Source organism: Ranitomeya imitator, chromosome 9 (assembly GCF_032444005.1).
Source record: "Ranitomeya imitator isolate aRanImi1 chromosome 9, aRanImi1.pri, whole genome shotgun sequence".
Taxonomy (NCBI): domain Eukaryota; kingdom Metazoa; phylum Chordata; class Amphibia; order Anura; family Dendrobatidae; genus Ranitomeya; species Ranitomeya imitator.
Window position 1 is genome coordinate 33734869 of NC_091290.1, and position 72089 is coordinate 33806957.

Consider the following 72089-nt stretch of genomic DNA (forward strand, 5'->3'; position numbering starts at 1 on the left):
TCGATATTGGGTAGATTTTTCTTTTTATTCATTTTTTTTTTTCTATTGTGATTATTTAATTTCTATTTCTGGATCTTGACTTCTATTTCGATTAAATGTGGTTTTAATTAATATTTATTAAAAGTAAAGTTTTAATAGGTATGTATTTCGGTGCGTCCGTCCTGTATCCCCATCCTGATATGTCCCCCGTTCTGATGCTGATTTTTAATGTATAGAAAAAAAATAAACCATTATACTCACCAGGGGTGTGCATAAAAGTCATGGGGCCCCATAACAGAGATTTAATGAACTCCCCATAGTTCTGCGTATAGTATAATGTACAGCACATAGTCCTCCACATAGTATAATATGCCCCCTATAGTCTTCCAAACAGTGTAATGCACCCCCATAGTACTCCATGTAGTGTAATACATCCTAGTCATTCATAAAATATAATGTACCCTCCATATACAATGCACCCCCCCTTATTCCTCCATATAGTATAATGCACATTCATATGTAATGCACAGCCCATAGTCCTCCATATTCGTATGATACACAGCCCATACCCTTCTTATAATATAATGCACAGCCCATAGTTATCCATTTCGTATAATGCACAGCCCATAGTTATCCATATCGTATAATGCACAGCCCATAGTTATCCATATCGTATAATGCACAGCCCATAGTTATCCATATCGTATAATGCACAGCCCATAGTTATCCATTTCGTATAATGCACAGCCCATAGTTATCCATATCGTAGTATGACCATCATGTACTCACTAATTTTAAAAAATACTCACCTTCCCTCTGCTCCCACACCATGCGGTGTCCTCTTCTGAAGCCAGTAGCTGACTTCAGTGTGCAAGCGACTAGAACCCATGACATCACTGCCATGTGCCCTCAGTTATGTACACGCAGATGTCAGCTGCTGGAGTGGCCGGCAGCATGTATTGCCGCGTACGGACCCAACGGGTCTCTGTGCCGCAATACAAGGATGCACATCCAGCTGAAGTATTTTGCTGACATAGGTGGGCCCCCCACCCGCAGGTTGCGGTGGCGACTGCTGCAACCACAGTATTTACACCCCGTTTGATAATCTTGATAAGTTGCAGTCTCCTAGAGTGACTGCAGACATCTGTGCAGATCGGAAAAACGTGGCGTGCACACGTTGCGGAAAGTAGTGCGTATTTTTCCGCACTGATTTTGTTAAATCCGCAGGTAACCCGCACTGCGGATTTCCTGTGGAATTACCGCGGATTTACCGCAATTTTTGTGTTTTCCACCTGCGGATTCCTATTATGGAGCAGGTGTAAACCGCTGCGGAATCCGCACAAAGAATTGACATGCTGCGGAATAAACAATGCTACGTTCCTTAAATAGGTTTTTTTTTTTTTTCAGCTTGTTGTAAACAAATGCATTCGAGTTTCACAAAGACGAGTGTCAGTCGCCCCCAGTCAGTAGCAGCATACACCATACAGCTTCGTTTGGTCACTGACTATATTGCTGGTTTTTGGTTTTTTTCGGAGCATTTCGATGATCAGCCATGCTAAACAGAACATTGCAGTTTTGTTGGCGCCATGTGAAATCATCCACGGTAGATTAGCCGGATTGCTGCATTGGTAGAAGAAACTTCAGCCCTTCCAAGATCATTGAAATGGCTTTTTAATGCGTTTTTTTTTTTTTAACCGTATTCAGATTGAATTCCATGTTCTTCTGATGCTGAGCCTTTTCTCAATCCGCTGATATAGCTTGATTTCAGAATTCAGTATCAAAACGTGAAAAGTATGACTTAACCCAGTTTCTTCCCTTCTTTTGCATTTTAACCATTGACAGCCAAACAAGCCCACAACATGATGCAAAAAAAGCAGCAGTAGATGACCGATGCCAAAAATGCGAATGCTAGCCCAATGTATTGTACAATAAGGGCTCCTTTTCACTTGTGAGAAATATGTGCGAGTCTCGCATGTTAAATCCAAACTCTGGCACTTGGGAGCGGAGCGTGCAGCTCCATGTGTTGCTATGTGGCCGCACGTTCCGCTCTGGAGTGCCGGAGCCAGAGCTTGGTTTTAACACGCGAGACTCGCACGTATTTCTTGCAAGTGAAAAGGAGCCCTTAGGGTCTAAAATGCAAAGAGGTACAGAACATCATGGCACTGCCCATGGTACGAGAGGTAGTGACGGAAAACCCAAATGCTTCCTAGAAGAAAAAAAAAAAATCACAATTAGATGCAAATAACACTTACTGCGGAGACCCGTGTGTCGTAACCAGTGCCTCTTCCCCCCCCCCCCCCCCCGATCCCGAAAAGACAACACAAACAGGCCTAGATGGGTTGAACGAGTCATCACAGTTTATTAATTTGATAAGCAGGGAGGGCAATTACATTTCGCAACGGGCACACAGCCGTGGGCCCAGTCTGTGACCATTGGGCGGGCAGCCAATAAGCGGCTACGAACCTTCGCCCCTCCCTCCACTTCTGCCACGGAGGATCAAGTGTACTACCTACACAGGACTCCGCCCCCCCACCCGCCAGCATTGGGGCCTGTTCGATTCCGTCCTGCAGCCCTGACAAAAATATATCGAGCCCAATGTCCGTGAGATGAAAGCCGTCGGACCTCATCAACCCCGATTTGTCGCCTTCCGGCTGGTAGTGGCAAACTACGATGCCAAATTTTTCCTTTACGAATCTTGCGACTCTCAGGTTGAGCTTTTGTCTTGATCGTTCTATGGCTCTTGGGTCCTTGGCTCCGTGCCAGACAACTCGTGGCACCATCCCGACCATACCAATACCATATCCCGTAACAGTTAGAAAAAAGCGCTCGATATCCGCTTTTATCGTTGAACTGAGCTCAATGCCTCTCCGTTTACCTAGGTCGTTGCCGCCGGCATGCATGTATCACAGGCCCTTTGGCCCTCTTGGCGATGTCAACTTTTTTGGGGAAGATGTTTTGCTATGGTAGGCCTCTTATACCTCTCCAGTTGACCTGTATGTTCCTGAAGCCTAAATTCGCACCGCCCGGCCGATTTTTGGCCCTTTTCTTAGCCTAGTGGACGTACGCGTGTCCGACCACCCAAACTGCGGGCTTACAGAAGCCTGAAAGAGACAAGATGTGTTACTTAAGCAAGTCGGGGGTACTATGTATCTGGCAAAGCATGCAGACTTCCATCGACCCAAATGCTGCACTTTGACCTCTGGAATCCCGGCCTTAGCTGCTTCAGTGTCGACCCCTATAAGGAAAGAATGTGTCCCGTATTCAGTCGGATCGACGCCAACGGGTTCGAGACAGCGATTAAAAATTGCTTGGAACTGGTATTTAGTAAGGGGGAGCCGTCTGTATGAGACAGAAAAAATCTACTCGTGTGTTTTTATTGCCGTGTATCGCCTGACTACGTTAAGTGGGCATACGGGACCGTCCGACGACTTAATGAGGATCCACGTCCCTCTACCGGCGGGGTCGCATTTAGACTTGTGCACTCTAATGCGCAATGCGTCGCTGCATATAGCGAGGTCTTCGTTGATTAGGCCGCCTTCCGACGAGGTTTTTGAACGTGGTAGATTGCCACAAAACCGTCTCTTAGATTCGCTCTCGCTGCTAGCCCTAGATCTTTGCTGAGCGTTTCTCGAGACATGACGCAGGTATGACCGTTGTAGGACTTTAGGAATGTTTTCCAGACTAGCAAGTCTTCCTTCAGTGTGCGAGTAAGTCTGATTCTATGGCCTGGCTGGGAGATGCCCTTTGTTGCCAGCGATAATCGGCGTGAAAAGGCTCTACCCGCCGGCATTACGCAGCAAGCGAAGTAGAGCAAACCTAGCAGGGACTGCATAATTGGAGGGTGACTTTTTTAACTCCGTAGAAATTTTCTATCATTTGCAGAGTTTTTTGCAATTTATCCACTGGCAGTCTAAAGACCATTGCGTTAGTATCTATTTGGATGCCAAGGAAAGGCAGCATATTACACGGGCCGACCGTTTTTTCCGTTGAGAGCGGTTCCCTGAAGTGACTAGTCAGAAATTTTAAATTTTTGGAGGATGAAGGAGCAAAGCTTAGAGTCTCTTGGTCCGACGAACAAGAAATCGTCGAGGTAATGAACCGTAGAATTGCTGCCGGTTTCATAACGTACTACCCAGTCCAGTAAAGTACTGAAAAGTTCAAAATAGTGACAGGAGATGGAGCAGCCCATCAGTAGGCACATGTTAAAGTAATAGAGCTGGTCCACCTTACAACCTAACAGGTGGAAGCACTCGGGGTGAACGGGTAATAGGCGGAATGCAGACTATATGTCCAATTTTGCCATCAGGGCACCGGGCCCGGCTGTGCGTACGAGTTCGGCCGCCCTGTCAAATGAAGCGTAGGTTACTGACGCTTCTTCTGGGAGTATCGCGTCGTTAACCGAATCGCCCTTAGGGTATGAGAGGTGATGTATTAGCCGATATTTTCCCAGTTCTTTTTTTGGCACGATGCGTAAAGGTGAGATTCTAAAATTCCTGAATGGTACCGATGTAAATGGGCCCGCCATCCTGCCTAGTTCTACCTCTTTTCCGATTTTTTTTTTTTTTTTTTGCCGTAAGATCTCGGGGAATTCACGAGCGGATTTCAGATTATTCGCCAATGTTGGAGCGCAACTAAAATTAAAGGGGATAAAGAAACCGAATTTGAAACCGTGGTCAAGGTGCTGTGCTGCCTCTTTATTGGGGTAGAGGCTTAGCCAGGGGCCCATTGTGGTTACGTTCACCGGGGTTATGCCTTGTAAGTGCTTGGCGTGTACATCTCGCTGCAGGGTGTCCACCTCCGCACGCGGAGCAGTCTTGCTTATATTTACAGGCTCCGTGGAAGCGGCAGTACCCCTCATTATACAGTAAGCAGGCCCCTGGTCTCCGTACGACCACTAAATTTGGGCCTGAGGTGGCTGGGTAATTAGTGGACGATGACAAAAAGGGGGGCTCTTCTTGGGATAGCAGAAATCGCAACCAAACATCCGTCGCTTTAACGCCCCAGCCTAGATCGGGTTGCATGGCCAGCCGCCGGTGGAATTCCTCGTCTTACTGCTTCCACGCTGACCCGCCGTGAGACTTATAAGAATTATACCAGGCCCTGGTAGATAAATTGCTCGGAACAGCCTTCCGGGTGTTTTTCACCCATTATGCAGCCTAGGACTGCGAAGGCCTGAAGCCAGTTGTTCATGGTTTTGGCTATCTTTAGTCTGTTTCTTTCATATCCTATCCTCCGCTCCTTATCTACGGACTGTTGGTCTGCTGATAATAGCGACCATATATCCACATAATCATTATCCCATATTTTCTGTTTTATCTCTAAATCCACGTGTGTACCTAGGGGCTAATTCCGCAGAAAAATGTCTTTGTGAAGGCTAGCTGAGTTTGTCCTTGAGTCAGTTGATTCAGCAGGGTGAGTCAGCTGGTGGACTAGCGCCCTGATAGTGGATGCTAATTCTCCTTCCCCTGTGATGTGTATGGCGTGGTGCTTGCTGAGTTTGGCACACTTACCGCTGTCTGATGCAGGCTGAGTGTCTCCCGGTGGCAGAGGGACTCCGACTCCCATCGTAGCGGCGACTTGTTGCCAGGAGGCCCAGCGAGATCGAGATGGGGTTCCCTGGCCGGTAGCCAATGATGCAGCACATGGTTGTAGGCAGCCGTGTGTCGGGGCGAGTGTGACTCCTCCGCTCCCGTTGCAGCGGTGCTGTTCTGTTGTTGGCCAGTAGCCCGGGGAGATGGAGGTGGGTATTCCCTGCCGGCAGCCGAGGATGGGGCACGTGACAGCGGAAGCTCGCCGCGTGCTTGAGCGGTTACGCTGATGGTGTCGCTCCGGCACTGTCGATGGGTCCACGGGATGACCGCCGTCTTCTACGACGCCGTCTATCGTGGCCTTCTGAACTGTCGGACCATCCTGATGTGGATGGTGAGCGCCATCTAGCAGAGCGGGACCTGTAGTGGTACCTATGTGTGCTGCGTCTACGTCTTAGGGGGGAATAGCGAGAATTAGAGGGACGGGGAACGTAATGTCGGGAATCTTCAGAGGAGGATGGGGACGGTCTGCGGCGTATATGCCTACGACTGTCTTGGTTAGGGAATGTGTCTGGGGCGGTTATTTCCAGACAAGAGGCGGGGCTGCGCTGGCTATGGAAAAGGACTGAAGGCGTGGGGTGTGATGGTGGGGTTGGCGCTGAAGCAGGTAGGCGAGCTATGCGGGATGTGCCGGGGGGGGGGGGCTGGAGAGGGTATAAAGCTGTAATTGATTTGATACTGTGTGTTTGGGGGTGTTGGCGGTGCACTGTTTATTATTGTGGTGTTATTGGTGCGTGCGACCATGCGCTTGCTTGCTTACTTCGTACTGTATTGGGTGCAGAGCACGCTGGTCAGTCGGATAGGACCAGTCAGTGCACTCTGCAACCTCGTTAATGGTTGAACGGCCTGACCCCACGGCCCCCCATGCAGGCGTTGCAGAAACGTCTGCAGGGGGGACGTTGCAGGCCAAGCTGTGGGCTGGTGGTCTGTGCTGGGGTGGGGGCTAGGAGAGGGTCCTGAGGCCTACGGGGGGGTTGCAGAACATGGACATGACTGTCTGGAGATCCGGGACAACAAATGCTTCCAGAGGGTCAGCCGGGGAGAAAGAGGAAAGTGCTGACCCCGGCACCTGGATTTAACCTTTTGTGGGTGTGGCCGGACGCCCCTTCCTCTTTCTTCCCGTTGGTCAGCTGGGCGTCCCAATTAGTGCATCACCTGGGGGAGTAGTGGGAGGGGGAATTGGCACTGCACAGTTTCCTACTAGCTTTGTCCATAGGGGCTCCGCAGTCCGAGGCACATTCCCTATGCGGTACCGTGCCTGCCATTCAGGACACATTGCAATAACGGTGTACTAATTGCTCTAAACGGTGTACTGTCTGCTCTAAAGGTTATTATAGCCAATTTATAATTATAAGGTAAATGGTGCAGTGTATGCTTTAGGCCAGGATCACACATACGCGAGATACGGCCGAGTCTCGCAGGTGAAAACCCAGCTCTGGCGCCGGCACTCTGGAGCGGAGCGTGCAGCTCCATGTGTTGCTGTGCAGCTGTGCGCTCCGCTCCGGAGTGTCGGCGCCAGAGCTGGGTTTTCACCTGCGAGACTCGGACGTATCTCGCGTATGTGTGATCCCTGCCTTAGGGAGTATTGCCACATTATTCATATTATGATTTTTTTTCAGTAATTTTTTTTATTGCAAAATTGAAGCAAAAGCTGGCATATGACTGCAACTCAACTATCACATCATCATTGAGCCCTGTGATTGACGGATACAGTTATGTGCAGTGTATTGGTGACGATATCGCTAAAGCTTGATAAAGACAGGAGCTAGCACTAGAGTAGGGGTAATGGGAGTAAATGTCTTTTTCGTAAACAGGCCCCCTGACGAAGCTGCGAGTGAAATGCGTGAAGGGGTTCTTTGACCGTCACACACACACACACACACACACACACACACACACACACACACACACACACCCTTTTTGTCACATCACCTGATGTAAGTATAGTCCTAAATAGGCAGACATAGTCCTCTTAGGCAGTCTAGGAATATACCTTATAGATTAGGGGATATAGTACCTTATTTTGTTTATTGTGTTATATACATTGTGGTTATTTGCCCTCTTTGGGGCACTGTGTCTTTGTATTGAGTAATTTTTAATTACCGTATATACTTGAGTATAAGCCGACCCCTCCCCCTAATTTTGCCACAAAAAACTGGGAAAACTTAATGACTCGAGTATAAGCCTAGGGTGGTAAATGCAGCAGCTACTGGTAAATTTCAAAAATAAAAATGGATACCAATAAAAGTAAAATTAATTGAGCCATCAGTAGTTTAAGCGTTTTTGAATATCCATATTGAATCAGGAGCCCAATATAATGCTCCATACAGTTCATGATGGCCCCATAAGATGCTCCATACAAAATACTCCCCATATAATGCTCCATACAGTTTGATGGGCCTCATACGATGCTCCATATTAAAATATGCCCAATATAATGCTGCACAAATGTTGATTATGGCCCCATTAGATGCTCCATGCAGACATTTGCCCCATACAATGCTGCACAAATGCTGATTATGGCCCCATAAGATGCTCCATAGACACATTTCTCCAATATAATGCTCCACAAATGTGCATTATGGCCCCATAAGATGCTCCATAGAGATATTTGCCCCATATAATGCTGATTATTGCCCCATAAGATGCTCCATGCCCCATATGCTGTTGCTGCGATTAAAAAAAAAAATTAAAAACTGACATACCTCTCAGGGCCCTGGCACTTACTATATTCACCTGCTCACCGTTCCACCGTCGGCGCCGCTGTGTCTTCCCGTCCTCTGCACTGACATTCAGGCAGAGGGCGGCGCGCCCTCTAACCTGAGTGTCACTGCAGAGGACGCGGAAGACGCAGTGGCGCCAACGGTGGAACGGGGAGCAGGTGAATATCGCGCACTGTGTTATACTCCTCTGTTCCTGGCGCCGTCGCTGCACGTCTGTTCCCCGGTGCCGGCAGCTTCTTCCTGTAGTGAGCGGTCACAAGGTACCGCTCATTACAGCAATGAATATGCGACTCCACCCCTATGGGAGTTGGGTCCATATTCATTACTGTAATGAGCGGTACCATGTGACCGCTCACTACAGAAAGAAGCTGGGGTGCCGGGGAACAGACGTGCAGGGACCGCGCCAGGAGTAGGTGAGTATTATTACACAGCTCAGCTCCCCCTCCCCTGCCGACCCCTGGGTATGACTCGAGTATAAGCCGAGAGGGGGACTTTCAACCCCAAAAAGTGGGCTGCAAATCATGGCTTATACTCGAGTATATACGGTATCTAATATAATAAATATATATTTTACCATTCGCCACAACAGCATCCACATAAGCGAGAGGGACCCGCCCCTAGGAACAGGAAACCTACAGAAATAAAAGGGGCCGTTCCCCTCTCCTTCTCAGTTGTTTTTCAGAGTACGAGAGGAACTGCCTGGTGTTAGCTTCCCGCACAAGAGCAAGATTGGGGAAAGCTGCGTGATTACGTAGGACTAGTCATGAGTGCAAGTGCTCCTACTCGAGTTTGTGATCGGGTATGCGCAGAGTATCGCCGGTGCTCGAGTGACATGTTTGAGTCTCCGCGGCCACCTGTTTTCCGGCTGTTGCACAGCCCCAAAACATGCGGGGTTTAACAGCCGCAAAATGTGGCCACCGGGACCTGAACATGTCAGTCGAGCACCCGCGATTCTCGGTGCGTACCCAAGCACTCCTGGGCAAAGTCGGGTAACGATCACTTGCACTCATCACTACATAGGACGCATCATCCACATGAAGCAAGAGGGAGGACGTTGATGGATAAAGCCCATCGGACTTCACCATATGGGGCATAATAAAAGGCGCGGTTAGGGCCTTTAAAGGTGGTGGCCGTACTTTATATGTGGAAATTACAGTATGGTGACAGATTCCCTTTTAAGAATGGTCATCACTTTTTTGGGGGATTGTCTGTCTATTTCCTGTGTAACAATGTAACATATTTAGTGGCCACCTTGGTGGCATTATTTAAGGCTGACGATAGAAAAATCTATGTACAAAATGCTGGTTTTTATTACAGTTGAAAACGTATGAACTGAAATGCAGCAAGCAAATTGTCTGTTTTCCATGAGAAGCCATTAAAGTGCAAAGAAAAAAATATAAGTAGCATTCATGCACAGTGTTGCGATATCGAGGCTTTGGATACCCCTCCTTAAATAGTTTTTTTTTTTATATATATTTTTCAGCTTGTTGTAAACAAATGCATTCGAGTTTCACAAAGACGAGTGTCAGTCGCCCCCAGTCGGTAGCAGCATACACCACACAGCTTCGTTTGGTCACTGACTATATTGCTGGTTTTTGTTGGTTTTTTCGGATGATTTCGATGATCAGCCATGCTAAACAGAACATTGCAGTTTTGTTGGCGCCATGTGAAATCATCCACGGTAGATTAGCCGGATTGCTGCATTGTTAGAAGAAACTTCAGCCCTTCCAAGATCATTGAAATGGCTTTTTAATGCGTTTTTTTGTAACCGTATTCAGATTGAATCCCATGTTCTTCTGATTGTTGAGCCTTTTCTCAATCCGCGGATATAGCTTTATTCCAGAATTCAGTATCAAAACGTGAAAAGTATGACTTAACCCAGTTTCTTCCCTTCTTTTCCGTTTTAACCATTGACAGCCAAACAAGCCCACAACATGATGCAAAAAAAGCAGCAGTAGATGACCGATGCCAAAAATGCGATCGCTAGCCCAATGTATTGTACAATAAGGGTCCAAAATGCAAAGAGGTACACAACATCATGGCACTGGCCATGGTACGAGAGGTAGTGACGGAAAACCCAAATGCTTCCTGGAAGAAAAAAAAAAATCACAATTAGATTCAAATAACACTTTCAGGACACAAAAACCATTGCAATAACGGTGTACTAATTGCTCTAAAGGTTATTATAGCCAATTTATAATTATAAGGTAAATGGTGTAATGTATGCTTTAGGGAGTATTGCTACATTATTCATATTATGATTTTGTTTCAGTATATTTTTTATTGCAAAATTGAAGCAAAAGCTGACCTATGACTGCAACTCAGCTATCACATCATCATCACTGAGCCCTGTGATTGACGGTAGTGGTGACGATATCGCTAAAGCTTGATAAAGACCGGATGTAATAATTATATGGGTACTACAGAATCTGATAGCATGGAATAAAGCCAGTCCGAGAGCAAAATTGCGGCAAAAGATGTATTTACTCAAAACAGAAATGTAAACAGAACTAACACAGATATTTCTGCAATTGTAACGAGGTCCTCAGCTCTATATAGAAAATAGCCAACAGGATAGCAAACAGAACACATTACTGATATACCTGCAATAGTAACGAGGTACTCAGCTCTATATAGAAAATCACAGCAAACAGTTGCGGGGCGCGACCGCTAATATGAACCAGTCCAGCAAGGAAATGATGTGGAAACAAACAAGACACTTAAACGAGGAAGTCCAATAAGATTATTAGTGCGAATGCACAAAGTACTTAAATGATGAAGTCCAGCAAAACTTGATCACACGTGTGCACAGTACTTGTTAGTAGGAGTCCAATAATTCACAGATGGTGCGTTGTGTGAGTGACATCCTGGAAAAGAGAGGACGAGGGGAGAAAGAGGGAGAGCGCTATCTAAGCGTAGTAGATCTTTCTTGGAGAGAAGAGCACAGCTTGAATCTTGCTCAACTGGTGTGGTTGTGCAAACAAAGGAAATCCTTCCACTGGTGTGCTGCCCGTAGTAGCAGTTCCAGAAGTAAGAGGCAGCAGAATGGGGTGAAGCAGACCACCGAGTAGTGAGCGGCAGAAGCAGGGAGTTAACCAGCAAGCACGCAGATGCTCAGGAGCCAGCAGCACAAAATACTCAGGCACAGAAGAACACATGACCCGGACTTAAATAATCAGGACAGACAGGAAGTTCCATGACAGGGTTAGATCCAAGACTCCATCTTGGATCAGGGCGAACAGGCACAAGGGAAGTCCGGAATCCTTACATTACTCCCACCTCAGAAGCGGCCTCAGGACGATCCAGGACCAGGCTTGTCAGGATATTTCTGATGGAACAAAGTAATTTTTTGAGGAGCACAGATATTGACCACCGGCTCCCAAGCGTTCTCCTTTGGTAGATGAACTCAGAGTTGTTGTAGCAAAATTCTGCTAGTGGAAGTAACTCCAACCAGTCATCCTGCGAATGGCTGATATAGCATCGAAGATACTGTTCCAGAGTCTGATTAGTCTGCTCCATCTGTCTATTAGTTTGAGGATGATATGCAGAAGACAGACAAACATTAACATCAAGCACAGAGCAGAATCCCTTCCAAAAACCTGGATGTAAACTGCACTCCCCAATCGGAGATGATTTCGTCCCGAACTCCATGAAGCCGGAACACATTCTGGATGACCAGATCTACTGTCTCCTTGGCTGAGGGAAGACCAGTGCAGGGAATGAAGTGGGCAGCTTTAGTAAGACGATCAATAACCACCAGAATAGAGTTCTTTCCCCCAGAGGTGGGCAATTCAACTATAAAGTCCATTGAAATAGACCCCCAAGGACGAGAGGGGATGGGTAGTGGTTGAAGCAGTCCAGTAGGTGATACCTGAGGAGTCTTAAAACGTGCACATAACCTCACAAGAGAGAACATAGCTCTTCACGTCCCACAGACAGGTAGGCCACCAAAAAAACGGCTCAGGAACAACTGTGTCTTCTGTACCTCCCATGACCCGCCAACTTGGAATCATGGACAAACTTGAGAACCTGCAGCTTTACGGCCTCTGGAACGTATAAACGTTGATTCCGGACCCACATACCATTTTTGAGAACTAAGTTCACGTCAGCAGTCGGGTTGGCGAGAAATGGATCTGCGTCATAGGCTTCCTTAATGGTCTTCCATAAGTCCTTATTCTGAATGACTCCGACAAAATTGGCATCAGACAAGACGGTCTTAAACGGGGTCCCAGGTACGGAATCCGTGGCATGGATTCGGGACAAAGCATCCGCTTTCCCATTACGTGAACCTGGGCGGTACGAAATGACAAATTTGGTTAAAAAATAGACAACATCGAGCTTGCCGAGGAGAAAGACATCTTGCAGATCTAAGGAATTCCAGGTTGCGATGATCCATGAGCACAATAACTTGTGCTGCCCCCTGCAGATAGTGTCTCCATTCCTTAAATGCAGCAATAATGGCTAGAAGCTCCTTATCTCCCACATCGTAGTTCTTCTCTGCAATGGAGAGTCTGCGAGAAAAAAAAGCGCATGGATGTAAGAAATCCTTCTTTGTGAGAGGATGGCCCCCAGAGCACAGTCCGAAGCGTCCATTTCTACGATGAAAGGATGTGCCGGGTTAGCATGAATCAATACAGGTGCAGAAGTAAACCAGGACTTAAGACACTCAAAGGCTTCCTGAGCCTCTGCGGACCACACAAAAGTCTTTTCCTTTTTGTTTAGCTGAGTAGTGGGTCGAACAATTTCAGAAAAATTCCGAATAAATCGCCAATCAAGAATATTCCACTTCTTTGCTTTAATAAACTCCTGGGTTGCTTTGGCTTTATGTTTTGGGTCATTGTCCATCTGTAGTATGAAACGACGACCAATCAGTTTGGCTGCATTTGGCTGGATCTGAACACACAGTATGGCGGCTCTGAATACCTCAGAATTCATTCGAATGCTTCTGTCCTGTGTCACATCATCAATAAACACTAGTGACCCAGTGCCACCGGCAGCCATGCATGCCCGCGCCATCACACTGCCTCCGCCGTGTTTTACAGATGATGTGGTATGCTTTGGATCATGAGCTGTACCACGCCTTCGCCATACTTTTCTCTTTCCATCATTCTGGTAGAGGTTGTTCTTGGTTTCATCTGTCCAAAGAATGTTCTTCCAGAACTATGCTGGCTTTTTTAGATGTTTTTTAGCAAAGTCCAGTCTAGCCTTTTTATTCTTGATGCTTATGAGTTGCTTGCACCGTGCAGTGAACCCTCTGTATTTACTTTCATGCAGTCTTCTTTTTATGGTAGATTTGGATATTGATACGCCGACCTCCTGGAGAGTGTTGGTCACTTGGTTGGCTGTTGTGAAGGGGTTTCTCTTCACCATGGAGATTATTCTGCGATCATCCACCACTGTTGTCTTCCGTGGGTGCCCAGGTCTTTTTGCATTGATGAGTTCACCAGTGCTTTCTTTCTTTCTCAGTATGTATCAAACTGTAGATTTTGCCATTCCTAATATTGTAGCAAATTCTCGGATGGGTTTTTTCTGTTTTCGCAGCTTAAGGATGGCTTGTTTCACCTGCATGGAGAGCTCCTTTGACCTCATGTTTACTTCACAGCAAAACCTTCCAAATGCAAGCACCACACCTCAAATCAACTCCAGGCCTTTTATCTGCTTAATTGAGAATGAAATAACGAAGGGATTGCCCACACCTGTCCATGAAATAGCCTTGGAGTCAATTGTCCAATTACTTTTGGTCCCTTTAAAAACAGGGTGGCACATGTTAAGGAGCTGAAACTCCTAAACCCTTCATCCAATTTTAATGTGGATACCCTCAAAAGAAAGCTGAAAGTCTGAACTTCAACTGCATCTGAATTGTTTTGTTTAAAATTCATTGTGTTGATGTCTATAACCAAAATTAGAAAAATGTTGTCTCTGTCCAAATATATATGGACCTAACTGTACATTAAGCCTTAGATCGATCAGTAAGGAAATGGGCGGCATGCACATCAAAATACAAAAGGCATTGGTTTACAAACCCACGAAACTTGTAACGGTCCCGACTGAACCTAAATGGTGGTAACTTTGGAGGAGTAATTGGCTGTGGCTGTACTGGGGGTGGAGGTGCCCGTGCAGTCATCTGCCCAGCCACCTGATTACTTAAGTCCTGAAGAGCCTGCCCAAAATGAGCCACCCAGTTAGCAACCTTGTTTTGCAATACCTCAATACCCCCCTGTAAAGAGTGGATCATAGAGAACAACTGATCCATCTTTGTCTCAGTTGACATTATCCCAGCAGATTCCTTTATTGGCCTGAGTATCTACTGATCCATCTTTGTCTCAGTCGACATTATCCCAGCAGATTCCTTTATTGGCCTGAGTATCTACTGATCCATCTTTGTCTCAGTCGACATTATCCCAGCAGATTCCTTTATTGGCCTGAGTATCCTGTAATAATGATATGGGTACTACAGAATCTGATAGCATGGGATAAAGCCAGTCTGAGAGCAAAGTTGTGGCAAAAGATGAATTTACCCAAAAACAGAAATGTAAACAGAACTAACTCAGATATTTCTGCAATTGTAACGAGGTCCTCAGCTCTATATAGAAAATAGCCAACAGGATAGCAAACAGAACACAGTACAGATATCCCTGCAATAGTAACGAGGTCCTCAGCTCTATATAGAAAATCACAGCAAACTGAGTAGCGGGGCGCGACCGCTAATATGAACCAGTCCAGCAAGGAAATGACGTGGAAGCAAACAAGACACTTAAACGAGGAAGTCCAATAACGTTATTAGTGCGAACGCACAAAGTACTTAAATGATGAAGTCCAGCAAAACTTGATCACACGTGTGCACAGTACTTGTTAGTAGGAGTCCAATAATTCACAGATGGTGCATTGTGTGAGTGACATCCTGGAAAAGAGGACGAGGGGAGAAAGAGGGAGAGCACTATCTAAGCGTAGTAGATGAGTAGATCTTTCTTGGAGAAGAAAGCACGGCTTGAATCTTGCTCAACTGGTGTGGTTGTGCAAACAGGCACAACACTGGGAAAAGTTTTGCAAACACAGGAGATCCTTCCACTGGTGTGCTCCCCTCTCTGATCTGCCGTGTACTGCTTCCTCTCCTCCTTGCTGTGATCTCTAACACTGATGTGAAGGAGAGCAGGAAGAGGTAATACTGCCAGTGGTGCTGTGCTGCCAGATCGATGTCCGAAGCAACAGGACAGTCGGCTATGTCAAGAAGTTACAACAGTAAAATTGACAAATGTTTAATGAAAACTATTTCCTAGATAGTTGGAATCTTTTGCATATAGAAAGCAGGTGGACACCTTTTACACAATGTAATTTAATGTTCATCACCTCTACTCTAGCCATACAAATACTTTTCCAAATTCTTTGTACATGTCATCAAATACTTAAAAAACTCAAAGTTTAAGCCTAGAATATTAAATCGACTATTTTCTGTATGTTGTAAGAGAGAAAGATGGCAGCAAATATCTCTTTGGTTGTGATCATGTCAGTTTGATCCGATCTCGTGTTCTTACCTGTTATCAGCCAGCAGAACCAGAAGATGGACAACGTGGAGAACAAGAAGAAAAACAAGATTAACTTGTCATGTGACAGTAGCGTCACAAGTGCGCATCCAATTAGCAGGAATAGTACTCCTTGCACCAGCACGTAGACAGGGATGTGTTTCTCCAGCGCACACTCACCCAAGTAGCATGTCCCTGTGTGAAGGCAAGCCATTAATCCCACTCCAAGTACAAAATATCCAAAAAAAACGTAACCAATTGGGACTTAGACCCAAGGTGCTCTGAAAAAGTATAGCTCCGCTTCATGACGTCTATGGCTATTAAATAGTATATTAGGGTAGGGGAATGTTTCCTAACAAATGGTTCCCTCGCTCCAAACTATTGATAATTGCAGATACTATTTTACAATATTAGCACAAGTGAATTTTTAGGACTCCCAGAACTTGGTACTCGCCCAAGTAGAACTAGAGATAAAGGTCATCCAATGGCTTTGCTTAATAAGTGTCTTCCCCGTAATTATTTATAAGCCTCCTCTACGTGTCGACAGCTGGCTGCTCTGTTTCAATGACTTTATATTGATTCTAGACAATTTTTGGGGATAGATTTTTTTGACCATCCCTACTTGTTAGAAGCGTCCCTTGACAATCAGATCATAACAAAGTGTCCCCTACACAAAAGCCATCAATCATCTGCGTAGGTCACTCTAAAATATTAATTGGGTTTCCCCGGTCTTTTTAAAATACTAAAGCAAGCCCTACACTTTAGATTGCTATCCGTCAAATAACAGCGGCAACGTTTCTTCCAACTCGGTGAGTAAAAGAATAAATCACTGCCAGACTTCCTCGCCCATGGGAACAAAGATTTAAAGGGGTCATCCGGCTTTAGGATACAAGATTGGAGTTGCGTTATGCAACTGCAGACTTGTGAATCCTCACAACGCTCTTATCAGGATTCTCCGGTACCAGTGACGGGAGTGGTTTATCACGTGAGCAAAAGTATGTGATTTGCGTACTTCCGGCTACATTCCGACTAGACGTGCCCAGCCTCGCTCAATACACTGCTAGTCTGAATGTGACTGCATGTATGCAAATCATATAGTAACTCGCCCGCCGCTCCCGTAGTGACTGCAGACTTGTAGCCTAAGGCTGGACAACTCCTTTAAACATGTTAAAGTCCAACATATTATTGGGAAACTTTTCCTTTACGCTGTGATAAGATCCAATCTCTCTCAGCGGAGACTAATAAGGAAGGAGCAAGGAAGCCCCAAGTCTTACTAAGAGTCATATATTGAAATGTGGGAAAAGTAAATAAATGGTGCAGTGCGGTTAAATAAATGCAGGTGGAAATCCTCGGGTGCTCACTCGGGATTGTTTTTATATAATAATTTTGTTTAAACTTCCAAAATCAATATTGTTAAAGAAAAGAAGCAGGAATGGAAGACATCAGAAAAGGGCAAATACTTTTCCAGAGAACTAATTTTTTTTTAAATAAAAACAGTAACATTCCTCATCTTGTAGCAAACATAAAACATGGCAAGTACAGAGCCTGTACTACACACACACTAAGAATGAATTTTGCGCCCAAAATTTACCAAATTGATCCTTAAATTGTTGGCACCTTAAAAAAGAGTGATTTCTTCGCAATGTGTGATAATGATAGCATTAAATTACTTCCAAAGTCTGTAAAGCTTAGGAATATGTTTTTGAAGAGACATTGAAACGATTGTTTAAATCTATCTATATTTTCAACCTATTTGTCCATTTCCAAAAATTAAGCAATAGAAAAAAAAAGGTTCCAAAAACAGTCAGACCTTTCAGTTTTAGAATGACTAACTTCAAGGAAAGTTGGCTTCTGTAAGGAATAAAAGTTTGCACAATTTACGTTCTTTTAGGTACTGTTATATAAAGAGGGAAGCAATAGCTGTGGATAGGAGTTTATTAAAAAAAAACAACAACAAAAATCACTCTACCCCCGTTTTTACCATTTGCATTTCCAGCCTTAGAGACAACATGTTTGTGTCCTAAAAGACTATGAGTCTCCGCTTTGGCAAATATCATTTCTCTCTGTGCTGTGCCAGATTATTATTGTGCTCATGGGTTGAGAAGTAACAAGCATCTGTTTCTTCTGTGCTAATTCCTCCTTTAGATCCCTTGTTTTCCGTCCAGTATCCTGTGTATATCTTGAAATGATCTTTATTAGGATCTCGGTGAGGACTTCGTTGCCCTTCGTGAATATCTCTAGTTGTAGTCGTACCAGACGGCAATGTACTTGTAAAAACAAACATCTATTTCCAAAAATTTTATTTTTTCTTATTGTTATTAATTGTAGTGTTTGCTGCTCGATGACGAGGTTACCGACCACCTCTACAGTCTGTCAGCGGTGGTCGGTCTCTTAGGCAAGGAGTGCAGGGCTTACAAGCTGCTCCGAATCTGGCATGACTGCTGGATCCAGAAAGCTTTAGAGCCATTGCTCTCTTCCGAACAGTTTGGGCTAACAATGGTCTAAACTGTCAATCATTCACGAGCGTGGCTGAATAAAGGAAATTACAAAAACCCTTTACTATGGTAAATATCATACATTTACTAGAGTTGAGCAAAAGGATTTACAGATCTCTGGTCTAGCGGTCATGCCGGTAGTCCATGAGCACTCAACCAGAGCCCTGAGACTTCTCCTACGGGCTCATACTCACTTGTGTTAAATACGGCTGAGTCTCGCATGGTAAAATCCGGCACTCCAGAGCGGAGCGTGCGGCCGCATAGCAATACATGGAGCGGAGCGTGCAGCTCCTAAGTGCCGGCGGGTGTTACCATGCGAGACTCGGACGTATTTCACGTAAGTGAGTATGAGCCCTACCTGTTGACACCCCAGTGCCCCTTCTGATTAGCAGGCCCAGCGTGACGCCATGCAGACATTGCATTGCAATGGTTACATAATACTGGACTTACTAATCAGAAGAGGACCCCCAAGATGTCTGCAGGTGGGAGTAGGTGCCCAGGACTCTGATCCAGCACTCACGGACTACCGATGTGGCCGTTGGACAGGGGTCCTGCAAATCAATTTGCTCAAATTTATATTTGCCATTTTTACACTTTCATCATCTCTTTACAACCACCCCTCATATATTCTCATATAGACTTCTTATAACTTAAGAACTCCGTAACTTACCAATGATGATGAAAGAAACCCCGAGTACACATAGCACAGTAATCCCGAGACACACACCCACTGCAAAAAAAAGTTAAAAATTTAGTATTTAATACTTAATCTTCCACACGATAGAAATGTACTAGAAGCAGCCGCGAGTCATCCAGGCGTGGTGACTCGAACATATTATTCGAGCACGCCGCAGACACTGGGTCAGCACCCGAGCATGCTCGATAACACTCCTTACCCGATCACGTTCGCTCATCACTAATTGCGATATATATAATCCTGCATAAACTCTAAAAACAAAAAAGAATGATTTCTTGACCTGTTTATGCAGCACAGCATGGAGTGTGGGCTGCTGCTGTTGGAGCGTATGTGTGGCACGCACGGCAGAAGCCTACGCAATACTAAACAGAAAAGGGCAGTGCGTGCTAATTTCTATACCGACTAATTATCTAAATCGTGTGGGAAAAGGAAAAAAACGGGATGAAAAGCAAAACTTGTGACTACGGCTGCGTCTAAACACAATGCAGGTAGTCATTGAAGCCGCTGCAAAGAGTCGTTTTAATGAATTACCAATTACGTCTTGCTGATAAAATACCAGGCTCTATTCACGTTGCTGATTTCTTTTGTTCTGTGCTTTCTTTCGGAATAGGATCCAAACTTATTTTGTGCCTGTTGCACAACTTGCTTGACTTTGACTATTCTATTACTTTTCCTACCTAAGTCAATTCCGTAAAAAAAAAAAAACCCTCAATGCTTCCAATCCAAGTCCAATTGTTCAAAATAGCACCTTCATTACCTTAGAAAAAAAATTAAAATGACGGTAGCTCTTTAAATCTTTATTTTGGGGGAAGCGTTATGGGTATTTAAGCCATCAGACTGAGCAACACAACAAGCCATGAGTATGATCCGGAGCGTTTGAAACGCGTTGGCTGCCCTGTATTCTCCCCATCATACCGGTTTCTATGATCGAAAGTGCTGAGGTTTTCTCCTATTTAGACAGATACACTAACCCTTGATCAAGGAAAGCAGACACCCCCAAAAGAATCACACGCACCAGACCCCCTTAGACCCCATAATAAATAGTATTGGCAAGTGTCGATGGTGGATGGACACTCAACGCAGATCTGTGTCACTGTCATGTTCCGGCTGCGTTCCACTGGTGTAGCGGCTGGTTCCCCCTGGTGCCCGGAAGGGGCCACAGTGTTCGGGCCCGGGAGCGGCGTGATGCTAACGGTACTACCGGATCTGTGTATGACAGCCCAACCATTATGACCGTACTGTGGGGTCTTTTGCGTTTGATTCTTTTGGGGGTATCTGCTTTCCTTGATGAAGGGTCCTGTTGTATTCTACTCACTTTTTTAGATGTATACCGGTAGCTGCCTGGACACTTTCTGAGCAAGCGCTTGTTTTTGGAGTAGGGCTTATATTTGAAGCATACTCCAAAAATCCCGAAAAATCATGCTAGGGCTTATTTTTGGGGTAGGTCTTATTTTCAGTGAAGCACAGTAGATATTATAGGTTGAAGACATCTATAAGAGAATATCAATATAAGTCGTATACATATGTGAACTGTAAAATGATGAACATTGCGGTTCCGGACCTAAAATTAATCAAGTTTTAACCAGAAATCTGGAGTAAAATCTTGAAAATTTGCCCAAGTGCCTTCTTGTGGCAGAACCTTCTCAGACGACCATTAATGACCTCACTGATCGCAGCCGAGGCTGTAAGTGCCGGGATTTCTGCACACGGCGCTCATATTCCACACTGAATAAGTTGAGATGTTTTGAAAATTTTGCTTCCTTTATTTATTAAAATGTTTATCGATCTTGCAATTTCCATAAGTTCACAAATTTTCCTTCTTGGTGTTGCAGCGTCAATTATTTAAATTTTTATTTTTGGATTTATTGGAATATTTTAGGAATCCATTCAGAGGAACCTGGAATCGTACTTAGAAGGTCCGCTATACTTTGGAATAGTCTACTAAATCTCATAAAGAGGTTGTCTCAAGACTTCTTGTCAGGAGCTCTGCGGTCTCCTGGCCTGCTGCTTGCCAGGGGTGGTGCTCTCCTTACGACTGACATTTCGGACCAGCGGAACGGTTTGTGCCGCCGATCCAAACTGCACTGTCTCATGCTGTAGCTTTACTTCTGTATCATTGAAGGATATGGCAGAGGCACTAAAGATAGCCGATCTAGTAATCCAGACAGTTTATGAGCAGCACTTGCAAGCTCTATAGCAAAGAGCTTGTAAGCACTGCACTTCTTGCCTATGAGACCGGTCACTAGTGATGAGCGAACGTGCTCTGATAAGGTGTTACCGGAGCATGCACGTGTGCTAGCAGAGTGACTTCGGCGTGCTCCAATAACATATTCGAGACTTTCATTGTAGCAGATCGCGCTGCTCGTGTTGAAAGAACATTGTGCAAAACGCCAAAAACGTCCGGTGGTGACACAAGAGGCCTTTCCAATCAAATATTTTCTGAATTGCGGGTCTGATTTCATCATTTACCGACTACTACAATAGAATGAAGAATTAAGTAACAGGAATAACTAACGAGTCAGTCGTCGTGAAGCCGAGTCTCCGCACTTTTCTCTTTTGCACAATTGTGATTTCAATCTTTGTTCTTCCTATTGAACAAATCCCCCCATGACTCCCTATAGATTGCAGAAATGAAAGCCGTGTGAACCATTCTGGGTTTACCAGAGCAAGACTAATAAAACCTCCCTGTGACACTCACCTGCTTCTTAATCTATTTTATACATCTGTCTTCAACCCTATAATTACACACGTTACTCCCTGACCGAGCTCCTGTGTGGGGATGACATCACGGTGTAAAACCTCTTACAGCATGTGTCTCATTTTTATAGACTTTATATATATATATAATTTTTTTTATTTTTATTTTTTTTATTTTTTTTTTTGCTTGTTTTATGTCTGTTGTTATTTATTGATATATTTTGTATTTTATTTTGTTCATTATATTGATACTTTTTTTTGTACTTCTATAAGATGCATTATGTTCAGTACTCTCTGGCTATAACACACGGGGCGCTCCCTCCTACTGAATAATACTTGCATTGTTACTTACAATTTATCTATTTTCTGCATCCATTTTTTAGGTTAACATGAGAGTGTAGAAGTCAGCACATGCTCTTATTATAGGATGTCTGAGAGGAGGTAAGAAAAACACTTAACGGGAAATTCCTAAATTACTCACATCAGCATTCACTTCATTCAATTTAATAGGAGCTGACTGCAGTACCCAAGAATGGCCACTACACAGTGTATGGAGCTGACTGCAGTACCCAAGAATGGCCACTACACAGTGTATGGAGCTGACTGTAGTACCCAAGAATATCCACTACATAGTGTATGGAGCTGACTGTAGTACCCAAGAATGGCCACTACATGGTGTATGGAGCTGACTGTAGTACCCAAGAATGACCACTACATAGTGTATGGAGCTGACTGTAGTACCCAAGAATGGCCACTACATGGTGTATGGAGGTGACTGCAGTACCCAAGAATGGCCACTACATGGTGTATGGAGCTGACTGTACTTCCCAAGAATGGCCACTACATAGTGTATGGAGCTGACTGTAGTACCCAAGTATGGCCACTACACGGTGTATGGAGGTGACTGCAGTACCCAAGAATGGCCACTACATGGTGTATGGAGCTGACTGTAGTACCCAAGTATGGCCACTACACGGTGTATGGAGGTGACTGCAGTACCCAAGAATGGCCACTACATGGTGTACGGGGCTGACTGCAGTACCCAAGAATGGCCACTACATAGTGTATGGAGCTGACTGCAGTACCCAAGAATGGCCACTACATGGTGTACGGGGCTGACTATAGTACCCAAGAATGGCCACTACATGGTGTATGGAGCTGACTGTACTTCCCAAGAATGGCCACTACATAGTGTATGGAGGTGACTGCAGTACCCAAGAATGGCCACTACATGGTGTATGGAGCTGACTGTAGTACCCAAGAATGGCCACTACATAGTGTATGGAGCTGACTGCAGTACCCAAGAATATCCACTACACAGTGTACGGAGCTGACTGTAGTACCCAAGAATATCCACTACACGGTGTACGGAACTGACTTGCAGTACCCAAGAATGGCCACTACACAGTGTATGGAGCTGACTGCAGTACCCAAGAATATCCACTACACAGTGTATGGAGCTGACTGTAGTACCCAAGAATGGCCACTACACAGTGTATGGATCTGACTGCAGTACCCAAGAATATCCACTACACAGTGTACGGAGCTGACTGTAGTACCCAAGAATGGCCACTACATGGTGTACGGAGCTGACTGTAGTACCCAAGAATGACCACTACACAGTGTATGGAGCTGACTAGTACCCAAGAATATCCACTACACAGTGTACGGAGCTGACTGTAGTACCCAAGAATGGCCACTACATGGTGTATGGAGCTGACTGTAGTACCCAAGAATGACCACTACATAGTGTATGGAGCTGACTGCAGTACCCAAGAATATCCACTACACGGTGTACGGAACTGACTTGCAGTACCCAAGAATGACCACTACATAGTGTATGGAGCTGACTATAGTACCCAAGAATATCCACTACACAGTGTACGGAGCTGACTATAGTACCCAAGAATGGCCACTACACAGTGTACGGAGCTGACTATAGTACCCAAGAATGGCCATTACACAGTGTACGGAGCTGACTGTAGTACCCAAGAATGGCCACTACATGGTGTATGGAGCTGACTGTAGTACCCAAGAATGGCCACTACATGGTGTATGGAGCTGACTGTACTTCCCAAGAATGGCCACTACATAGTGTATGGAGGTGACTGCAGTACCCAAGAATGGCCACTACATGGTGTATGGAGCTGACTGTAGTACCCAAGAATGGCCACTACACAGTGTATGGAGCTGACTGCAGTACCCAAGAATATCCACTACACAGTGTATGGAGCTGACTGTAGTACCCAAGAATGGCCACTACATGGTGTACGGGGCTGACTGCAGTACCCAAGAATGGCCACTACATAGTGTATGGAGCTGACTGTAGTACCCAAGAATGGCCACTACATGGTGTACGGGGCTGACTATAGTACCCAAGAATGGCCACTACATGGTGTATGGAGCTGACTGTACTTCCCAAGAATGGCCACTACATAGTGTATGGAGGTGACTGCAGTACCCAAGAATGGCCACTACATGGTGTATGGAGCTGACTGTAGTACCCAAGAATGGCCACTACATAGTGTATGGAGCTGACTGCAGTACCCAAGAATATCCACTACACAGTGTATGGAGCTGACTGTAGTACCCAAGAATGGCCACTACATAGTGTATGGAGCTGACTGCAGTACCCAAGAATATCCACTACACAGTGTATGGAGCTAACTGCAGTACCCAAGAATATCCACTACACGGTGTACGGAACTGACTTGCAGTACCCAAGAATGGCCACTACACAGTGTATGGAGCTGACTGCAGTACCCAAGAATATCCACTACACAGTGTATGGAGCTGACTGTAGTACCCAAGAATGGCCACTACATGGTGTACGGAGCTGACTGTAGTACCCAAGAATGACCACTACATAGTGTATGGAGCTGACTGCAGTACCCAAGAATATCCACTACACAGTGTACGGAGCTGACTATAGTACCCAAGAATGGCCACTACACAGTGTACGGAGCTGACTATAGTACCCAAGAATGGCCACTACACGGTGTACGGAGCTGACTGTAGTACCCAAGAATGGCCACTACATGGTGTATGGAGCTGACTGTAGTACCCAAGAATGGCCACTACATGGTGTATGGAGCTGACTGTAGTACCCAAGAATGGCCACTACACGGTGTACGGAGCTGACTGTAGTACCCAAGAATGGCCACTACATGGTGTATGGAGCTGACTGTACTTCCCAAGAATGGCCACTACATAGTGTATGGAGGTGACTGCAGTACCCAAGAATGGCCACTACATGGTGTATGGAGCTGACTGTACTTCCCAAGAATGGCCACTACATAGTGTATGGAGGTGACTGCAGTACCCAAGAATGGCCACTACATGGTGTATGGAGCTGACTGTAGTACCCAAGAATGACCACTACATAGTGTATGGAGCTTACTGCAGTACCCAAGAATATCCACTACACGGTGTACGGAACTGACTTGCAGTACTCAAGAATGACCACTACACAGTGTATGGAGCTGACTATAGTACCCAAGAATGGCCACTATACAGTGTACGGAGCTGACTATAGTACCCAAGAATGGCCACTACATGGTGTACGGGGCTGACTGTAGTACCCAAGAATGGCCACTACATGGTGTACGGGGCTGACTGTAGTACCCAAGAATGGCCACTACATGGTGTATGGAGCTGACTGTAGTACCCAAGAATGGCCACTACACAGTGTACGGAGCTGACTGTAGTACCCAAGAATGGCCACTACATAGTGTATGGAGCTGACTGTAGTACCCAAGAATGGCCACTACACAGTGTATGGAGCTGACTGCAGTACCCAAGAATGACCACTACACAGTGTATGGAGCTGACTGCAGTACTCAAGAATGGCCACTACATAGTGTATGGAGCTGACTGCAGTACCCAAGAATGGCCACTACACAGTGTATGGAGCTGACTGCAGTACCCAAGAATATCCACTACACAGTGTACGGAGCTGACTGTAGTACCCAAGGATGGCCACTACATGGTGTATGGAGCTGACTGTAGTACCCAAGAATGGCCACTACACAGTGTATGGAGCTGACTGCAGTACCCAAGAATATCCACTACACAGTGTACGGAGCTGACTGTAGTACCCAAGAATGGCCACTACATGGTGTACGGAGCTGACTGTAGTACCCAAGAATGACCACTACACAGTGTATGGAGCTGACTAGTACCCAAGAATATCCACTACACAGTGTACGGAGCTGACTGTAGTACCCAAGAATGGCCACTACATGGTGTATGGAGCTGACTGTAGTACCCAAGAATGACCACTACATAGTGTATGGAGCTGACTGCAGTACCCAAGAATATCCACTACACGGTGTACGGAACTGACTTGCAGTACCCAAGAATGACCACTACATAGTGTATGGAGCTGACTATAGTACCCAAGAATATCCACTACACAGTGTACGGAGCTGACTATAGTACCCAAGAATGGCCACTACACAGTGTACGGAGCTGACTATAGTACCCAAGAATGGCCACTACACAGTGTACGGAGCTGACTGTAGTACCCAAGAATGGCCACTACATGGTGTATGGAGCTGACTGTAGTACCCAAGAATGGCCACTACACAGTGTATGGAGCTGACTGCAGTACCCAAGAATATCCACTACATAGTGTATGGAGCTGACTGTAGTACCCAAGAATGGCCACTACATGGTGTATGGAGCTGACTGTAGTACCCAAGAATGGCCACTACATGGTGTACGGGGCTGACTGCAGTACCCAAGAATGGCCACTACATAGTGTATGGAGCTGACTGCAGTACCCAAGAATGGCCACTACATGGTGTACGGGGCTGACTGTACTTCCCAAGAATGGCCACTACATAGTGTATGGAGGTGACTGCAGTACCCAAGAATGGCCACTACATGGTGTATGGAGCTGACTGTAGTACCCAAGAATGGCCACTACATAGTGTATGGAGCTAACTGCAGTACCCAAGAATATCCACTACACGGTGTACGGAACTGACTTGCAGTACCCAAGAATGGCCACTACACAGTGTATGGAGCTGACTGTAGTACCCAAGAATGGCCACTACATGGTGTACGGAGCTGACTGTAGTACCCAAGAATGACCACTACATAGTGTATGGAGCTGACTGCAGTACCCAAGAATATCCACTACACAGTGTACGGAGCTGACTATAGTACCCAAGAATGGCCACTACACGGTGTACGGAGCTGACTGTAGTACCCAAGAATGGCCACTACACAGTGTACGGAGCTGACTATAGTACCCAAGAATGGCCACTACACGGTGTACGGAGCTGACTGTAGTACCCAAGAATGGCCACTACATGGTGTATGGAGCTGACTGTAGTACCCAAGAATGGCCACTACATGGTGTATGGAGCTGACTGTAGTACCCAAGAATGGCCACTACACGGTGTACGGAGCTGACTGTAGTACCCAAGAATGGCCACTACATGGTGTATGGAGCTGACTGTACTTCCCAAGAATGGCCACTACATAGTGTATGGAGGTGACTGCAGTACCCAAGAATGGCCACTACATGGTGTATGGAGCTGACTGTAGTACCCAAGAATGACCACTACATAGTGTATGGAGCTTACTGCAGTACCCAAGAATATCCACTACACGGTGTACGGAACTGACTTGCAGTACTCAAGAATGACCACTACACAGTGTATGGAGCTGACTATAGTACCCAAGAATGGCCACTATACAGTGTACGGAGCTGACTGTAGTACCCAAGAATGGCCACTACATGGTGTACGGGGCTGACTGTAGTACCCAAGAATGGCCACTACATGGTGTATGGAGCTGACTGTAGTACCCAAGAATGGCCACTACACAGTGTATGGAGCTGACTGTAGTACCCAAGAATGGCCACTACATAGTGTATGGAGCTGACTGTAGTACCCAAGAATGGCCACTACATAGTGTATGGAGCTGACTGTAGTACCCAAGAATGGCCACTACACAGTGTATGGAGCTGACTGCAGTACCCAAGAATGACCACTACACAGTGTATGGAGCTGACTGCAGTACTCAAGAATGGCCACTACATAGTGTATGGAGCTGACTGCAGTACCCAAGAATGGCCACTACACAGTGTATGGAGCTGACTGCAGTACCCAAGAATGGCCACTACATGGTGTATGGAGCTGACTGTAGTACCCAAGAATGGCCACCACACAGTGTATGGAGCTGACTGTAGTACCCAAGAATGGCCACTACACAGTGTATGGAGCTGACTGTAGTACCCAAGAATGGCCACTACATAGTGTATGGAGCTGACTGTAGTACCCAAGAATGGCCACTACATGGTGTATGGAGCTGACTGTAGTACCCAAGAATGGCCACTACACAGTGTACGGAGCTGACTGTAGTACCCAAGAATGGCCACTACATAGTGTATGGAGCTGACTGTAGTACCCAAGAATGGCCACTACACAGTGTATGGAGCTGACTGCAGTACCCAAGAATGACCACTACACAGTGTATGGAGCTGACTGCAGTACTCAAGAATGGCCACTACATAGTGTATGGAGCTGACTGCAGTACCCAAGAATGGCCACTACACAGTGTATGGAGCTGACTGCAGTACCCAAGAATGGCCACTACATGGTGTATGGAGCTGACTGTAGTACCCAAGAATGGCCACCACACAGTGTATGGAGCTGACTGTAGTACCCAAGAATGGCCACTACACAGTGTATGGAGCTGACTGTAGTACCCAAGAATGGCCACTACATAGTGTATGGAGCTGACTGTAGTACCCAAGAATATCTACTACATAGTGTATGGAGGTGACTGTAGTAACCAAGAATATCTACTACATGGTGTACGGAGTACAGAAAAAACATCCAGATGGTCTGCAAGTAGAGATTTCACATACTGTGCTCTAAAAACAACAAAATCACTATCTTTGAATAGGTCGACTGAACGTAAAATGGAAAAGAGCAGCAGAATCAGGGGACCTCAAAGCTCTTTACAAGGTATTTCACATGATTTTTTTTAGAAAGTTACTGATCCTCTTTAAATGCTGCAATTCTTTGTATAATCCATCTGCACAAATCCTGGGGCAATGCTATGCGGTCGCTGTACTATAGTATTACTTCGCTACTGCGTGGTGGAATTTTCTTTTTAAGTCAATGTATAGTGCCATTATTTACTCTATGGTGGCATTATTCAGTTACTGTATGGTGGTATTATTTAGTTGCTATATGGTGGCATTATTTAGTTGCTATATGGTGGCATTATTTAGTTACTGTATGGTGGTATTATTTAGTTACTGTATAGTGGCATTATTTAGTTGCTATATGGTGGCATTATTTACTTACTGTATGGTGGTATTATTTAGTTACTGTATAGTGGCATTATTTAGTTTCTGTATAGTGGTAGTTACTGTATGGTGGTATTTAGTTACTGTATGGTGGTATTATTTAGTTGCTATATGGTGGCAATATTTAGTTACTGTATGGTGGCAATATTTAGTTACTGTATGGTGGTATTTAGTTACCCCCTGACGAAGGCAGACGCCGAAACGCGCGTCGGGGCTCGGCACATCCCGGGGATCCTCTCTCCATATAGCAGGTAACATCTATTGGCTGTTTTTGACCTGTAATACTTGCACTTTATTTGGTTTTGGCTTTGCTAGCTAGGTGCCCCATACCTATTTGGCTACTCGGTCCACCAGGTCCTTATTTAGTTTATTCAGCAGCACTAGCGGGTACCATCTCTTACATTTCTGCTAGCACTTTACTTGGTCTCCTCAAGCCTTTTAGTTATACTATTGCACATGCACCTTACAATATGATAGCATCTCATCTACTTTTTTATACCGCTATATGGCTTATTGATATGGTTTATTGATATGGATAAATTTAGTATTATATTTCTTTGCACTATTTTTTGTACTATTTATATGTCCCTGGTGGTGTGCTTTGTATGGTATTCTTGCCCACCGTTCTACTTTATATTTTAATAAATATTGTTATTTACACTTTATTTTGGACTCTTGTCTCGATTTTTCTTCGTTTTCCTATGTAATTTCCGGATCTGTCCATTATTTTTTCCATTGGTGCACATTGGTGGATATATCTTTTTCCCCCTCTTATATATTGATTTTGTGCATCGTGCCTTGAGGTTTATTTATTTAATTATTTAGTTACTTTATGGTGGCATTATTTAGTTACTGTAGTATGGTGGCATTATTTAGTGTATGGTGGTATTTAATTACTGTATGGTGGCATTATTTAGTTAATGTATAGTGGCATTATTTAGTTACTGTATGGTGGTATTTAGTTACTGTATGGTGGTATTTAGTTACTGTATGGTGGCATTATTTAGTTAGTGTATGGTGGCATTATTTAGTTAGTGTATGGTGGTATTTAGTTACTTTATGGTGGCATTATTTAGTTACTGTAGTATGGTGGCATTATTTAGTGTATGGTGGTATTTAATTACTGTATGGTGGCATTATTTAGTTACTGTATAGTGGCATTATTTAGTTACTGTATGGTGGCATTATTTAGTTACTGTATGGTGGCATTATTTAGTTACTGTATGGTGGTATTTAGTTACTTTATGGTGGCATTATTTAGTTACTGTAGTATGGTGGCATTATTTAGTGTATGGTGGTATTTAATTACTGTATGGTGGCATTATTTAGTTAATGTATAGTGGCATTATTTAGTTACTGTATGGTGGTATTTAGTTACTGTATGGTGGTATTTAGTTACTGTATGGTGGCATTATTTAGTTACTGTATGGTGGCATTATTTAGTTAGTGTATGGTGGTATTTAGTTACTTTATGGTGGCATTATTTAGTTACTGTAGTATGGTGGCATTATTTAGTGTATGGTGGTATTTAATTACTGTATGGTGGCATTATTTAGTTACTGTATAGTGGCATTATTTAGTTACTGTATGGTGGCATTATTTAGTTACTGTATGGTGGCATTATTTAGTTACTGTATGGTGGTATTTAGTTACTGTATGGTGGTATTTAGTTGCTGTATGGTGGCATTATTTAGTTACTGTATGGTGGCATTATTTAGTTTCTGTATGGTGGTATTATTTAGTTACTGTATGGTGGCATTATTTAGTTACTGTATGGTGGCATTATTTAGTTACTGTATGGTGGCATTATTTAGTTACTGTATGGTGGTATTTAGTTACTGTATGGTGGTATTATTTAGTTACTGTATAGTGGTATTATTTAGTTACTGTATGGTGGCATTATTTAGTTAATGTATGGTGGTATTTAGTTACTGTATGGTGGCATTATTTAGTTACTGTATGGTGGTATTTAGTTACTGTATGGTGGTATTTAGTTACTGTATGGTGGTATTATTTAGTTACTGTATGGTGGTATTTAGTTACTGTATGGTGGCATTATTTAGTTACTGTATGGTGGCATTATTTAGTTACTGTATGGTGGTATTTAGTTACTGTATGGTGGTATTATTTAGTTACTGTATAGCGGCATTATTTAGTTACTGTATGGTGGTATTTAGTTACTGTATGGTGGCATTATTTAGTTACTGTATGGTGGTATTTAGTTACTGTATAGTGGCATTATTTAGTTACTGTATGGTGGTATTATTTAGTGTATGGTGGTATTTAATTACTGTATGGTGGCATTATTTAGTTACTGTATAGTGGCATTATTTAGTTACTGTATGGTGGTATTTAGTTACAGTAACTAAATAATACCACCATACAGTAACTAAATACCACCATACAGTAACTAAATAATGCCACCATACAGTAATTAAATACCACCATACACTAAATAATACCACCATACAGTAACTAAATAATGCCACTATACAGTAACTAAATACCACCATACAGTAACTAAATAATGCCACCATACAGTAACTAAATACCACCATACAGTAACTAAATAATGCCACTATACAGTAACTAAATAATACCACCATACAGTAACATAGTAACATAGTAACATAGTTAGTAAGGCCGAAAAAAGACATTTGTCCATCCATACAGTATGGTGGTATTATTTAGTTACTATATAGTGGCATTATTTAGTTACTGTATGGTGGCATTTAGTTACTGTATGGTGGTATTTAGTTACTGTATGGTGGCATTATTTAGTTACTGTATGGTGGTATTTAGTTATTGTATGGTGGTATTATTTAGTTACTGTATGGTGGTATTTAGTTACTGTATAGTGGCATTATTTAGTTACTGTATGGTGGTATTATTTAGTTACTGTATGGTGGCATTATTTAGTTATTGTATGGTGGTATTTAGTTACTGTATGGTGGTATTTAGTTACTGTATGGTGGTATTATTTAGTTACTGTATGGTGGTATTATTTAGTTACTGTATGGTGGTATTTAGTTACTGTATGGTGGTATTATTTAGTTACTGTATAGTGGCATTATTTAGTTACTGTATAGTGGCATTATTTAGTTACTGTATGGTGGCTTTAGTTACTGTATGGTGGCATTATTTAGTTACTGTATAGTGGCATTATTTAGTTACTGTATGGTGGCATTATTTAGTTACTGTATGGTGGCATTATTTAGTTACTGTATGGTGGCATTATTTAGTTACTGTATGGTGGCATTATTTTACTGTATGGTGGTATTTAGTTACTGTATGGTGGCATTACTGTTTAGGTGGTTTTACAATTTTTTTAATCATTTTATGTTGATATAATACAATCTCTTTGTGGTTATATTAGGTAATGAATAAGGAAGGTCGCCTACATTTTCTAAAGTTGATTATAACCCACAATTTAATATTAATATTGACACAATGTAAAATATTAACATGGTCAAGAGATCACACTGACCATCTGCATTTTAAGATCAGGGTCCATGAGCCTTTCACTATGTCTAATAGCAACCATGCAAATGCTGCAGTAAAAAAGAATTCTGATATATGGAATATATTTTTAATCTACAGAAAATGTTTGCAATTAAAAGGAATCTATCAGTAATATCAACTGCCCCAAATCACAAATATGGGCATGTAGGTCTTTTAAAAGTAAAATCATCGACGCCTTTATATCTTCTATCTGTTGCTGCATTCCCAAGAAATTTGCGTTTTTATTCATATACAAATGGGCGTGACAGAGAGCACTTTAAGGGATTGTCCAAACTTGATATCATGAATATCATGAATAAATAATTGCACTACCACATTCCTTCAAGGGCAGCCTACAAAGAATGGCATTTCATATGAGTCCCGGACAAGAGCCTGCAGGAATAAGGTGCGCCATATTATTTGGGCTGTCCGTGTGCCCCAAACTGAAATCTGCACCAAAGACGATCTGGCGCAAATTTCCATAATTTATGCAGATTTCTAATAAAAATTTTAGGAACTCTGCTCGACTGCGATTAACCACATCACTGCTGCGAAATATGTTGGCGCTATAGAAATAAAAATTATTTTAAAAATTATTATTCCTACTGCTAAGCCCCACATTTTAAAAAAGTAGCAACAATGGTATTAAACCAAAAATATGCATAATTTTTTGTCACAAAATACATTTTTATGCCAAAATGTGCAACTTCTTTTTTCCAGCAGTAATCCGGTGAACAGCCTTAAAGGGAATCTGTCACGAGATTTTTGTTACCTCATCTGAGAGCAGAATAATGTAGATGCTGAGACACTGATTCCAGGGATGCATCACTTAGTTTAATGGGTGCAGCAGTTGTTGTGACACAATCAGAGGCTTTAAATGTAGTAGAGCTCAGAAAGCTGCTCCCACCCACACCACAATTTTGTGACAGGGAGCTAGTCTGGCGGTGATAATCTCCTGCTGATGAAACACTTATTGTATTGAAACAACAGCACTCAGCCTAATAAGTTGCACATCCCTGAAATCAGTTTATCAGCCCCTGCCTCATGCTGCTCTCAGATTACATAGCAAACATCTGCTGACAAATTCCCTTTAAGGCTATCTTTAAACATCATTTTCCACTTTTACATCCTTCAAACTCGGACCATTTTTCTCCCGTGCGTCATTTCTTTTGCCTCCATTTACAACTGTTCTGCATCTGTCTTTTTCTCACCCGTTTTTAAAAAGTGAAAGATAAGAATATTTTCATTATATGTAGTTTATTGGAGCTGAAAAAATGCTACACGTGAACATATCCTTAGAACTGGATCAGTTAAAAAAATGGATGAAAAACAGATTTGATTTTTCATTACTTTTTGTGAAACCTCATAGACTGGAACGGCCAAAACTCTCTCATGAGATGATTGACAGATCTCTCTCATAGTGATGGACCCGGGCTAAGGATAAGCCGACCTGACTTGTCTCCGACAAAGATCCTTAAAGGGAATCTATCAGCAGTTTTATTTATATGTAGTCTGACAACCACATGATGTAGGGACTGAGACACTGATTCCAGCGATGTATCACTTACTAGACTGTGTTTTACTGTTTTAATAAAATCAGTTTTATCAACAGTAGATTATCACTACAGGACGAGGTGTCTCGTGCCTCCTAGTCAACTGCTTTGTATAACCACGCCCCCACCACTGATTGGCAGGTTTCTGTATATATTGTGCATTGACAGAAAGCTGCCAATCAGTGATGTGGGCGGGGTCATACAGGTATCAGCATTCTGAGCACTGCTATATCTGCAGCAGAGAAAACAGCGAATGTATTAAAATGACAGTAAGAACACCAGTAAGTAACACATCACTGGAATCAGCGTCTCATCCCCTTCATTATGCTGCTTTCAGATTACATAGCAAAAACTTGAAGACTGATTCCCTTTAAAGTATATTTTATCTGAAACACTGAAGAGTGTCAGACAGTAATATATCTGTCTGCAGTCACTCAGCTAGACTGATCATACTGTCCAGACCATGGGTAACAGGTTGCATTTGCACTCTATTGGTCAATGTGCATTTTAAAGTGAATCTGTCAGCTATGTAAACTGAGTTCAGCATGAGGAAGGGGCTGAGACTCTGACTCCAGCGATGTGCCGCTTATTAGCCTGCGTGCTGTTTTTCAGTACAATGAGTGTTTTATCAGCAGGAGATTAACACTGCTGGACGACAGCTCACGCGCTTCCTTGTCCAACTCTACCACCGATTAGCAGATTGCGGTCAATAGACCATATACAGACAGAGACTGCTGTGGGCGGGAACAGCTTTCTGAGTTCTGCTGCACCTAAAACCTCAAAATGGTGTCACAATTGCTGCACCTAGTAAACTAAGTGATACATTGCTGCAATCGGGGTCTCTACCCCTACATAATGCTGTTCTCACATGAGATAGGGAAACTTTGCTGTAATCGGGGTTTCTGCCCCTATATAATGCTGTTCTCAGATGAGTTAGTGATTCATCGCTTCAGTCAGGGTCTCTGTCCCTACATCATGCTGATGTCAGATGAGATAGTGATACATCGCTGTAATCAAGGTCTCTGCCCCTATATAATGCTAATAAATCAGAAACGAAAAAATTGTTTGTATAAACTACTTGTCATGCACCAATAAACAATAAATCCTCCCAAAGAAATAGTTAAAAGATTGACAATATTAACATTTTTATTTTATTGAAAATAATACATAAAATTATAAAATTAATATATTGTATCTATATAGCTGATAATAGGAGCACATATAATAATATTGTAGAATAATGCTGTTCTCAGATGAGCTAGTGATTCATCACTGTAATCGGGGTCTCTGCTCCTACATAATGCTGCTCTCAGATGACATAGTGATACATTGCTGTAATCAGGGTCTCTGCCTCTACATAATGCTGCTCTCTGATGAGATAGTTATACATTGCTGTAATCAGTGTCTCTGCCCCTACATAATGCTGTTCTCAGATGAGATAGTGATTCATCGCTGTAATCAGGGTCTTTGCCGTTATGTAATTCTGCTCTCAGATGAGCTAGTGATACATCGCTGTAATCAGGGTCTTTGCCGATATGTCATGCTGCTCTCAGATGAGCTAGTGATACATCGCTGTAATCAGGGTCTTTGCCGATATGTCATGCTGCTCTCAGATGAGCTAGTGATACATCGCTGTAATCAGGGTCTCTGCCCCTATGTCATGCTGCTCTCAGATGAGATAGTGATACATTGCTGTAATCAGGGTCTATTCCCCTACATAATGCTGTTCTCAGGCTACGTTTACATTAGCGTTGCGTCGGGCGCAGCTGCGGCGACGCATGCATCATGCGCCCCTATATTTAACATGGGGGCGCATGGACATGCGTTGTCTTGCGTTTTGTGACGCATGCGGCATTTTTGGCGCAAGCATCAGGGTGCAGAGGACGCAGCAAGTTGCATTTTTTTTGCGTCCAAAATCAAGCGAAAAATGGACGCATTCCTCACAAAACAATGCGTTATTGCATGCGTTGTGCGTTGCGTCGCCGACGCTACATAGTGTAGCCTTTATAATTTTTTTGCTTGCTGAGTAGTTAGTTACTCACCAGTGTAGAGATCTGGCTTGCAGCATACTTTATTCTGGAACACAAAAAAAAAAAAAAAGGTGAAATTTCCATCATTTACTCCAGTGACAGGTGATCTGCATCTCACTAATCCACACAATGACGACGGCAACAGGTGGAGAAGTGAGAAGACTGGAAGTGAGAAGACTGGAAGTGAGCAGACTGGAAGTGAGAAGACTGGAAGTGAGAAGACTGGAAGTGAGCAGACTGGAAGTGAGAAGACTGGAAGTGAGCAGACTGGAAGTGAGAAGACTGGAAGTGAGAAGACTGGAAGTGAGAAGACTGGAAGTGAGAAGACTGGAAGTGAGCAGACTGGAAGTGAGAAGACTGGAAGTGAGCAGACTGGAAGTGAGAAGACTGGAAGTGAGCAGACTGGAAGTGAGCAGACTGGAAGTGAGAAGACTGGAAGTGAGCAGACTGGAAGTGAGAAGACTGGAAGTGAGAAGACTGGAAGTGAGAAGACTGGAAGTGAGAAGACTGGAAGTGAGAAGACTGGAAGTGAGCAGACTGGAAGTGAGAAGACTGGAAGTGAGAAGACTGGAAGTGAGAAGACTGGAAGTGAGAAGACTGGAAGTGAGAAGACTGGAAGTGAGCAGACTGGAAGTGAGAAGACTGGAAGTGAGAAGACTGGAAGTGAGAAGACTGGAAGTGAGCAGACTGGAAGTGAGAAGACTGGAAGTGAGCAGACTGGAAGTGAGAAGACTGGAAGTGAGAAGACTGGAAGTGAGCAGACTGGAAGTGAGCAGACTGGAAGTGAGCAGACTGGAAGTGAGCAGACTGGAAGTGAGCAGACTGGAAGTGAGAAGACTGGAAGTGAGCAGACTGGAAGTGAGCAGACTGGAAGTGAGCAGACTGGAAGTGAGAAGACTGGAAGTGAGCAGACTGGAAGTGAGCAGACTGGAAGTGAGCAGACTGGAAGTGAGCAGACTGGAAGTGAGAAGACTGGAAGTGAGCAGACTGGAAGTGAGAAGACTGGAAGTGAGAAGACTGGAAGTGAGCAGACTGGAAGTGAGAAGACTGGAAGTGAGAAAACTGGAAGTGAGCAGACTGGAAGTGAGCAGACTGGAAGTGAGCAGACTGGAAGTGAGCAGACTGGAAGTGAGCAGACTGGAAGTGAGAAGACTGGAAGTGAGAAGACTGGAAGTGAGCAGACTGGAAGTGAGCAGACTGGAAGTGAGCAGACTGGAAGTGAGAAGACTGGAAGTGAGCAGACTGGAAGTGAGCAGACTGGAAGTGAGCAGACTGGAAGTGAGAAGACTGGAAGTGAGCAGACTGGAAGTGAGCAGACTGGAAGTGAGCAGACTGGAAGTGAGAAGACTGGAAGTGAGCAGACTGGAAGTGAGAAGACTGGAAGTGAGCAGACTGGAAGTGAGAAGACTGGAAGTGAGAAAACTGGAAGTGAGCAGACTGGAAGTGAGCAGACTGGAAGTGAGCAGACTGGAAGTGAGAGGACTGGAAGTGAGAAGACTGGAAGTGAGAAGACTGGAAGTGAGAAGACTGGAAGTGAGAAGACTGGAAGTGAGCAGACTGGAAGTGAGAAGACTGGAAGTGAGCAGACTGGAAGTGAGCAGACTGGAAGTGAGAAGACTGGAAGTGAGAAGACTGGAAGTGAGAAGACTGGAAGTGATGCCTCAGCTGAGACGTGACCGCAGCATTCCACCACTGTCCGCTCTACCACAAGACTTAATGACAATATTATCTTACAAAACAAACAATATTTACGTTAAAGCTCAGAATCTTGATCATTTGCACCCCATGGACAATGAGGCGCAGATTCTTACCCCTGCCATTGCTGGTACAGGCTTCGGAGTGACCAACCAGATAGAAGCGATGACCTAAGGGAAAAACATGGAGACACAACGAGTTATTTCAGGAACGCAGGTGATAACAATGGAAACTCACACTCAGCTACGTCTTGTATCGGAGGAAGCAACAAGTGTCATTGTGGCGGAGACAGAGAGAAGGCAAAAGAGTATTCAAGGGGAGTAAATAAGGACTCGTCCATGTTCCCAAGACGTAGACCCCAAATCCTCATTATCAGGTCTGGTGCCTCCTTCTTCTGTCTCTGGGTCTAATGATCTCACTTTCTTGATTTAATCGTGGGGTCTTAACATTCAGTGTAAGGTTCGGCCGCCCTCATCCCTCTCTTGTCTGATCCAATGCTTTCCAGTCAATGGGGGAAATAAATAAAGACGTTCAGCAGGTGAGATTGCTTGTGTGAATCCAAAAGGTGTCAGTCCTGCCCTGTTGCTTACAAGCAGTGCTGCCCCCTCCTCCTACTTCAATCCCCTTCCCACCAGCTTCCCTTCCCACCCCTGGAGGCGAAGAAGTGAATCTCCGAGAGCGTCCAAATGTCTTCTTCCCATAGCAACAGCAGAGACTATGAGCTGAACACTGGAGCTACACCTCCTGCTCAATGAGGCGCCCTCCTCCAGAAGAACCTATCTATCTATCTATCTATCTATCTATCTATCTCCTATCTATCTATCTATCTATCTATCTATCTATTATCTATCTATCTATCTATCTATCTATCTATCTATCTATTATCTATCTATTTATATCTATCTATCTATTATCTATTATCTATCTGTCTATCTATCTATCTATTATCTATCTATCATCTATCTATCTATCTATTATCTATCTATCATCTATCTATCTATCTATTATCTATCTATCTATCTATCTATCTATCTATCTATCTATCTATCTATTATCTATCATCTATCTATCTATTCATCTATCTATCTATTATCTATCATCTATCTATTTATATCTATCTATCTATTTATATCTATCTAATATCTACATTATCTATCTATCATCTATTATCTATAATTATCTACTATCTATTATTGCTATATTTATCATCTCTATTATTTCTATATTTATCAATCTATCTATTATCTATCGATTTCTATTATCTATCTATATCTATCTATCATTTATCTATCATATATCTATTATCTATCTATTATCGACTATCTATTATCCATCACCTACTGTATCCTCACCCATCCCTTGTAGATTGTGAGCCGTCGTGGGCAGGGTCCTCTCTCCTCCTGTACCAGTTATGACTTGTATTGTTTAAGATTATTGTACTTGTTTTTATTATGTATACCCCTCCTCACATGTAAAGCGCCATGGAATAAATGGCGCTATAATAATAAATAATAATCTATCTATTATCTATCATCTATCTATTATGTATCTATCATCTATTATTTTTATCTTTCTATCATCTATTGTCTATCTATTATCTATAACTATCTATTATTTCTATATTTATCAATCTATCATCTATATCTTATCTATCTACTATCTATCTATTATCTATCTATTCTATTATCTATCTATATATCTATATCTTATCTACTTTCTATTATCTATCTATATATCTATATCTTATCTATCTACTATCTATCTATTATCTATCTATCTATTATCTATCTATATCTTATCTATCTACTATCTATCTATTATCTATCTATTATCTATCTTTATCTATTATCTATCTATTATGTATCTATATCTATTATCTACTATCTATCATCTATTATCGACTATTATCTATCTATCATCTATATCTATCATCTTTCTATCTACTCTATTATCTATAACTATCTACTATCTATTATTTCTATATTTATCAATCTCTCATCTATCTATTATCTATCTACTATCTATTATCTATCTACTGTCTATTATTTATCTATCTATCATATATCTATCTATTATCTATCTATATTATATATCTATTATCTATCTACTATCTATTATCTACTATCTATTATTTATCTATCTATTATATATCTATCTATTATGTATCTACTATCTATTATCTATCTACTGTCTATTATTTATCTATCTATCATATATCTATCTATTATCTATCATCTATTATCTATCTATATCTATTATCTATCTACTATCTATTATCTACTATCTATTATTTATCTATCTATTATCTATCTATCTATTATCTATCTATATCTATTATCTATCCTTCGTCCTACCTAGCTATCGGGTGCAGGCATTGCTTCTCCTTTTCCTACATGTTGACTGTTTCTATGACTGACCCCTTCATTAATACTTACCGATCGTACCCCCGCAGGTTCTAGTCTCACTCCACATGCTAAATGCAAAAAAGAAGAGGAAAGAATCCGTGCTTCTATCGGACAGCGATACAGACGTCAGACACCTGTGTGGCAACATGGGTCAGGTTGCTGCTTCCTTTCTGACTATTGTGCCTGAGTACAGAGATCAGGGGCACACATGTCATTTCACAACCAGGTTTCCTGCGGATATTAGGAAATTTAACCCTTACATAGCATTGTGAGAGTCGCTGGAGTTGCTGTGTAAATCAATCAGAATGCACGACGCTAGTCCCAACTTTTCAGAAGAGAGCGGGGCGGTACTGAGCACCCAGAGGGGCGGGATTACAGATTTATAGGAGGACCAATGGATGTGCACTGTCCGGCTCCTGGTCCACCCACAAGGAGCACAACATAGGAGAAAATAGTGTACCGGATGAAGAGGGGGCTGCATTGTAAGAGGAGGAGACAGTAAAAAATTCTGAAGCCAAGTGAAAGAACCAAAGAGCTGAAGAGAAGGGGTCTGTACAAGTAAAAGGAAATGGGAATGTGAGAAGACCCCTCACCTGCAGGTTAATAGATTGACGTCTATTTTGCAAGGCTGGACAACCGTCTGATGTTTAAGGGGACATCCTGACTTTCTCCTAACAAACGACTTCAGGCAAGAGAAGGATCGGGTAGTTGGAATTCCCTTTTGTTTTCCCAGGAGATAAGCCGCTGCAAGAGGAATCTGACAGCAGTTTATACTCTAATGTGAATGGGGAGTTGGGAGAGAGAGCTGTGTGCTGATTAAATATTAGACTGGCAGCTGTCTCATGTCTACGGGCTGTTTAAAGGAAACCCATCAGCAAATATTTGCTATGTAATTTGACAGCAAAATGATGTAGAGGCAGAGACCCTGATTCCAGCGATGTGTCACTTATTTTACTGGGTGCAGCAGTTGTGATAGCATCACAGTTTTCTCTGCCGCAGATCTAGCAGAGCTCAGAATGCTGAGCTGTGTATAACCCCACGCACACCCCTGAGTGGCTGCGTTCTGAGAACGTTTTATATTGACAGAAAGCTGCTAATCAGTGGAGGGTGCTGGGTCGGACTAGAAAGCACAAGGCACTTAGTCCTGCAGTGATAATCTCCTGTTGATAAAACACTGATTATATTAAGACAGCAAAACACAGCCCAGTAAGTGACACATTGCTGGAATTAGGGTCTCTAACCCTATATCAGATTATATGGCAAAAGCCTGCTGACAGATTCCTTTGAAGGCTCTTTTTCATATAATGTTAGTGAAATTTAATTAGGGAGCATTGTGAGAAAAGCTACTGATGTAAGCATATTTCTAGGACTCCTTCACCCAAAGGAAAGCAGAGGTGTCCAATTTTACTACTATACTGCATAAAAAGTAGGGAATTCTGTAGGTGGTATAAAGTAAAAAAATAAAATAAACAAAAAGAGAGAGAAGAGGAGAGAGCGAAGAGAAAGATCTGTCCGTGTTTTCATGGGTTTCCTTGGGGTTCTCTGGTTTCCTCCCACGCTCCAAAGACAAATGTGGCACCCCATAGTCCGGTTGCCACTGTGACATTGCCTCCCTCTAAGGGGTGATGTCATGCCTGGAGGCAAGGAGGGGTCCACATGCCAGGTAACACAGTGCACATGTCAATTCCTGCTCCAGGCCAGAAACGGGAGCTTCCTTATAAATTCTGGCCAGCAGGTGGGGTTAGTGAGTCAGCTGAGAGAGTAAACAGGGGAGTTGTCATGGAAACGGGAGGGAGCTGGAGCTCCTGACAGGACAGTGAGGGAGGAGAGTGGGCAGTTGGTCTGTGGAGAGGGAAGAGACAAGAGCTGAGGGGAATAAAAACTGCGTATAGCGGACCCCAGAGCGGGGCGCTGATAAAAAGGGACGCCAGAGTCCTTGACTGGGGGGGGGGTGCTGTACGCCCTGACGGCCAAATCTGGTGGGCAGGGGACTGCAAGTTCGGTGTTTTTCAGGTGCGTTCCAGTCAGAAAACCTCCTGAAAAAGCGCCAACTAAACGCTCAAAAGAATGAACATAAGCATTTCTATCTCAAAACGACACGGGCATAGACATTTTCACATAGAAACGCTTCTGTGTTTCGCTGATGCTTTTTCAGGAGGTTTTCCGACCGGAACGCACCTGAACAAGACATCGTTTGCACAAACCCTCAGAAGCCATCTCCTGTAGGGACAGGGTTGGATTCTTTACCCGTAATCAGTCGTGTTATTATCACAGATGCCTATAATACTTTTCGTACAGACAATACTGCAATGTGTCTCTGTTACCTCGATTGTGTCTGACAGTGGCGTGATTCACGGCAGGAGGAAGACGCTTCAGTCTATTGTGATTTAGGTTGATTGCTTTTTTCTGCACACAATGCGAGATCTAAACTAGCTTTGTATTTATTTTTTATCCCACTAAGACCATTATGTTTCGGTTTTCCTCCCTTACGCACCACACAATATTCATTTTTACCTACACAGGATCCTTTGTCCTATTTTGCAGCTCCAGATTGCAATGAATCCCATTATGCTATTTCTTCAAACCTACAGAAAAGATTTCGAGCCTTCGACATCCTACGACCCCCGGTTTAATACGTAGCCCACGTACAGAAAAAGGAAAAAAAAAAAAAAAGAAACCGTCTATCCGCTTTCATACTAATAAGTATCGACGAGCTCAGGGAAGGTGCGGTGACGAAGCCATGAATCATCCTTCAGGGGCGAAATCATTTACGCAATTTGTCAAGCTTTTTTTGTTGTTTGGGGGGGGGGGGGAGGTTTGCAACACATCACTGATTTAAAATAAAAGCGTTCAAAATTTTAATTCCAGAAAATCCCCCTCTTCCTCTTCTATTCTTACGAGCTGCTGCTAAGATATATACAAGCGCAGATGGCATAGAAAATACTGAAGCATGTGTTGGAGGAAAGGCGTCAGGAGAAACTTCCATACTGCAGAAAATATCCTTAGACAAAGCCTACCGGCGGCACAGTCACGTAGAGAAGGAATTTACCAGTGCTGCTATAGTATGACTCACTGACGCAGGCAGGAGGGGAACCAACATCTCGCTCCCATACAACCCTGCAGTGAAGCAAACAGCCAGGAGCAACAAGTCCGTCTCCTACACTGTCCTATGACTCAGACAAGACCTGGAGATCTGTTCCACCCACAGAACCCACTGTAAAAAAGAATGGACCCCCTTCTCTATTCCACCGCCACCATGCATCCGTTAAATGAAAAGTGCCGTCAGAAAACGATCTATTGTTTAAATCATTTTTTTTTTGTGTTGCATGTTTTTTTTTGTTCTTAAAAAAAAATTTGCAATTTTGCAATTTTCACGCTGACGATGAGTTTTCAGCAGGCTCATTACCAGCAGAGGCAGGGTTACAATGACAGGTATACACACAGGATCCCAATGGGCGACGTCACAGCTCCCATTCCCTTCACAAAGAACTTTTCACATGCTCATTAGATGCCTTAATGCAAAAGATAGGGTCGTTCATTGTAACTAATGTAACTAATGTATATGTGAATCTCCTGGGGGTGGAAAAAAAGGAAAGTCTAATATAGTCTCAGTTTCCAATGGGAAAAAAAAAAATCTATTTTTATTTTTAATACAGATTACTTTTGTACACGCTCATTAGATGCTTTTATGTAAAAGATATCGTCCGGGGTCTGTTTATTGTGGCTAATGTACATGTGCACTTCATAAAAAAAAAACAACAGGAAGTTAGTGTTAAACATAGCCCCAGTTTCCAGTGGGAAAAATTGCAAAATTTCTATTTTTTATTTTTAATGCAGATAACTTTTGCATTCACTCATTAGATGCATTTATTTAAAAGATAGTGTTGGGAGTTTGTTCATAGTGACTAAAGTACATGTTCATTTAAAAAAAAAAAAAAAAAGAAGTAACAGTAAGTTAGTGTCTGACATAGCCCCCATGGCTAGTGGAAAAATGGTAACATTTCTATTTTTTTTTTAATACAGATGACTTTTGCACATTCTCATTAGATGCTTTAATTCAAAAGATAGCGTCAGGGGGCTGTTCATTGAGGCTAATGTATATGTGCATTTCTTGAAAAAAAAAAAAAACAAACAGGAAGTTAGTGTCTAACATAGCCCCGATGGCCAGTGGGAAGATCATAAAATTTCTGGTTTTCATTTGTAATAAGGATGACTTTTGCACACACACATTAGATGCCTTAATGCAAAAGATAGCATAGGGGGTAGGGTGGGGGGTGAATTGCACAAATACCTCTGCACACACTCATTGGATACTTCAATACAAAAGACAAGGCCAGAGTCTGGTCATTGTGGCTAATGTACAGGTGCATTGCCTGAAGAAAAAAAGAAAGGAAATTAGAGTCTAAAATAGCCCTAGATTTCTATTATTTTTATTTTTAATACAGATGACTTTTGCACACGCTCATTAGATGCTTTAATGCAAAAGATAAGCTCGGGGTCTGTTCATTGCAACTAATGTTAATGTAAATTTCCTGAAACAACAAGAGTCAGAGGGAAAAAAAAGATTTTTAATTTTGATAAAGATCGTGATATAAATAATAAAAACAACTTTGCCTTTTTATGTACAAAATGAAAACAAAAACAATAGGTTATTTTCTGATGACACATCCCATTAAGTACAGAAGAATAACCTCAGAACAACATAATTACGCAAGGAATTCATTTTGCATTTTGACAATGAAAATAATGCCTGACGACTTCTCCGCTATTTCTTCCAGGATCTCTCCTGTCATTCTTCTTTTATCTTCTCACATTTTTGCAATTTTGAAAAAAAAATAAAAAATCCCCATATTGAACGATCATTTCGTTTAGAAGGTTTAACTCATTTTTTTTTTTCAGCCAAGCTGAAATTTGAAAGCTAGTTTCACCCTTTTTTCTTGTTTCCTTCAGCAATTCAAAAAGAAGTGTGGAGCTCGCCAAAGCCTCGTTATACGGCGCAGTAAGAAATATGTTACCTTATTCTCTACTGAAGACGTAAACCGCAAATAAACGGTAACAGTTCACATAAAAGTTCCAACAGAATATTTATTTTCACACAGTTCTAAGGTGGCATAAGAAAGTGTGTTTTATTATGCATAGAACCTTATAGGCACCAAGGCTCATAGTTAATGTATTATAATGTAACTGGGATTATACAGGTCCTTCTCAAAAAATTAGCATATAGTGTTAAATTTCATTATTTACCATAATGTAATGATTACAATTAAACTTTCATATATTATAGATTCATTATCCACCAACTGAAATTTGTCAGGTCTTTTATTCTTTTAATACTGATGATTTTGGCATACAACTCCTGATAACCCAAAAAACCTGTCTCAATAAATTAGCATATTTCACCCATCCAATCAAATAAAAGTGTTTTTTAATAACAAACAAAAAAAACAACAAATAATAATGTTCAGTTATGCACTCAATACTTGGTCGGGAATCCTTTGGCAGAAATGACTGCTTCAATGCGGCGTGGCATGGAGGCAATCAGCCTGTGACACTGCTGAGATGTTATGGAGGCCCAGGATGCTTCAATAGCGGCCTTAAGCTCATCCAGAGTGTTGGGTCTTGCGTCTCTCAACTTTCTCTTCACAATATCCCACAGATTCTCTATGGGGTTCAGGTCAGGAGAGTTGGCAGGCCAATTGAGCACAGTAATACCATGGTCAGTAAACCATTTACCAGTGGTTTTGGCACTGTGAGCAGGTGCCAGGTCGTGCTGAAAAATGAAATCTTCATCTCCATAAAGCATTTCAGCCGATGGAAGCATGAAGTGCTCCAAAATCTCCTGATAGCTAGCTGCATTGACCCTGCCCTTGATGAAACACAGTGGACCAACACCAGCAGCTGACATGGCACCCCACACCATCACTGACTGTGGGTACTTTGCATCTCGGCTTTGGGAAAATGGCCGCCGCGATCTCTAATGCGCACGCGCGGCATCCCGCGGCCATTTTCCTGAAGCCCCGTGCAGCAGAGCACTCGATCTGCGCACGCGCGGCCCCAGGAAGATGGCCGCCCCCACCAATGCAAGGGATTACAGTGCAGATCGCGCGCTGCTTGTTCACCACTACGCCACTACGCCACCAACGTAAAGCTGAGGAAGAACCAGCGATGTCACCACGCCCTCCCGACCTGACCAGCCTGATTGACAGGCGAAAACGGCGACTTTGGTAAGTTATATCTCAGCATAGGTGGGGAATCGGGGTACACTACATACACTATAGGAACACACAGCGCAGGCCCTATTTAACAGTATTTATAGCTCAATCTCAAAAAACGGGGTGACAGGTTCCCTTTAAATATAGGGAAAGGATAAGGATTAGATATAGGACATAGAATAAGGGTTTAGCTTTAGATATAAGTTAGGACTGGAAACAGTGCAGTGGTGGACACAATAGCTTCAAAAAGTAGAGGATATAGTATAGGAACGGTTAAAGTGTTTGGAAACAGCCCCAACATGGGAGGGGGCAGAGAAAGTTAAAAAGAAGAACACTTCCCGTTTTAGATTAGATGAGAAGATTAAATCAAACTATAGAGAGCAGAAGTTCAAGGCCAGAGGGCTAGAGAGCACGATAGATTACGGACAGTGTGGGCAGCATGAGAATAGCCTTAACAAATTTCAGTGGACCTTCCTGATATGTTTGGGGCCTACGGCCTGAACTAGGCATGGAGGAGCCTACCTTATTCTCTTCCCATAAAGGGAAGCTGGATGACAAGCCATGTATGGAAGGTGGGACGGAACTTATGGGAGCTGCGGGGCCGGGTGGAGTATCCCAGGGTCCAGAGACACCAGTGAGCAGAGGGATGGCTCAGGCTGAAAGTACTGTAACGGTGATGACTTATTGTGTTGTAACAAAAATTGAGCTTGGATTATCGGTAAAGTTAAACTATTAGAAAAGGACAAAGTGTCTCCTGTAGTGTTGACTGTGCGGCTGTTCCAGGAACCGGGATTGTGGAGGCCTCTGGCCAGAATGTGAGTGTTTTACAATTCGCACAGAGCACCAGGGAAATGGGACACTATTTACCTGTGGGGTGTCAGGGTGCGGGAACACAGCAGCCCCTTGTCCATGACTACCAGCCTGTGCACCTTATGTATGCAGCATACAAAACTCACAAAAAACTCATTTTGGGATCGTAGCCTAGTGGTACGTTCACGCTGAGTATTTTTAGGATGATTTAAAAATCGATTCTGCTCCTAAATCAACATCAAAAACTACGTCAAATACTCTGAATAAGTTTCTTACTGATTTTAATGGGAAAGCCCCTTTACTGCACATACTTCTGTTTTTTCACGTTATTTTGAACATTTTGCAGTAAAGCTAATAGGAAGCTAATTCAAAGAGAACTTGAAGCATTTGTTATGTGGATTTACAGTAAAATCGGCTTCTAAATCCTCATAAAAACTGAATAGGCCGTAAGGAGGAATAATAATATAATAATCTTTATTTATATAGCGCCAACATATTCAGCAGCGCTTTACAGTTTAACAGCTTCAAACACAACAGTCATAAGTAACAATGTTAACAATACAATAATTAAAGCGACACAAGTCGCCCCTGCTCGTGAGAGCTTACAATCTACAATGAGGTGGGAGAGATGCAAGGTACCGGTGTGTATTTACAATGAGGTATTTACAATGATGGTCCAGCCATCTTCAGGGGTGGGGAGTAGATGGAGATAGTGAATGGGCTACACACACAAACAATATAACTGATTAGGGAACATGGTAGGCCGCTCTGAACAAATGTGTTTTGAGCGAGCGCCCAAAACTATGCAAGTTGTGGATGGTCCTAATATCTTGGGGTAGAGCATTCCAGAGGATTGGTGCAGCACGGGAGAAGTCTTGGAGTCGGGAGTGGGAGGTACGGATTAGTGCAGAGGTTAATCGAAAGTCATTTGCAGAGCGCAGTGGTCTGTTAGGCTGATAGACAGAAATGAGGGAGGAGATGTAATGGGGGCCACACTGTGGAGAGCTTTGTGGGTGAGAACAAGTACTTTGAATTGTATCCTGTAATGAATGGGCAGCCAGTGTAACGACTGGCGAAGAGCGGACGCGTCCGAGTAACGATTAGCCAGATAGACGACCCTGGCTGCCGCATTAAGGATGGACTGGAGAGGGGAAAGTTGAGTGAAGTGATGCCTGCACACGGCTCTCCACAATATACTGTACCAGTTATGACTTGTATTGTTTAAGATTATTGTACTTGTTTTCATTATGTATACCCCTCCTCACATGTAAAGCGCCATGGAATAAATGGCGCTATAACAATAAATAATAATAATAATAATAATAATAATAAATAATAATAATATACTGTATGTTGTTGTTTTTTTTTTTGCCCACTGACTAATGATTCAGAACTCCCATAAACCACAGTGCAGCGAGCACAGACATGGAAGACCCTCTGTCTAATTCACATACTGCTTTCTGGAGCCAAACGGATGACGAAACCTCAGCTGTGATGAAGCAAAACTTTACCTATTCATCGTTAACCTGACAACTGTTCCCCTTCTGCACCTACATCACGGTGACCGCCATCAGGGCATTATTACCCTTACTGGTGTAAAGGGCCCGGGAGCTGGAGGGGCCCACGGTCAGAATTTTCATAAACCAGAGCGGTGTGTGTGTGTGGAGGGAGCAGGAGTCATTGTGATAGACAGCTGGGAGAGGCAGCCAGCGCTGAGCAACAGGACGGCGGGACTTTCCAGCATCCAGTCCCGGCGGAGCGCGGGCTTAGTGTAGTTACAGTAGTCTCCCCTGTCACACACAGTCACCGTCCCGATACACACTATACCAGGCGTCCCCAACTCCAGGCCTCGAGGGCCGCCAACAGTGCAGGTTTTCAGGATTTCTTTAGTATTGCATCGGTGGTAATGTGATCATCTGCACAGGTGATGATTCCAACTCCTCTGCAATACTAAGGAAATCCTGAAAACCTGCACTGTTGGCGGCCCTCGAGGCCTGGAGTTGGGGACCACTGCACTATACACACACACACTACACACACACGCTGTACACACTTACATGGATGTGAATAGGGGGAATGTGCAGTAGTTGGCTATGGCCATTAAATAGTAGACAGAGCAGCTCTGTAAGGCAGTAGTTCCAGCTGGCACCATGAACAGCTGACTGGCAGGGTGGTAGGTGTCGCCCCCCACTGATCAGACATCGCTGACCTATTCTAAGGTCAGTCAGTGATAAAGCCATGGACAGCCTCGTACTTACTTATTTGAAGCCAGCAAAAAGATTTGGACTCGGCCAGTTTTGTTTACCTATTAACAGTGAAAAGAACCTTCATGTTCCCCAACTGGAACAATTCCTCTTCACTCCCCTACTACTGCTTTGTAATTAAGTCTTGTGCAGTAGAAATCGTTTCATATCGCCACAGGTGATCTGATAATTAACCAGTAGTAGCCCAGTGGGACATCTATTCCCCCAGACTAGTTGTCCGCACCTTCATTGCTGTAGTCATTCCCTCTTGGACACGAGTTATCTGCATCTGTATGGAACTGCATCCTGATCAGGATATCTACAGGTTTTCGCAACAAGCTGCGTTTTGGGAGCACATGAAAAATCCTGATTTTTCATTCCTTCTCTCCAGCGAACACTGCTGGGAAGAAGGAATGAATTCTGGATTCAGCACCCAAAGCAGGGAACAGCGCTTACGGTAGCGCTGTCCCCTGCACGGTCCGTGTGGTACCCAGTCGGCACACGGTGCCACACTGATGTGCCACGTGAGCACACGGACACACTGATAACTCCGGTACCGATTTTTCCGGTACCGGAATTATCTGGACGTGTGGGACAGGCCTAACAATGGATTCCCATAGACCTTAATGTTTTTAATGCAATTGTCCACATGCGGACAATTGCACAATATTTGACGCAAAAAAATACCATAAGAGGGAAAACCTCCACTATTCTTGACAAAAAAACACCAGTACACAGGCAAAGATGCTTACCTCTCCAAGGCCTCCAAACAATTGCACTATCCAAGGTGCAGCGGACCCAAGTCCAGCGAACCTGGCTAGGCTGCAAAATCCATTGTGCTAGTGTTCTACTTTGCATTATGTGCGAGACTGTTGTTATTGTGTGAATACCCTCTGAGTACGAAGTAGGCCATAATACGGTGGGACAAGCTGCACTTTATTTTACTTTTATTTGCATCTCTTGTGCCCTTTCCTGCTGGATTTTTGGGCACTTAAGCTAAGTTAGCAAGTATGACACTCTAAACTCATGGAATCTGCCTTATCCATTTGTTACACTTTAATGGACCCTGCCCTGTTACAAGAAACAAACTGTGTTTCTTCCCGTTACCCTTTTCCTTGTTCCAGGGTCCTTACCGAGGAGGACCGAGGTGATCCCGAGCCAAGGAGAAGAATTTCCACCAGATACCTCCAGAATACCAGTGTCTTTTATATGTGCTCTTATCTTACAGGTTTACAAAGGACTTTTGCATTGTTTTGAATAGCACTAACTTTTCTACTTTAAAGGGACACTGTCACCTGAATTTGGAGGGAACAATCTTCAGCCATGGAGGCGGGGTTTTCGGGTGTTTGATTCACCCTTTCCTTACCCGCTGGCTGCATGCTGGCTGCAATATTGGATTGAAGTTCATTCTCTGTCCTCCATAGTACACACCTGCACAAGGTGCAATCTTGCTTTGCGCAGGCGTGTACTATGGAGGACAGAGAATGAACTTCAATCCAATATTGCAGCCAGCATGCAGCCAGCGGGTAAGGAAAGGGTGAATCAAACACCCGAAAACCCCGCCTCCATGGCTGAAGATTGTTCCCTCCAAATTCAGGTGATAGTGTCCCTTTAATATGTATGCTAGCTAATGTTTTAGAATGCTTATTGAATGTTTACTTTAGTGCTGGTCTAGGTATATGTTTCTACTCCTAAACATTCCTACTTGTGTCCCATGCCATACCTAGAGTTGGGTATTACTAGAAACTCTGTATAGGTAATCTTCATCTCTCGCCTTGACTACTGCAACCTCCTGCTCTGTGGCCTCCCCTCTAACACTCTCGCACCCCTCCAATCTATTCTAAACTCTGCTGCCCGACTAATCCACCTGTCCCCCCGCTATTCCCCGGCCTCTCCCCTCTGTCAATCCCTTCACTGGCTCCCCATTGCCCAGATATTCCACTACAAAGCCCTAACCATGACATACAAAGCCATCCACATCCTGTCTCCTCCATACATCTGTGACCTCGTCTCCCGGTACCTACCTACACGCAACCTCCGATCCTCACAAGATCTCCTTCTCTACTCCCCTCTTATCTCCTCTTCCCACAATCGTATACAAGATTTCTCCCGCACATCCCCCCTACTCTGGAACCCTCTACCCCAACATATCAGACTCTCACATACCAACGAAACCTTCAAAAAGAACCTGAAGACCCACCTCTTCCGACAAGCCTACAACCTGCAGTAACCACCGATCGACCAAACCGCTGCACGACCAGCTCTATCCTCACCTACTGTATCCTCACCCATCCCTTGTTGATTGTGATCCCTCGCGGGCAGGGTCCTCTCTCCTCCCTTACCAGTTATGACTTGTATTGTTCAAGATTATTATACTTGTTTTTATTACGTATACCCCTCCTCACATGTAAAGCGCCATGGAATAAATGGCGCTATAACAATAAATAATAATACGGTAGTATGTAAGGGTATATATTAATGTTATTGTGAGTTAGTACTTATTATACCAGTTGGAAGAGAATCAGTTAGATATCCTCACCAAGGCAGATTGCTAAGAGAACAGTTTGCCGGGTGGACTTTTACACATAAAAGTTATGGTAAGAATAAATCCAGTTGGAGTTCAGCAGAGAGACACAAAGAGTTCAAAGTCAAGAAACTAGGAAGGAAGTTCATTGGTAATGCATGTGCCTTTAAGATAGCAGAGCTAGCTGATACCTCTTAGGTTTGCACAATGTTCACATTTCCCTTTGCAGATAATGTACCTTAGAATTCAGTGCTTGGTTAGACCACATCACCAGAAGCCTGCGTTTAGCCCTAGTGATGGGCAATCCTGTTCTTTTTGGCGATCTGGATCTTCTCATCAAAAAAAGCCGGCACTTTTGGATAATAAATGGATCCCTATTGAATATGTGTTCACAATTGGTGAACACATATATAACCTGATGCTAACTCGGCCAAAGCTTCACCCACCCAAAAATCCGTCCACTTGATGTGAACCAATTAAATTTTTGAGTGGGCGTAGTTTGGTTCTTGTTGGCCAAGTTACATCCGCCAAACACCGGAATTTTACACCCAGTGAGAGACATCCAAAGAATTTAGCGCTGGCTCCCATCATGCACAGCAGAGCGAGGGCTCTTTGTACCAGATCGTTCGCAAATGACCGATCACTTTTTAGCGCAGAGAGAAAGAGACATTTTGTGCACAAGAGCGTTGCCTTGGAAAACTGGAAGAACAGGTAGGAAACAGAATGCCTGTAAAAGAGAAACCACAGGCTCAGCTTCAGACAGCTGTGAGATCAGGACTGTGCATATAAGCAGAAACTGAGGCTCGGGAATCACTAGATCATTTATATGTCTGCATTACGATGCCGGAAAGTAACTGATTGCTGCATTGGAATTAAATCTCTGTTAGGCTGGTTTCACATTTGCATTTTTTGCCGCTGCGTTATAGCGCAAAAAAAGCATGCGTTTTTTTTCCTATACTTAACATTAATAACGCATGCGTTTTGTCGCCGCATGCGTCTTTTGTATGCATGCGTTGTGTTGCAGAAATGCAACGTGTAGTAATTTTTAGCGGCGTTTTTTTGCGGCAAAAAAAAACGTATTGCTGTCTATGTAAGCGCATGCGTTTTTAAGCACATGCGTTTGGTTGCGTTAAAAACGCATGCGTTTTTATAAAAAACAAGAAAACACACTGATAAGCCACCCCACACCATAAAATTGATAAAGGGATCCTAACCCTAACCCTTGGGATCCTAACCTTAAGGGTTAGGGTTGGGTTAGGGTTAGGATCCCTTAGGGTTAGGATCCCTTAGGGTTAGGATCCCTTAGGGTTAGGGTTAGGATCCCTTAGCGTTAGGATCCCTTAGGGGTAGGGTTAGGGTTAAGATCCCTTAGGGTAAGGGTTAGGATCCCTAGGGTTACTAGGGATCCTAACCCTAGCTATTTCTGTTTATAGTGGGTTTTCTTGTTGATTTTGATGATTGGCAGCTGTCACACACTTCTCATCATGCTTTTAAAAAACGCAAACGCATGTAAACACGTCAAAACGCCGCGTTTGTAATAAAACATGCAAAAACGCATGCGTCTAAAAAACGCGGTGTTTTGCCGCGTTTACATGCGTTTTTTTCACCACATGCGTTTGCGTTTAAAACGTTGCGTTTTTAAACGCAAATGTGAAACCAGCCTTAAATTATCGTGTATCTGGATGTACCTGTGTATTCGTGCAACAAGTAAAGTTTATCAGCAGCCCCTCTGGCCTCCCTGTTTTCTGGACTATTTGGATTGCACCACATTACAAGACACTAGCAGAAAACAGAGGTTAATTAAGTGCACCCTGGCGTCACAAACTTCGTTTTGTTTTATTTTTTTTGTCCCTGCCATGGCAAAGTGATACCATCCGTACACCACATGGTGTGTAATCTATGGCCTAGTAGTGCATCACGGCATTACACAATGAGCCGCACGCAGCACCAGAAAGCATATGAGGGAAGTTATTCCCGTGCTCCACCAGGCCGTTATGGAGCAACTAGTCGGGGAAGAAGTGTGAGGGAACCCACAAGACGTCAACGGCTGGAGTGAGTGGTGCCTGGATTCTACCATGCACACAGGTCTACTGCTAATACAAGCATGCCCAGAACGAAGGAAGAACATTTGGCCAGGAGTAGTTACTCATAGCAACTATGGGGAAGACGTCCACTAAACACACCGCTCACGTTAGTGAGGCTGGAACATGGAGGCCATTCAGGGATTGAGATCCTGAAAGGGTGTCCTTTCCACTGTGCCTCCGAAGCACCAGACGTCGGGCCCGGCCACCACCAGAGGATCCGACCCATGCTCGGCGTCCTGGAGGGTCTCTACCACCCTGCACTCCGGTGGGCCACAATACAACCATAGCCCCCGCACAAAAAAATTGGAGGAGTTTTATTAATGCCAGTGCTCTGTAAGCCAAACCCCATGGCAGCATGTACCAGTTTAATTTACAGCTTTTACCAACAGTGTTTCATCAATGCGTAATCTACTGATGATGTGAATACAGACTGAAAGCGATGCCAGGTTGGACCTAGGAGGAGTGGTGGCAGATTCCCAAGAGACACATATGTGTTGGAAAAAGTGACACAAGAGCTTCATTAATAGGTTGATCGGCCCGAACTCCATAGTTATATATGTAACTGTGCCAGAAATCTGCCTCAATATGGTTTGGAACTACAGTAAATAATCCATATTATGACAGTTCATATGCAACTTCATAATTACATATTAGATTCTAGGTTTAGATTCGTCCCCGGGGGCAGGAATATTTACTCACACTGAGGGTCATAGCACCAGCATTGTATTGACAAATGTTCGGAGCAAAGTTTCACATTCAAAACAGCCAACTGGTAAATGGAGAAAAATATTGTTTATTTCACGTATTTGTTTGATTCTACAGTCTATTTTGCCGTTCACATCACCGTATTCTTTTTAGACCAAGTGTCCTCAAAAACAAATGAAGACTATAATTTTTGATCTCAGTCATTGATCAAATACCCCAATGCAAGTCTATGGGTCTGTGAAAAATCAGATGGCACTCGGATGGCTTCCTAGTTGAATCATAGTGCTGTCAAGTTTTCACTTTGCTAGGAGAAGCCTGAGAGACTTCCAAAATTTTTATTTTTACATGCAAGAAAAACTGATCAAACACAGATAGTAAAAATTAATGCACTGACCCAGTAGCGTAGCTGGGCAGAGGGTGCGGTGGCCCGGTGCCCTGAGGGGGCCCACCCGGAGATACGCTACTGTACCTGTATTGGCGCGTGCTGCGATCTCCCTGCTCTGCCGCTATGGGGCCCCTGAGCAGGCGGGGGGCCCGGTGCCAGCAGTGTGCCCCCCGCCGTCATCGGAAGATCAGCTGTACCGGCATTTAGCCGATACAGCTGACCGCAATGATGGGAGAAGGAGCGCTGCGCTCCTCCAATCATCCCCCTGTTGGCGTCTGACGTCGCCGACACTGACATGACGACTGGTGGGATGATGTCACTGCCCGGGAGCAGCGCAGAAACCAGGAAGAAAAGAGGTGAGTTTATTTATTTTTTATGGGTGCTGCTGCCTTATTACAAGGTCTGCCTATGGGGGCTGCCTTATTACAGGGTCTGCCTATAGGGGGGCTGTCTCATTACAGGGTCGGACTATAGGGGTGCTGCCTCATTACAGGGTCTGACTATAGGGGTGCTGCCTCATTACAGGGTCTGACTATAGGGGTGCTGCCTCATTACAGGGTCTGACTATAGGGGTGCTGCCTCATTACAGGGTCTGACTATAGGGGTGCTGCCTCATTACAGGGTCTGACTATAGGGGTGCTGCCTCATTACACAGTCTGCCTATAGGGGTGCTGCCTTATTACACAGTCTGACTATAGGGGTGCTGCCTTATTACATGGTCTGCCTATAGGGGGGCTGTCTCATTACAGGGTCGGACTATAGGGGTGCTGCCTCATTACAGGGTCTGACTATAGGGGTGCTGCCTCATTACAGGGTCTGACTATAGGGGTGCTGCCTCATTACAGGGTCTGACTATAGGGGTGCTGCCTCATTACAGGGTCTGACTATAGGGGTGCTGCCTCATTACAGGGTCTGACTATAGGGGTGCTGCCTCATTACACAGTCTGACTATAGGGGTGCTGTCTTATTACACAGTCTGCCTATAGGGGTGCTGCCTTATTACACAGTCTGCCTATAGGGGGGCTGCCTTATTACACAGTCTGCCTATAGGGGTGCTGCCTTATTACACAGTCTGCCTATAGGGGTGCTGCCTTATTACACAGTCTGCCTATAGGGGTGCTGCCTTATTACACAGTCTGACTATAGGGGTGCTGCCTTATTACAGGGTCTGACTATAGGGGTGCTGCCTCATTACATAGTCTGACTATAGGGGTGCTGCCTCATTACACAGTCTGCCTATAGGGGTGCTGCCTCATTACACAGTCTGCCTATAGGGGTGCTGCCTTATTACAGGGTCTGACTATAGGGGTGCTGCCTCATTACACAGTCTGACTATAGGGGTGCTGCCTTATTACAGGGTCTGACTATAGGGGTGCTGCCTCATTACACAGTCTGCCTATAGGGGTGCTGCCTCATTACACAGTCTGCCTATAGGGGTGCTGCCTTATTACGTGGTCTGACTATGGGGGTGCTGCCTTATTGCAGGGTCTGACTGTAGGGGTGCTGCCTCATTACACAGTCTGCCTATAGGGGTCCTGCCTTATTACAGGGTCTGACTATGGGGGTGCTGCCTTATTACAGGGTCTGACTATGGGGGCTGCCTTGTTACAGGGTCTGACTATGGGGTGCTGCCTCATTACAGGACCTGACTATGGGGTGCTGCCTCATTACACGGTCTGCCTATAGGGGTGCTGCCTTATTACAGGGTCTGACTATGGGGGCTTCCTTTTTACAGGGTCTGACTATAGGGGTGCTGCCTTATTACAGGGTCTGACTATGGGGGCTTCCTTTTTACAGGGTCTGACTATAGGGATGCTGCCTTATTACAGGGTCTGACTATGGGGGCTGTCTTGTTACAGGGTCTAACTATGGGGGTGCTGCCTCATTACAGGGCCTGACTATGGGGTGCTGCCTCATTGCACGGTCTGACTATAGGGGTGCTGCCTTATTACATTGTCTGACTATGGGGGCTGCCTTATCACAGGGTCTGACAATAGGGGTGCTGCCTCATTACAGAGTCTGACTATGGGGGTGCTGCCTCATTACACAGTCTGCCTATAGAGGTGCTGCTTTATTACAGGGTCTGACTATGGGGGTGATGCCTTTTACAGGGTCTGACTATGGGGGTGCTGCCTTATTACAGGGTCTGACTATGGGGGTGCTGCCTTATTACAGGGTCTGACTATGGGGGCTGCCTTATTACAGAGTCTGACTATGGGGGTGCTGCCTTATTACATGGTCTGCCTATGGGGGTACTGCCTTATTACAGGGTCTGACTAAGGGGGATGCCTTATGCTATAGAGTCTGCCTATCGGGAGTGCATTATACTATATTGTGGAATAGTTGGTGCATTATGCTACTGTATATGGAGGCTATCTAGGGGGCCATCATACAGTATGGAGATTACAGTGTGGGGTCATTATACATTGTTGGAGCCATCAAACAGTTTGGGGGTCACTAAGGGGTCAGTATACTGTGTGGGTGGTACTATACAGTGAGGGGGCATTATACTGTGTATAAGAGCATCATGCTGTGTATAGGGGAGCTGTACAGGGGGAGACTCGGGACATTATTAATTGAAAAGTGGGCACTTATTGTTATAGGGGAACTGAGGTTACTGTGACTATCAAAGGGGCACACAGGACAATATTACTTTCTAGGGGGCAAAATATGGGCATTGTTTTCTAGGGCACTTGCACCCGGCATTACTATATTATAGAGGGGTGCTTTAGAATTTAGAGAGAACCACACAGCAGGTGCAGTAATAGGGACACATACGGCAGCAGCGGCTCAGTATTAGGGTATCAGGGGCAGTAATAGGGACACATACGGCAGCAGCGGCTCAGTATTGGGGTATCAGGTGCAGTAATAGGGACACATGGCAGCAGCGGCTCAGTATTGGGGTATCAGGGGCAGTAATAGGGACACATACGGCAGCAGCGGCTCAGTATTGGGGTATCAGGTGCAGTAATAGGGACACATACGGCAGCAGCGGCTCAGTATTGGGGTATCAGGTGCAGTAATATGGTCACGGCAGCAGCGGCTCAGTATTGGGGTATCAGGTACAGTAATAGGGACACACACGGCAGCAGCGGCTCAGTATCGGGGTATCAGGGGCAGTAATAGGGTCACATACGGCAGCAGCGGCTCAGTATTGGGGTATCAGGTACAGTAATAGGGACATATACGGCAGCAGCGGCTCAGTATCGGGGTATCAGGTGCAGTAATAGGGTCACATACGGCAGCAGAGGCTCAGTATTGGGGTATCAGGGGCAGTAATAGGGACACATACGGCAGCAGCGGCTCAGTATTGGGGTATCAGGTGCAGTAATAGGGACACATGGCAGCAGCGGCTCAGTATTGGGGTATCAGGTACAGTAATAGGGACACATACGGCAGCAGCGGCTCAGTATCGGGGTATCAGGGGCAGTAATAGGGTCACATACGGCAGCAGCGGCTCAGTATTGGGGTATCAGGTACAGTAATAGGGACACACACGGCAGCAGCGGCTCAGTATCGGGGTATCAGGGGCAGTAATAGGGTCACATACGGCAGCAGCGGCTCAGTATTGGGGTATCAGGTACAGTAATAGGGACATATTCGGCAGCAGCGGCTCAGTATCGGGGTATCAGGTGCAGTAATAGGGACACATATGGCAGCAGCGGCTCAGTATCGGGGTATCAGGTGCAGTAATAGGGACACATGGCAGCAGCGGCTCAGTATTGGGGTATCAGGTGCAGTAATAGGGACATATACGGCAGCAGCGGCTCAGTATTGGGGTATCAGGTGCAGTAATAGGGACACATACGGCAGCAGTGGCTCAGTATTGGGGTATCAGGGGCAGTAATAGGGACACATACAGCAGCAACGGCTCAGTATTGGGGTATCAGGTGCAGTAATAGGGACACATACGGCAGCAGTGGCTCAGTATTGGGGTACCAGGTGCAGTAATAGGGACACATATGGCAGCAGCAGCTCAGTATTGGGGTATCAGGTGCAGTAATAAGGACACATATGGCAGCAGTGGCTCAGTATTGGGGTATCAGGGGCAGTAATAGGGACACATTCGGCAGCAGCGGCTCAGTATTGGGGTATCAGGTACAGTAATAGGGACACATACGGCAGCAGCCGCTCAGTATTGAGGTATCAGGTGGAGTAATAGGGACACATATGGCAGCAGCGGCTCAGTATTGGGGTATTAGGTGCAGTATTAGGATCACATTCGGCAGCAGCCGCTCAGTATTGAGGTATCAGGGGCAGTAATAGGGACACATACGGCAGCAGCGGTTCAGTATTGGGGTATCAGGGGCAGTAATAGGGACACATACGGCAGCAGTGGCTCAGTATTGGGGTATCAGGTGCAGTAATAGGGACACATACGGCAGCAGCGGCTCAGTATTGGGGTATCAGGGGCAGTAATAGGGACACATACGACAGCAGCAGCTCAGTATTGGGGTATCAGGTGCAGTAATAGGGACACATACGACAGCAGCGGCTCAGTATTGGGGTATCAGGTGTAGTAATAGGGTCACATAGGACAGCAGTGGCTCAGTATTGGGGTATCAGGTGCAGTAATAGGGACACATACGGCAGCAGCGGCTCAGTATTGGGGTAAAAGGGGTAATAGGGACACATACGGCAGCAGCGGCTCAGTATTGGGGTATCAGCAGGATGAGGGGTTTGTGCAGGTTGGGAATAGATGGTGATGAGGCTGGAATGTGAGAAGTGAAATGTGTCTTTGTTGTATTCTCTGCAGACGAGTTGTAGCTGGAAGAAGTTGTCATGTTGGTCTGGGCCAGATGGAAAAGACGGCAAAAATTAACGATTCCATCAGAAAGGACATCAGCGGTAAGTCATTATCTGTAACTGTGCAGTGATCTGTTGTATGTTCTGTAGGACTGGTATCTACCACTGTCCATATGGCGGTAATATCCATGTTGGTCGTTATATAGAGATTATCTTCAGTAACAGCACGGTCATCTGCTGAGGTTCTCCTCCAGTATTAGGGCGCGTCACAGAGTTGTAATCAAGGTTACCCGGTTAGGGGCCCACTCAGAAGTTTCGCCTAACCCCCCCCCCCAAAACCAAAACCCTAGTCACGCCTCTGCACCGACCAAATACTGATGAAAATCTGATCCACCAGAACAATGATGGAGAAAAAAAACTGATGTCTAAATTAAGTTTTAAACTAGGGGTGTCTGCAGCTCCTAAAGGGTCTTAGAATGAGAATGTTTTGTTACTTTTGCTTCCCCCACCTGGCCAGGAACTATGGAATTTGCTGACTATAACTGCAGCAGCTCTGCATGGTCGGACACAGCCATTACACAGTACACAGCAGGAGCACATTTATAAGATCATCTCAACACAGGAACATTTTAACATATCCAATTGTGGAACTTAATATTCCAAGATCTATTAATTAAAATGTATTTTGTTCATGGCAGAGTCAGTTTTAGGCAAAGTGGGGCCCTTGGCAAAAGTTTAAAATGGGTCCCCAAATGCTAACATATTGCACATCACACAGAAGAATTTCTGTTGTATTTACGTGTGCTGAGTTCAGGCAGCTAAAAGAGTGTGATCGACAATACTGAAGTCGTTCGACACTTGTTTCCCCGCCACTTTACACCAACTGAGAAAGAATGATGGAGACAGAACAATCACTATTAGATCAATCTGTCCCCATACAGTATCATGTTATCAGCAGCACACATATCTACAGTTTACACCGGCGATGTGCTGCTGAGAACAATGATTTCTGTTCCGGCATAAACAATCCACTCGATGAATATGCAGAATATTGCTTGTTTAGTATAATACACCCCATAGTACTCCATATATTATAATGTGCACCACAGTCCTCCATATTGTAAAATGCACACCCCATAGTCCTCCATCTATATATATAATTGTCTAAGGGTTTTTCCGTCTGTCTGTCTGTCTGTCTTTCTGTCTGTCTGTCTGTCTGTCCTGGAAATCCCGGCTCTCTGATTGGTCGAGGCCGCCAGGCCTCGACCAATCAGCGACGGGCACAGCGACGATGATGTCATAAAGGACGTAGACATCCCACGTTTCTGATTCAGCGACGGGCACAGTATCGACGTAGATGTCATAATGGTTGCCATGGCGACGATGATGTCATAAAGGTTGCCTCGACCAATCAGCGACGGGCACAGTCTGCCGCGAATTCTGGAATCATCATTGTCCATATACTACGGGGACATGAATATTCTAGAATACCCGATGCGTTAGAATCGGGCCACAGTCTAGTATAATATAACGGGCCCCATAGTCCTCCATATAGTATAATACACTCCCTATAGTACTCCACATATTAAAATAAACTCAGTCCTCCATGTAGTATTATACACTTCCCATAGTCCTCCATATAGTATAATACACTCCTCATAGTCCTCCATATATTAATACACTCCTCCGTCCTCCATATAGTATTATACACTTCCCATAGTACTTCAGATAGTATAATACACTCCTCATAATCCTCCATATATTAAAATACACTGCTCAGTCCTCCATATAGTATAATACACTCCCTATAGTCCTCCATATAGTATAATACATTCTCCATATTCATCCATATAGTATAATACACTTCCTATAGTCCTCCATATAGTATAATACTGTACATTCCCCATAGTCCTCCATATAGTATAATGTTGTGAATTCTGTGGTCGAGCTCCCTCCTGTGGTCATGAGTGGTACTTCGGCTGGTTCTGTCTACGAGATTCCTCTGGTGGATGTGAGTGGGGCTGCGGCTTCTGAGTTTCCTTCCTCAGGTGACGAGGTTAAGTCGTTAGGTGCTGCTCTATTTAACTCCACCTAGTTCTTTGTTCCTTGCCTCCAGTCAATGTTCCAGTATTGGTCTTGCTCTCTCCTGGATCGTCTTGTGGCCTGTCTGCCCTGCATAAGCTAAGTTCTGCTTGTGTTACTTTTGTTTGCTATTTTTTCTGTCCAGCTTGCTATATTGGTTTTTCTTGCTTGCTGGAAGCTCTGGGACGCAGAGGGAGCACCTCCGTGCCGTTAGTCGGTACTGAAGGTCTTTTTGCGCCCTCTGCGTGGTTGTTTGTAGGTTTTTGCGCTGACCGCAAAGCTATCTTTACTATCCTCGGTCTATTCAGTAAGTCGGGCCTCACTTTGCTTAAACCTATTTCATCTCTGTGTTTGTATTTTCATCTTTACTCACAGTCATTATATGTGGGGGGCTGCCTTTTCCTTTGGGGAATTTCTCTGAGGCAAGGTAGGCTTATTTTTCTATCTTCAGGGCTAGCTAGTTTCTCAGGCTGTGCCCGAGGCGCCTAGGTCTGGTCAGGAGCGCTCCACGGCTACCTCTAGTGTGGTGTGATAAGATTAGGGATTGCGGTCAGCAGAGTTCCCACGTCTCAGAGCTCGTCCTATGTTATTAGTAACTATCAGGTCACTTTGTGTGCTCTTAACTACCAGGTCCATTGTGTTTCTGAATCACCAGTTCATAACAGTACTGGAGGCCCAAAGTACTAATGCTTCTCAATAGAGGGAAAAGAGAAGTTCTGAGACCATTTTTTTTTTCTTTGCACTATGTTTTGTCTTTCTTTTCCCCTAGACATTTGGGTGGTTCAGGACACAGGTGTAGTGATGGACATTAAAGGTCTGTTTTCTTGTGTGGATCATCTCGCTGCAAGAGTACAAAATATTCAAGACATTGTGGTTCAGAAATCTATGTTAGAACCTAGAATTCTTATTCCTGACTTATTTTCTGGAGATAGAGCTAAGTTTTTGAATTTTAAAAATAATTGTAAACTATTTCTGGCTTTGAAACCCCGCTCCTCTGGTGACCCAGTTCAACAAGTTAAGATCATTATTTCTTTATTACGTGGCGACCCTCAAGACTGGGCATTTTCCCTTGCGCCAGGAGATCCTGCATTATGCGATATTGATGCGTTTTTTCTGGCGCTCGGATTGCTGTATGATGAACCTAATTCAGTGGATCAGGCAGAGAAAAATTTGCTGGCTCTGTGTCAGGGTCAGGATGAGGTAGAGATATATTGTCAGAAGTTTAGGAAGTGGTCTGTGCTCACTCAATGGAATGAATGTGCGCTGGCAGCTATTTTCAGAAAGGGTCTCTCTGAAGCCCTTAAGGATGTCATGGTGGGTTTCCTATGCCTGCTGGTCTGAATGAGTCTATGTCTTTGGCCATTCAGATCGATCGACGCTTACGTGAGCGTAAAAATGTGCACCATTTGGCGGTATTATCTGAGCATAAACATGAGCCTATGCAATGTGATAGGACTTTGACCAGAGCTGAACGGCAAGAACACAGACGTCGGAATGGGCTGTGTTTTTATTGTGGTGATTCCACTCATGCTATCTCCGATTGTCCTAAGCGCACTAAGCGGTTCGCTAGGTCTGCCACCATTGGTACGGTACAGTCGAAATTTCTTTTGTCCGTTACTTTGATCTGCTCTTTGTCATCCTATTCTGTCATGGCATTTGTGGATTCAGGCGCTGCTCTGAATTTGATGGACTTGGACTTTGCTAGGCGCTGTGTGTTGTGAATTCTGTGGCAGAGTTCACTCCTGTGGTCACAAGTGGTACTTCGGCTGATTCTCTCTGGGAGCTTCCGTTTGTGGAGGAAAGTGGTACTGCAGCTTCTGAGTTTCCTCCCTCAGGTGATCTGGTGAGGTCGTTAGCTGCTTCTCTACTTAACTCCACCTGATGCTTTGATCCATGCTTCCTGTCAATGTTCCAGTGTTGGACTTGTGTTTCTCTGGATCATTCCTGTGGCCTGCTGCTCTGCATAGCTAAGTGCTTCTTTGCTATTTGTTGCTATTTTTTCTGTCCAGCTTGTCTATTTGTTTTGCTGGAAGCTCTGGGACGCAAAGGGTGTACCTCCGTGCCGTTAGTTCGGTACGGAGGGTCTTTTTGCCCCCTTTGCGTGGTTTTCTTTAGGGTTTTGTGTAGACCGCAAAGTTATCTTTCCTATCCTCGTTCTGTCTAGAATATCGGGCCTCACTTTGCTGAATCTATTTCATCCCTACGTTTGTCTTTTCATCTTACTCACAGTCATTATATGTGGGGGGCTGCCTTTTCCTTTGGGGTATTACTCTGAGGCAAGGTAGGCTTATTTTTCTATCTTCAGGCTAGTTAGTTTCTCAGGCTGTGCCGAGTTGCATAGGGAGCGTTAGGCGCAATCCACAGCTGCCTCTAGTTGTGTTTGGAGAGGATCAGGAATTGCGGTCTACAGAGTTTCCACGTCTCAGAGCTCGTTCTATTATTTTGGGTTATTGTCAGATCACTGTATGTGCTCTGATCGCTATGTACATTGTGTTACTGAATTGCCTATCATAACAGCTGTGGGTTTTTCTTGGAGCCCTTGCAGTATCCTATTCCATTGAGAGGAATTGATGCTACGCCTTTGGCCAAGAATAAGCCTCAGTACTGGACCCAACTGACCATGTGCATGGCTCCAGCGCATCAGGAGGATATTCGCTTTTTGGTGTTGCATAATCTGCATGATGTGGTCGTGTTGGGGTTGCCATGGCTACAGGTCCATAACCCAGTATTGGATTGGAAATCTATGTCTGCGTCCAGCTGGGGTTGTCAGGGGGTACATGGTGATGTTCCAGTTCTGTCTATTTCATCATCCACCCCTTCTGAGGTCCCAGAGTTCTTGTCGGATTACCGGGATGTATTTGATGAGCTCAAGTCCAGTGCCCTACCTCCGCATAGGGATTGCGATTGTGCTATCGATTTGATTCCTGGTAGTAAGTTTCCTAAGGGTCGACTGTTTAATTTGTCTGTGCCTGAGCACGCCACTATGCGGAGTTACGTAAAGGAATCCTTGGAGAAGGGTCATATTCGCCCGTCGTCGTCGCCATTGGGAGCAGGGTTCTTTTTTGTGGCCAAGAAGGATGGTTCGTTGAGACCTTGTATTGATTACCGCCTTCTAAATAAAATCACAGTCAAATTTCAGTACCCCTTGCCGCTGCTGTCTGATTTGTTTGCTCGGATTAAGGGGGCTAGTTGGTTCACCAAGATAGATCTTCGTGGTGCGTATAATCTTGTGCGTATTAAACAGGGCGATGAATGGAAAACAGCATTTAATACGCCCGAGGGCCATTTTGAGTACCTGGTTATGCCATTCGGGCTTTCCAATGCTCCATCAGTATTTCAGTCCTTTATGCATGACATCTTCCGAGAGTACCTGGATAAATTCCTGATTGTATACTTGGATGATATTTTGGTCTTCTCGGATGATTGGGAGTCTTACGTGAAGCAGGTTAGAATGGTGTTCCAGGTCCTGCGTGCAAATTCTTTGTTTGTGAAGGGGTCAAAGTGTCTCTTTGGTGTTCAGAAGGTTTCATTTTTGGGTTTCATTTTTTCCCCTTCTACTGTCGAGATGGACCCTGTTAAAGTTCAGGCCATTTATGATTGGACTCAGCCGACATCTCTGAAGAGTCTGCAAAAGTTCCTTGGCTTTGCTAATTTTATCGTCGCTTCATCAATAATTTTTCGAGTATTGCTAAACCGTTGACTGATTTGACCAAGAAGGGTGCTGATGTGGTCAATTGGTCTTCTGCTGCTGTAGAAGCTTTTCAGGAGGTGAAGCGTCGTTTTTCTTCTGCCCCTGTGTTGTGCCAGCCAGATGTTTCGCTCCCGTTCCAGGTCGAGGTTGATGCTTCTGAGATTGGAGCAGGGGCTGTTTTGTCGCAAAGAAGTTCTGATGGCTCGGTGATGAAACCATGTGCCTTCTTTTCCAGGAAGTTTTCGCCTGCTGAGCGTAATTATGATGTTGGCAATCGAGAGTTGTTGGCCATGAAGTGGGCATTCGAGGAGTGGCGTCATTGGCTTGAAGGAGCTAAGCATCGCGTGGTGGTCTTGACTGATCACAAGAACTTGACTTATCTCGAGTCTGCCAAACGGTTGAATCCTAGACAGGCTCGTTGGTCGCTGTTTTTCTCCCGTTTTGACTTTGTGGTTTCGTACCTTCCGGGCTCTAAGAATGTGAAGGCGGATGCCCTGTCTAGGAGTTTTGTGCCCGACTCTCCGGGTTTGCCTGAGCCGGCGGGTATTCTCAAAGAGGGGGTAATTTTGTCTGCCATCTCCCCTGATTTGCGGCGGGTGCTGCAAAAATTTCAGGCTAATAGACCTGACCGTTGCCCAGCGGAGAAACTGTTTGTCCCTGATAAATGGACGAGTAGAGTTATCTCTGAGGTTCATTGTTCGGTGTTGGCTGGTCATCCTGGAATCTTTGGTACCAGAGATTTGGTGGCTAGATCCTTTTGGTGGCCGTCTCTGTCGCGAGATGTGCGTTCGTTTGTGCAGTCCTGTGGGATTTGTGCTCGGGCTAAGCCCTGCTGTTCTCGTGCCAGTGGGTTGCTTTTGCCCTTGCCAGTCCCGAAGAGGCCCTGGACACATATCTCTATGGATTTTATTTCGGATCTCCCCGTCTCTCAAAAGATGTCGGTCATTTGGGTGGTTTGTGATCGCTTCTCTAAGATGGTCCATTTGGTACCCTTGTCTAAATTGCCTTCCTCCTCTGATTTGGTGCCATTGTTTTTCCAGCATGTGGTTCGTTTACATGGCATTCCGGAGAACATCATTTCTGACAGAGGTTCCCAGTTTGTTTCGAGGTTTTGGCGAGCCTTTTGTGCTAGGATGGGCATTGATTTGTCTTTTTCCTCGGCTTTCCATCCTCAGACAAATGGCCAAACTGAACGAACCAATCAGACCTTGGAAACATATCTGAAATGTTTTGTTTCTGCTGATCAGGATGATTGGGTGTCCTTTTTGCCTTTGGCTGAGTTCGCCCTTAATAATCGGGCCAGCTCGGCTACTTTGGTTTCGCCGTTTTTCTGCAATTCTGGTTTCCATCCTCGTTTGTCTTCAGGGCAGGTTGAGTCTTCGGACTGTCCTGGTGTGGATACTGTGGTGGATAGGTTGCAGCAGATTTGGACTCATGTAGTGGACAATTTGACATTGTCCCAGGAGAAGGCTCAACGTTTCGCTAACCGTAGGCGCTGTGTGGGTCCCCGATTTCGTGTTGGGGATTTGGTTTGGTTGTCGTCTCGTTATATTCCTATGAAAGTTTCCTCTCCTAAGTTTAAGCCTCATTTCATTGGTCCGTATAGGATTTCTGAGGTTCTTAATCCTGTGTCTTTTCGTTTGACCCTTTCAGCTTCTTTTTCCATCTATAATGTATTCCATAGGTCATTGTTGCGGAGATACGTGGCACCTGTGGTTCCATCCGTTGATCCTCCTGCCCCGGTTTTGGTTGAGGGGGAGTTGGAGTATATAGTGGAGAAGATTTTGGATTCTCGTATTTCGAGATGGAAACTCCAGTACCTGGTTAAGTGGAAGGGTTATGGTCAGGAAGATAATTCCTGGTTCTTTGCCTCTGATGTTCATGCTGCCGATCTGGTTCGTGCCTTTCATTTGGCTCATCCTGGTCGGCCTGGGGGCTCTGGTGAGGGTTCGGTGACCCCTCCTCAAGGGGGGGGTACTGTTGTGAATTCTGTGGTCGAGCTCCCTCCTGTGGTCATGAGTGGTACTTCGGCTGGTTCTGTCTATGAGATTCCTCTGGTGGATGTGAGTGGGGCTGCGGCTTCTGAGTTTCCTTCCTCAGGTGACGAGGTTAAGTCGTTAGGTGCTGCTCTATTTAACTCCACCTAGTACTTTGTTCCTTGCCTCCAGTCAATGTTCCAGTATTGGTCTTGCTCTCTCCTAGATCGTCTTGTGGCCTGTCTGCCCTGCATAAGCTAAGTTCTGCTTGTGTTACTTTTGTTTGCTATTTTTTCTGTCCAGCTTACTATATTGGTTTTTCTTGCTTGCTGGAAGCTCTGGGACGCAGAGGGAGCACCTCCATGCCGTTAGTCGGTACTGAGGGTCATTTTGCTGCGTGGTTGTTTGTAGGTTTTTGTGCTGACCGCAAAGCTATCTTTACTATCCTCGGTCTATTCAGTAAGTCGGGCCTCACTTTGCTTAAACCTATTTCATCTCTGTGTTTGTATTTTCATCTTTACTCACAGTCATTATATGTGGGGGGCTGCCTTTTCCTTTGGGGAATTTCTCTGAGGCAAGGTAGGCTTATTTTTCTATCTTCAGGGCTAGCTAGTTTCTCAGGCTGTGCCCGAGGCGCCTAGGTCTGGTCAGGAGCGCTCCACGGCTACCTCTAGTGTGGTGTGATAGGATTAGGGATTGCGGTCAGCAGAGTTCCCACGTCTCAGAGCTCGTCCTATGTTATTAGTAACTATCAGGTCACTTTGTGTGCTCTTAACCACCAGGTCCATAGTGTTTCTGAATCACCAGTTCATAACAGTATAATACACTCCCTATATTCCTCCATATAGTATAATACACTTCCTATAATACTCCATATATTAAAATACACTCCCCAGTCTTCCATATAGTATAATACACTCCTCATAGTGCTTCATATAGTATAATGCACTGCCATAGTCATCCATCTAGTACAATTCACTTCCCATAGTATAATGCACCCCCATATAATGTATTCTCCATAGTCCTCGATACAGAATAATGCAGCTATCCCATAGAGCTTAATGTAGCCCCCACAAGAGTATAATGCAGCCCCACCATACAATATAATGTAACCCCCCATAGAATATAATGCAGCCCCCTCAGAGTAAAATGCAGCCCCCCATAAAATATAATGCAGTCCCCCTCATAGAGTATAATGCAACCCCCCTCATAGTGTATAATGCAACCCCCTCAGAGTATAATGCAGCCCCCCACAGAATATAATGCAGCCCCCTTATATAATATAATCTAGCCCCCCATAGAATATAATGTAGCCCACCTCATACAATAAAATGTAGCCCATCAAAGAGTATGATGCAATCCTCCCTCATAGACTATAATACAGCCCCCCATAGAATATAATGTAGCCCCCCATAGAATAGAATATAGCCCACCCCCCATAGAATATAATACAGCCCACCTCCCCATAGAATATAATACAGCCCCCCTCCCTATAGAATATAATACAGCCCCCCATAGAATATAATACAGCCCCCCTCCCCATAGAAGATAACGTAGCCCCCCAAAGTCCAGTTCTCACTCACTGATATATTAAAAAAATAAAAATCCTCACCTCTCCTCGTGCCCCGCGCTGCTCCAGGCACGGCTACGGTCTCAGATTCTGCACTGCCCGGGATCGGCACACAGCGGGTGCATGATGAAGTGACATCATCGCACACCTGCAGTGTGGGGAATGATGGGAGAGGGAGAGTCATCTGACACTCTCTCCTCCATGATTGCTTTGAACTGTGCCGGCAGACACCGGCATAGTTGAATGTGGGGGAGGGAGTTGGCGGCAAGCGGGCCCCCTGACTCACGGGCCCCATAGCGGCTGTGTGGCATGCCACACTGGCTGGGGGAGCGGGGGCCCTAGGCTGCTGCCTGGTCTGCCTGCCGCTAATGTCTGCCCTGGTTCATAGGAAAAAAAATCACAATGACGCGTCCTTCCAAAAGCCTCCGCATTCATTCATTATGATAATGAGAAGTTGACCGGTATTATTATTTTTAAACAGGAAGTTCAATCTCTCCCAACCTTCCAAAAAACAACTTCAAGTGACCTGGTAGCAAAACCCAACATAGAGGAGTTAACTCCAAAATGATTGAGATATTCTGTAATTTAGGAGAATCACTTCTCTGTTTGACTGGATCCTTTCGAACACTAGAAGCGCCATCCTGTGCAAGGTAGCTGGAAGGGCTGCACTCATAGGTTCAGTATATTCTGAAGATCTGATGTCCTTTTACGTAGGTCAATAATCAGGAAAATTAATGTTCTTTCCCAACCATTAGTCTGCGTAAGGATGCCGGCTAATAGAATGGAGTAATCTCATTTGTCATGCCATCCCAACTTTTATGTGCCCGTTAAAGGGAATCTGTCACAAGGTTTTTGCCACCTAATATGAGTGCAGCAAAATGTAGAGACAGGGACCCTGATTCCAGCGATGTGTCACTTACTGAGCTTCTTGCTGTAGTTTTCATAAAACCACTCCTTTATCAGCAGGAGATTATCACTAGAGGACTAGTAAATCTGCTGCCAGGTAGTCCTCCATATTCATAAGTTCTGTATACCCAGACACACCATTGATTGACAGCTTTCTGCCTTTGAACAGTGTACACAAAAGCTGTATCACTGTTTCACCTGCAGGTCTACCAGTTCTCTGGATGCTGAGCTCTGCGTGATCCCACCCACATCACTCCTTGGCGTTGTTCGGGGCTATGCAGAGCTCAGCATTCAGATAACTGGTAGATCTGCAGATAAATCGGTGATTGTATCAAAGCGGCAACTAGCAGACCAGAAAGTGGCACATTCCTGGAATCAGGGTCTGTATCCCTACATGATGCCGATCTCAGATAAATAAGCAAAAACCTGGTGACAGATTCCCTTTAAACCTACATTTATTTATATGAGGTACACAACCTTGACATTCTCTCGTTTCCAGACTCAAAGTTCTGTGCATCCGCTGGATGACTTGTTCTGTGAACTAACTGTCAATAACATGAATGTTGCATGCATAAAACCCATTGACGTGGGTTTTTTTCTATGGCGGCTGCAAGAAGTCCAGCAAGATCCCTGTGCCGCATCGGGCTCTTAGCAACAAATCATAATCTTTTTGTGCTGTTGTAACCCTTGGATGTCCATTGTTGAAGCGACCCTGGCATTTCCATGCTTTGCCACAATCTACAAAGTGGGACCTGAACTTGGTTTTTACAGCAATGACACTTGTGGTTATGATCTATCGAGTCCTGAGTGCTTTTTGAAGTGGCGACCACTCAGCCGCTAGGAAAAATTGCAAACAAATTGGACGGGGTTTTTAAGTGGTTTCACGGAGAGGTTATGATGCGGGTTCCAGAGTGCCTGCAGTTTAGTATTTCGGAGCTTCTCTGCTTATTGAAGGATAATTGAAAATGGATTATGTTATTCCGTAACACCCAGCTCTGGGCCAATAGTCTGTCAAGTCTATTCGTTAAATTCTGGATCCTGCTCGTGGAAGGTAACATCTGATTATTGTCCAAAATCTATTTCCATTCATGGAGCCGAGTCTCGCATGATAATACCCGGCATTGCCGCGGTCACTCAGGAGCGGAGCGTGAGGATGCATGTATTGCTATGCGGCCGACGCTCCGCTGCTGAGTGATGGCGGCAGTGCCGGGTATTACCGTGCAAGACTCGGACGTATTTCTCGCATGTGTGATCCCGGCCTTACTTGCAGATTTCATTGTGGGTTTGGCTGCTGATTTCATCCCATTCCTTTTTCTTAGCAATGAAGATATGCAGAAGAATGAGCGTGCTACCGATCCTAAATCCGCACCATGTTGTCACTTTCGTGCCGATTTTTTTCCCTTCCTCCAATGCATGAATGTGATTTTTGAAAAGTCCATTTAGGATATGTGCACAAGCATTTTTAGTCAAAATTTCTGCACTATTTCTGCATCTCTTGGCAGGGAAAACGCTGTGTAAATTGGCGAGTTTTTGAAGTTTTGTTTTCTGCTTTTTTTTTTGCAGATTTTTCTTCACTCATTAGTATGGGTGAAATCTGCAGCAAAACATTGAAAGAATTGACATCTGCAAAAAAAAGCAATGTGTGCATGGAGGCTTCGGGAATCTCATTCGCTTTGCAGGCACTAGGAAATCAGGTTTTGTGACACATCTGTGCAGGAAAAAGCGCCACAAAATAGCAACGTATGCACAAACCATAACATTGCTATGGATTAGCATTGTGGAATCCAGATTACAAATCTGTGAGAAATCTGTGACGTGTGAACTTGACTTTGGCTGTTTGTCACTCTTCTTTTTGGACTGTCATAGCCATTTTTATAAACAGGATGGGAGTAACCATTTATAATACAAGTAAAAAGTCAAAACTAAACTTTTTTCAAACTTT

At 44.3% G+C, this 72089-nt stretch overlaps 2 protein-coding genes across 2 annotated transcripts in view; both read right to left on the reverse strand.

Annotated features, from left to right (window-relative positions):
• Positions 1 to 9577: 9577 nt before the first annotated feature.
• LOC138648688 (transmembrane protein 272-like) lies at positions 9578 to 38500 on the reverse strand. The gene is made up of 6 exons (XM_069738484.1): positions 38457 to 38500; positions 37925 to 37978; positions 36126 to 36159; positions 18976 to 19035; positions 15823 to 16005; positions 9578 to 10378 (listed from the first exon to the last, which is right to left on the reverse strand). Exons 2-6 carry the CDS (start codon positions 37931 to 37933, stop codon positions 10194 to 10196), a joined length of 471 nt encoding a protein of 156 aa, XP_069594585.1. The 5' UTR covers positions 37934 to 37978; positions 38457 to 38500; the 3' UTR covers positions 9578 to 10193.
• Positions 38501 to 72070: 33570 nt separating this feature from the next.
• Positions 72071 to 72089, reverse strand: part of LOC138648840 (transmembrane protein 272-like) — a 7225-nt gene continuing 7206 nt past the window's right edge. The window contains exon 7 of the mRNA XM_069738791.1: positions 72071 to 72089. This exon is cut by the window's right edge and continues 968 nt beyond it. The gene's annotated coding sequence lies outside the window, so the exon portion shown is untranslated.

Bases quoted from the DNA above. Each gene is read 5' to 3' on its own strand.
- LOC138648688 (XM_069738484.1), bottom strand. The intron at 19,036-36,125 runs GTGAGTAACTAA...TTTTTTTTGCAG, and splicing joins CAAGCCAGATCTCTACACTG to TGGGTGTGTGTCTCGGGATT. The intron at 16,006-18,975 runs GTAAGTTACGGA...GCCTTCACACAG, and splicing joins GGTTTCTTTCATCATCATTG to GGACATGCTACTTGGGTGAG.